Source organism: Anomaloglossus baeobatrachus, chromosome 1, assembly GCF_048569485.1.
Source record: "Anomaloglossus baeobatrachus isolate aAnoBae1 chromosome 1, aAnoBae1.hap1, whole genome shotgun sequence".
Lineage (NCBI taxonomy): Eukaryota > Metazoa > Chordata > Amphibia > Anura > Aromobatidae > Anomaloglossus > Anomaloglossus baeobatrachus.
Genome location: NC_134353.1, coordinates 799,914,078 through 799,986,166, shown reverse-complemented (window position 1 = coordinate 799,986,166; position 72,089 = coordinate 799,914,078). Strand labels below are relative to the sequence as shown.

At 47.0% G+C, this 72,089-nt stretch overlaps 1 protein-coding gene across 1 annotated transcript; it reads right to left on the bottom strand.

Moving 5' to 3' along the window:
- Positions 1-27,290: 27,290 nt before the first annotated feature.
- Positions 27,291-63,122, bottom strand: NREP (neuronal regeneration related protein). The gene is made up of 4 exons (XM_075325014.1): positions 62,819-63,122; positions 61,724-61,786; positions 47,833-47,910; positions 27,291-29,227 (listed from the first exon to the last, which is right to left on the bottom strand). Exons 2-4 carry the CDS (start codon positions 61,766-61,768, stop codon positions 29,105-29,107), a joined length of 246 nt encoding a protein of 81 aa, XP_075181129.1. The 5' UTR covers positions 61,769-61,786; positions 62,819-63,122; the 3' UTR covers positions 27,291-29,104.
- Positions 63,123-72,089: the final 8,967 nt, after the last annotated feature.

Below are 72,089 nucleotides of genomic sequence, written 5' to 3'. Positions count from 1 at the left end.
GCTGTCTGCCAGGCGCTCAACTGAGCGCTCTCAAAAGCCGGCTACCGGGCGCTCAGCTGGGCGCTCTCAAAAGCCGGCTGCCAGGTACTCAGCTGAGGGCTCTCAAAAGCCGGCTGCCGGGTGCTCAGCTGAGCGCTCTCAAAAGCCGGCTGGCAGGCACTCAGCTGAGCGCTTTCAAAAGCCGGCTGCCGGGTGATCAGCTGAGCGCTCTCAAAAGCCAGCTGCCGGGTGATCAGCTGAGCGCTTTCAAAAGCCGGCTGCCGGGCGCTCAGCTGAGCGCTCTCAAAAGCCGGCTGCCAGGCGCTCAGCTCAGCGCTCTCAAAACCCGGCTGCCGGGCGCTCAGCGGAGCGCTTTCAAAAGCCGGCTGCCGGGCGCTCAGCTGAGCGCTCTCAAAAGCCGGCTGCTGGACGCTCAGCTGAGCACTCTCAAAAGCTGAAAGCTGAACGGTCGGCCACCAAGAGACAAAATAAAGTTTCTGTGATTAAAAAAAAAAGGAAAAAAAAGATGAGCATACGCAGTGAAAAATAAAGGATTCCGCCGCTCAATAAACGTTACATAATGCGTTCCTTCCACCTGGCGGAAGCAACACAGCATCGGCCAGCGGAAGCAACGTAGGTAGTTTTGGCATAATCCGTCATCCAAAAGGGTGAATTGCGCCAGAAGGTAATTAACGCAAGTGTGAAAGTACCCTTATCCGTTGCATCAGTTTTTACACCGGATTGTGCCTGATGCCAAAAAACTGATAGCCTAATCATAATTTCTGTACACACACACTCACACACACACACACACACACTATGAACTATATGAGAACAAGCAAAAGATAGACGCTTTCTTCCCCTGGTTGTGCAGAGCTGGAAGCTTCTGCTGTCTTTGTTGTGATTTCTCTCAGTGCTTCCACACAGTGAAGACGGCAGGGAGAAGTCTTGGAGTGGGAGAGCTGAGTAGGTGTGTTAGATACAGTCCTACAGCCGCAAAGAATTATGGGAGTTGTAGGAACTGAACCCAGGAAGTCAGGAGATATTAACTCCATCAGAGCTGGAGCCAGAAATGAGGATGTGCTACTAGAGCACGATAAAAGGTAATATTGCTGAACTAACATAATAGATGTGTGGAAAGGCACATATTAGCAAGATCAGTTTTGGTAACTGGACAACTTCTTTAATATCAAAGAGACAGAGGGCAACTCAAAATTTTCATTGTCCGATTTGAATTCAGGAGGTCAAAAATCATTAAGAAATGGTTCAAATTATACTGTAACTGAACCTGACAAATTTTGAAAATATGTTGAACAGTGTAGTAGATAGACATAGATAGATAGATAGATAGATAGATAGATAGATAGATAGATATCCAGCAGATATATAATTGCACAACCCACACTATATTTGATACATTTGCATTGCATGTGGAGATTTTTGTACAGGTTTCTGTTATTGAAAATACAATAAATGAAAAAACTATGTTAGGTCCCCCATTTTTGGTAACCAGCAAAGGTAAAGCAGACAGCGGTAAGCTGATATTATCAGGCTGGGAAGTTCCATGGTTATTAGGCCCTTCTCAGCCTACAAATACCAGCAGGTGCCCCAGAAGTGGTGCATCACATTAGATGCGCCAATTCTGGAACATCATCTTGGCTCATCCCAATTGCCCTAGTGCTTTGGCAATCAGTGTAATGGTTTTTGGGGTTGATGTCAGCTGTGTATTGTCCAAAAACACAGCTGGAATCAAGAACTAATGCAAATTACTAGCCCAGTTCTAAAAAAAAAAGACACGTACACAAAAATATACTTTATTGAAATATTCACTCCCAGACATTTCCCTCGTTCTTCAATTTATTAATTAAAAAATTCCCCAGCAGGTCCAACGTAATCTTTGGAATCCAACATAGTCCACCAAATCCAACATAGTCCAAATATGAAAACTGGAAAAAAAGAGACACTTTTCCAATGTATTAAAGGGACTCTGACAACAAGGTTTTGCTATGTAATCTGATGACAGCATGCTGTAAGAGTTTTAACAGATATTTCAGCCCTGCATCTCTTATCACAAAGTATGTTTTTGTTTATCTCCAATGTTAGTTTAAGTTTCCTAGCTTTAACATTAGTCAGAACCCGCAGCGCGTGAGCTCAGGTCTGATTCCACCCCCTCTGTGACTAGCAGCATCTATGGAAATGTACACTGAAAGCCTGGTGTAGACACGGGCAGCTGTATGAGCTACTTGCAAAATCTAAAATATTTGATTGTGTCTGAACGGCTACACCCAGTAATCCATGTAATCCAATGTCCAAAACCTATAGAGCCTTGCTCTGATGCTCCATAGACATTTGCAACAGCCACTGTGGGGTCACACTGTGTTCTTTAACTTGCATCACTACTAATCAGAGTCACCAAGTGCTGCAGTGGCTTTTTGCAAAAGTCTATGGATCATCAGAACGAGACTCCATAGGCTTTGGACATTGGATTCCATGGACTACATTGGACCTGCTGTGGATTTTTTTGCTTAAAGGGAATCTGTCAGAAGGTTTTAGCTACCTCATCTGAGAACAGCATGATGTAGGCACATAGATCCTGAATCTAACAATGTATCACTTAGATTACTGGGTGCAGTCGTTTAGATTTTGCTAGTAGCCTATACAGCTGCCCCCTAATCAGAATCACCAGCTCATGCAGAGTGCAGCATGACCTTGCAGTGGCTTTTTGTAAAAGTCTATGGAGAATCAGAACGAGCCTCCATAGTGTCTTGCTCTAATCTCATCATGTGTCTTAGCATCTTCAGACTCTGTTCACACCTGGTGCTGTTGAGTTACTCTGTCAGAGCCGGGCGACGACCGGTTTTGTGTTCACTGGTGATCGGTCTAGCAGGAGTTAACTCCTGCTGGTTTCTAAATTGCTGCTGGGATCACAGGTTGCTGAAGTCCTAACATAGCCGCATCCGCCCTTTAAAACATGGTGGAACCTGGTCCCTTATACAGATTATAGCTCTGGCTTTGCTCCAGTGATACCGGTCTTTGTGCGTAGTGATCCAGTTGTTGGTGAACTATTGTATGTTATTTAATGTGTGGTGGAAATATCCTTGTTGATTGTTTATTTACCCCTGTACTTTATTTTCCCCTGATCACGTATTGTCTTTTCCCCATGTATGAGTTTGAGTCTTGGTTTTCTCTTGTCTGTTGGTATTTGTGAGATTCATTATTCCTGTCCCAGTCCTCCCCAGGGGTTGGGGAGAGGAGGTGTTAGACAAGAGCAATTCAGGAGTCAGGGCCACACTGGCGGTCCAGACCCCACTGCCATCTGGACAGTTTAGGGTTCATAGTCTGAGGGCCAGTCTAGGTGACCCTACTCCTAATTACCATATCATACCCCGTGATACATAGGCTTTGGACATCAGATTCCATTTACTACATTGGCCTTGATGTGGAAGTTATTATTTAATAAGTTGGTGAACAAGGGAAAGTGACTTCTTTTTTTTCAAGTTTCCATTTGTGGATTGCGTCAGATTCAGTGGATTACATCAGATTCACTTAGGTGTGGGGGACCTGCATGGTATTTTTTTTAAGTGATGAACAAAGAAAAGTGTTAGGCAGTGTTTATTTCAATTAAGTAAATTTTTTTGGTGTGTGTATATTTTTTTTATATCCAGGTTAGTATAAGTGTGTCTGATGGACACCTCTCCATTACTTACACCAGGGCTTGATGCAACTTGTGGATTTGGACACTTCACAGCTGACATCAACTCAAAAAAAGTCTATTCCAATTGCCAAAGCACCAGGGCAATTGGGAAGAGCCAAGGCGAAGTACCAGAATTGGGGCATCTCATGTGATGTGCTACTTCTGGGTCGCCTGCGAGCTAGTATTTTTAGGCTGGGAAGGGCCCAATAGTCATGGACCTTCCCAGCCTGATAATATCAGCTCACAGCTGTCTGCTTTACCTTTGTTGGTTACCAAAAATAAGGGGGGGAAACTCCACATCATTTTTTTCCCATTTATTTATTTATTAGGCTCCCCATCATAGAAAGCAGTACAATAAGCTCCACATGCAATGCAATTTTATAAAATGTCGGGTGGTTGTAAAATAGTATATCTGCTTGATATATGTCTATATCTGTAGACTCTATAAGCTTCAAATTGCATTCAATGCCATGTAAAAATCACTAGATGCAAAAAATGCATCAATAGTGAATCGAAAATGTAAGTTTTGTCTGCTGTATTTTTTCTGCCAAGAGATCCAGAAATGGGTCAGAAGTTTCTCCATCCAAATACTCAACGCATGCACATATCCTTAGGGTGATTAAGGAATTAGGCAATCAAACTTGAATGTTTACATTGTGAAATTGTAAGAATGGTGCATAGCGTATGAGACCTAACTAAATCACTGGTTAATCTGACTCCCTTCTAGAGCAGAAACCGTTCGTTGATGAATCTACTGATGTATCTGACAATCCTAACTAATCTATTTGCAACCTTTAAATCGCAGCCTAACACACTCATGTTTCATACACAGTACTTTTCATTGAATGTTGCAAATGTATGCATACCTATAAACTGTTCCCCTCGCAATGAAAAACTAGACACATATAGTTAGGAAGGAATGGGGAGAGAAGTCAGCTACAGTATATTGAGTGGCTTTTTTACAGAGAAACAGATAAATAGTTATACTCTCGTCTTCGAGAGTTTTCAATAGATCAGCCACACTACAGAACACTTCTTGGTTTACCCAAATGAAGAGGGGGTCAAGTTACAAGTTTTGTTGCTGTTTTTTATATTATTCTCCGGAATGTTGCGATAAGTAGTGAAAGTGGCAATGTCAAATACCGCTGCTTGTGTACTCTCCGCACAACACCATCACCCCAGATGTATATGCCAGTACAAGAGTCTACAAGCAGCATTAAATGAAGTTGCTGAAGTGTCACTTGCACTATTTGCCACAGTATAACAGAAATAAGGTCTTACAAAAGGGCATCCTAATTCCAACACATAGGAATGTGCACATCACAGTACGGTAATGGTTTATCACTGCAGTTATGTACTGTAATCTCATAGTGGTTGTCACAAACCACCGGGGGGGGTCACTCAGAAATCCCCCGCGCTGGCTACCAGTACGTCACAATCGGGGGGTAACAAGTGGGGGTCACCCCTCCTTTATACCTCCCGACCGACAGACAGAGCACGTGATGCGCTCTCTAGCGCCCCTCTTATAGTCAGGCCAATTATGGAATTGCCCGACCATAAGCAAGGAGGCCGCTATACTACTTATGCCGATTATTGAAGGGTCCCCGGTGAGAGTAAGGTATATATTCCCCCGACCTCCGCGGGCGGAATATATAAAATCTCCCCGAATCTCACTGGCCTCCCCACAATAATCCTTGGCACAATTCGCTGCCACCAACCGATTTACGGTAACTATTAGCCGAACACACAGACGTGGGATTCAAGATCGAGATAACAGAACAGCCCAAGATTAATTATATAATTTAATCAGCCTAAAGCACACTAGAAACTACAATATATACAATAGGGAATCTACAGAATATACATATGTCAGAGTACAGTTACAATCAAAGCATGGGTTACAAACAGGCATACACAGTTCCAGCAGTTACCTTGTTGCGTCTGGCCACAGGGGGGCGCTGTACCCAGGTTTCTAGGATCCTTCCCACAGATGTTTCCTACACGTGCCCCCAGCGAAAAGAACACTGGAAAATGGCCGAAGTAGGGTTATCAACCTGGACAAATCCAGGTCCCCTCCTACCTTCGTGACCTCAGAGGGAGCACTGCTCCACCCCTGGCTTGAGTTATGGACAATCCACAACATGGAATATGGGCCATAACTTTGCCTGGGAGCGTCGTAGGCGGACGCCAATGCTCTCATTGTGACAGTTATGAATTTAGCTACAGAACGAGGGGACTCATGACCTGTCTGCCAGTTCCCCATTGGCTGATATCACGCCTGGGGCATTTCCCAATGTCCTGCTCCCATAAAAAGGGTGTGCCAGCATCGTCCGCATGCGGAGACACCATTTTTATGGTTGCCATATTTATCGGAAATATGGCTTGCGAGATATGAACCATTTTTTACTGGAGTCGTTCTGTCTGGCTATTTCCATAGCCTTGCTAACTAGCTAGCAGCCCCCACTACAGGGTCACGGCAGGGAGTCATCCTGTGTCCATTGTCCCCAAGCCACCTAATTTCCATATCACAGGACATGGCCATGGAGGTGTAAGTGGAACACTGAGAACAAGAAGGGAGGGGGCACTGCCAGGGAGTGATGAGGGATTATGACTGGAGTCATAATTCATCTTCATATCCCGGGATTTGCCTCACACCTCCCCCCTTTTGAGGGCGCTAGGGGGCAGCACACTCCGGTGTTCCCCCGTGCGCCCGTCCGCGACCTCTCCTTGTCGGGACAGCCCGTCTGCGTTACCGTGGTCACGGCCCCTTTTGTGGCGAATGGTGAAGTTGTATTGCTGGAGCGCAAGGCTCCATCGCAACAATCGCCCATTCGTCCCAGAGACGGTGTGCAACCAGCTGAGGGGATTGTGGTCCGTCTCCACGATGAAGTGGCGCCCGTATAGATAGGGTTGCAGACGCTGCAGGGCCCACACTATGGCCAGGCACTCCTTCTCCATCGTGGAATAGGCAACTTCCCTTGGTAACAGCTTCCTGCTCAGGTACAAGACTGGGTGCTCTTGGCTCGCAGAGTCCACCTGGCTGAGCACCGCACCGAGGCCGAAGTCACTGGCGTCGGTCTGTACTACAAACGGCCGCGTGAAGTCGGCTGCCTGTAGCACGGGCGGGCTGGACAGGGCGTCCTTTAGGGCCCGGAAGGCTGTCTCGCAGTCCATTGTCCAATCGACTGCAGAGGGCAGCTTCTTCTTGGTGAGGTCCGTCAAGGGCTTTGCCAGGCTACTATAGCATGGAACAAACCTCCTATAGTACCCAGCGGTCCCCAAGAAGGACATCACCTGCTTCTTGGTCCTGGGGGTGGGCCAGGATGCGATGGCTTCCACTTTCTCAGGCTCGGGCTTCAGTGTTCTCCCACCTACCCGGTGACCGAGGTACTGGACCTCGCTCATGGCCAGCTGACACTTTCCCGGCTTGATGGTCAAACCTGCCCGGTGGATCCGCCTGAGCACCTGTGCTAGATGCTCTAGGTGGTCCTCCCAGGTGGGACTGAAGACGGCAATGTCATCCAGGTACGCGGCCGCGTACCCTTCAAGTCCCTTGAGCAGGGTGTTGACCATCCGCTGGAAAGTGGCAGGGGCATTCCTCATCCCGAATGGCATCACCGTGGACTCGTACAGTCCAAATGGGGTAATAAAGGCAGAGCGTTCCCTGGCCTTGCGAGTCAGGGGGATCTGCCAATATCCCCGGCTCAGATCCATGATGGTCAGGTACTGAGCCCCGGCCAACTGATCGAGCAGGTCATCGATGCGTGGCATTGGGTACGCATCGGCGACCGTGACCGCATTGAGCCCCCTGTAGTCCACGCAGAACCGAGTGGTTCGGTCCTTCTTAGGGACGAGGACTACAGGCGAGGCCCAAGCGCTGTTGGATGCCTGGATCACCCCCAGCTTCAGCATCTCGTCAATCTCCTGGCGCATGTGTTGCTGCACCTCCAGGGAGACCCGATATGCTGAACGCCGGATCGGGGGATGATCCCCAGTGTCCACGTGATGGACAGCCAAGTCAGTCCTTCCGGGCTGGTTGGTAAACAACCCCCGGAAGGGGAGGAGGGTGGCCCACAGCTGGGACCGTTGGTCTTCCAAGAGCTGGTGGCCAACCTCCACATCCTCAATGGATCCGCCTGCCCTAACCTGGGCTAGCATATCCAAGAGGGTTTCCGCTTCTCCCTCCTCGGGCAGGTTGCACACGGGGAGCGCACATGCCTCCCGCTCATGATGTGCCTTCATCATGTTCACATGGAAGGGCTTCCGCCTTCCACGGGCAGGGTCCAGGGTGACCAGGTACGTTACAGGGTTGAGCTGCTGGTACACGAGGTATGGGCCTTCCCAGGCTGCCTGAAGCTTGTCCTGTGGTACGGGGACCAGTACCCACACCTTTTGACCCACTTGGTAGGTCCTCTCACAAGCGTTCTGGTCGTACCAACGCTTCTGATCGGCCTGGGCTTGAGCCATATTGTCGTGTACCAGTTGCGTCAAGGCCTGCATTTTGTCCCGGAAGCGCATGACATACTCGATAACCGACACTCCAGGGGTGGCCAAATCCCCTTCCCAAGCCTCTTTCACCAGAGCCAGGGGGCCCCGCACACGTCGCCCGTACAGGAGCTCAAACGGTGAGAATCCTGTTGAGGCCTGTGGAACCTCCCGGTAAGCAAATAACAGGTGTGGGAGATACCGCTCCCAGTCACGCCCATGGGAGTCGACCAACATCTTAAGCATCTGCTTTAAGGTGCCATTGAACCGCTCGCACAGGCCATTAGTCTGTGGATGGTACGGGCTGGCCACCAGATGTCGCACCTGGACTTGCTTACAGAGGGCCTCCATCAGCTGGGACATGAATTGGGTCCCCCGGTCAGTGAGCATTTCCTGGGGAAAACCCACTCGGGAGAAAATCTCCAGCAATGCGGTGGCCACCTTGTCAGCCCGAATGGACGACAAGGCCACTGCTTCTGGGTACCGGGTGGCATAGTCCACTACCGTCAGTATGAAGCGTTTCCCGGAGCTGCTGGGGATGGCCAGCGGGCCGACCAGATCCACAGCCACCCTCCTGAAAGGCTCATCGATGATTGGCAGAGATACCAGTGGGGCTTTGGGGCGTGGCCCCGCCTTCCCCACTCTCTGACAGGTTTCACACGAACGGCAGTAGGCAGCCACATCGGCCCCCATTTTTGGCCAGTAGAAATGCTGGTTTAACCTGGCCTTGGTCTTAGCGATCCCTAGGTGTCCGGCCATCGGAATCTCATGTGCGATCCGCAACAACTCCGTCCGGAACGGATAGGGTACCACCAACTGTCGGTCCCTGGGCCACGCCTCCGGTGAACCCTGCTGGACCGTGGCCCGGTACAGCCGTCCTTGGTCCCAGACCACTCGCTCCGGGTCCGAGTCCGAGGGAGGCTGTGCCGCCTGCTCCTTAAGAGCTTTCAGGCTGTCGTCAGCTTCTAACGCTGCCTGAAACCCCTGACTAGATGTGGCCAGAATCGACGAGACTGTCACATCTTCGGTCAGTACCCCGGGACCTGTGTCCTGGCCTCCACCTGACTCGGCTGCCACTTGGTCAGAAGGGGAAGAGCTATCGGACCTCCGGGAGGCCCCTTGGCTTCCAGCACTCCCACTGCGGGTGACAGCGGCCACAGCCGCTGCGACCGTGGGTCGTGCCTGCTCCTCCTCCGTTCCTGACCAAGTCGCCGGTTCAGGCAGACCGACCTGGCTTCCTGACACCCCGGTTGTGGGGGAACCATGCACCGAGATCTTACCTGGGAGCACTTCCGCTCCTGGACCGGCCCCAATCTCACCTGCCTGTTCCCCTCCTGCAGCAACAGAACCCCGCTGTGAAATCTCTGGGGACCCCACATTTGCTGTGGTAGCCCCCACCCCACACACTGGTCCTCCCCCTGCAGCACCCTGCTCTCTGCTTATCCCTGCAGAGGGCAGCAGATCCCAGCTCACAGGCTGATTACTTGTAGAGGCATTGTCACACCTTTCTCTGACCCCCTCCCCTGTCACAGCTGCAGCTGTGTGTGTGTCTATGGTGTCTGTGCAAGCAGAAATATCAGAGTTCACTCCCTCCTCCCTTACATCATTCATAGATAACACATTAACATTGTTAGGAGTCATGTCAGTACGGGCTGAAGGTTCAGCCCTTGGGGGGGGCCCAAACTGGGAGGTTATCTGCCCCAAATCTGTCCCAAGTAGCACGTTTGCAGGGATCCGATCAGTTACCCCCACCTCCCTCACCCCCCGCCCTGCGCCCCAGTCCACATAAATGTCAGCAACAGGCAGCGCCGGGTCAGTGCCTCCAATCCCGGAGACAGCGAGGGTTTTTCCAGGGATCAAGTCTTGGGGGGACACCATCTCAGGCCGCACCAGAGTCACCTCCGAGGCGCTGTCTCGCAGTCCTATGGTCACAGACCGGCCGACGGTGACAGGTTGGAAGCTGTCCAGGGACCTACCACCACCCCCACCCACACAATACACCTTGGGCGGCCCTTGGGACGGGGACGGAGCCGGGGCCTTCGGACGCTGAGGGCACATGGCCTTGAAGTGTCCAGGTAGGTTGCACTGGTGGCACCGTCTTGGTTCCGCCACGGGCCTGGAGAGGGGAGTTGAGGGGGACACCCCCTGCAGTCTAGGGGCAGGTGGGGCAGTCGCCGAATTCATCTTACCCCCTCTCCAGGTGCTGCTGGTGGCCGCTCCCCTGGCCTCAGGGGCCCGGTTGTTGGTGTAGTCATCGGCAAGGGCAGCTGTAGCCGTGGACCCCTTTGGCTTCTGGTCTCGGATGAACTGGCGGAGATCCTCAGGGCAGTTCCACAAGAGTTGCTCCGTGATGAACAAGTCCAGGATCTCCGGTCCGGTGGAAAGCTGGAGGCCTTGGGTCCAGTGGTCGGCAGCTCGGGCAAGTGCCCGCCGGTGGTCAGCCCAGGAGTCCTTTGGTCCCTTCTGTAGGCTCCGGAACTTCTTGCGGTAGGACTCTGGAGTGAGGTTGTACTGTTGGATCAGGGCCCGCTTGATGGTGTCGTAGCCCTGATCTGCCTCAGCAGGCAAGTCCCCAAGGATATCCAGGGCCTTACCCCTTAAACGGGGGGTCAGGTATTTGGCCCACTGGTCCTTGTCCAGATGGTGCTGCAAGCAAGTCCGTTCAAAAGCAGTCAAGAAAGAGTCCCAGTCTCCATCCTTCTCCAGCACTGGGAAGTCCTCAACACGGACCTTTGGAAGTTTGGTGTCTCGAAGGTCACATGTGGCTGATGAGGGCCGGAGCTGAGCTAGCTGCAGCTGGTAGTCACGGTTTGCCTGTCGCTCTCGCTCTTCACGCGCTGCCTGCCGCTCTCGCTCCGCAGCCTCACGCTCTGCGTGCCGCTCCGCAGCCTCAGCGTCACGCGCTGTCTGCCGCTCTGCCCTGCGCTCTGCCAGGAGTTCCTTGTAGCCCTTCTGGTCTCCAGCCTGGAGAAGGGCCATAGCCATTTGAAGAAGGCTATCCGAGCCTCCCAGGCTCGGTGGAATGGCACGTGGTGATCTGCGGCACGCTGCAGAGCTAGGCGATTCACTGTCCCTTTCAGAGCGGAGGGCTGGCATCTGGCTCGTTGAGGAACCTTGGGTGAGCTCCTCCTCATCTTGTCCAGCAGTGCCAGGTTGCGCAATGTCCTCGGCAGAACGGTTTTCTGGCGTCGAGCTCCTGGAGGACTCGTGGGCAACCTCCTCATTGCTGTCCACAGCACCGTCCTCCCTCTCTTCGGCTCCTGCCTTAGCATTGGCCAGTTGCATAGCTCTGCTCCTGGTGCCATCAGCCATTCTTGCAGACTTTTGGTCACTGACACAGAACTGACACCTGATGCCTCCACACACCTTACAGTATCTGCACTCTGACACTCTAGTGTTGAGCTAGTCTGAAGACCCCAGCAGCCACAGCTGCTGCAGGCAGTCTTTAGTGTCTGGGAGTATGGGTCTCACACTCACACACACTATTATCTCGATCCCACCGCTATGCCACCAATATGTCACGAACCACCGGGGGGTCACTCAGAAATCCCCCGCGCTGGCTACCAGTACGTCACAATCGGGGGGTAACAAGTGGGGGTCACCCCTCCTTTATACCTCCCGACCGACAGACAGAGCACGTGACGCGCTCTCTAGCGCCCCTCTTATAGTCAGGCCAATTATGGAATTGCCCGACCATAAGCAAGGAGGCCGCTATACTACTTATGCCGATTATTGAAGGGTCCCCGGTGAGAGTAAGGTATATATTCCCCCGACCTCCGCGGGCGGAATATATAAAATCTCCCCGAATCTCACTGGCCTCCCCACAATAATCCTTGGCACAATTCGCTGCCACCAACCGATTTACGGTAACTATTAGCCGAACACACAGACGTGGGATTCAAGATCGAGATAACAGAACAGCCCAAGATTAATTATATAATTTAATCAGCCTAAAGCACACTAGAAACTACAATATATACAATAGGGAATCTACAGAATATACATATGTCAGAGTACAGTTACAATCAAAGCATGGGTTACAAACAGGCATACACAGTTCCAGCAGTTACCTTGTTGCGTCTGGCCACAGGGGGGCGCTGTACCCAGGTTTCTAGGATCCTTCCCACAGATGTTTCCTACACGTGCCCCCAGCGAAAAGAACACTGGAAAATGGCCGAAGTAGGGTTATCAACCTGGACAAATCCAGGTCCCCTCCTACCTTCGTGACCTCAGAGGGAGCACTGCTCCACCCCTGGCTTGAGTTATGGACAATCCACAACATGGAATATGGGCCATAACTTTGCCTGGGAGCGTCGTAGGCGGACGCCAATGCTCTCATTGTGACAGTTATGAATTTAGCTACAGAACGAGGGGACTCATGACCTGTCTGCCAGTTCCCCATTGGCTGATATCACGCCTGGGGCATTTCCCAATGTCCTGCTCCCATAAAAAGGGTGTGCCAGCATCGTCCGCATGCGGAGACACCATTTTTATGGTTGCCATATTTATCGGAAATATGGCTTGCGAGATATGAACCATTTTTTACTGGAGTCGTTCTGTCTGGCTATTTCCATAGCCTTGCTAACTAGCTAGCAGCCCCCACTACAGGGTCACGGCAGGGAGTCATCCTGTGTCCATTGTCCCCAAGCCACCTAATTTCCATATCACAGGACATGGCCATGGAGGTGTAAGTGGAACACTGAGAACAAGAAGGGAGGGGGCACTGCCAGGGAGTGATGAGGGATTATGACTGGAGTCATAATTCATCTTCATATCCCGGGATTTGCCTCACAGTGGTAGTATGCTTGGAAAACCAATTTTTAATTGAATTAAACACATGATATATCCCTTCACAAATTATTGCTGTGGGAGTCAGTAAGAGGATAGATAACCAGGTATAACCTAAATTTGTGTGGTCTATATGAACTGTGCACACCATGACATTTGCGTTTTACAAGAGGTTTATTGAAGAAAATGTCTGCCTGAATTAACTTTTTTTAATTCAATGTAACTTTCAGTCTTCCATGCCATTTGTATAGCCGGGACTAGGTTGGACTTTAGTTTTAGCATATAATATTTGTTTTTTTCACTTTTACATTTGCAGTTTAAAACTATATTTTGGATTTCTTCGATATTGGTGATTTTGTCAAGATTTGTGCACATAGACATTTACAAAGGCTGGATTCAGTTAAGTGTATTTTACAGTCCATATACAGATTGCAATGCCTGGACTGAATGTGTATCTCATAACCTGAACTTATATACAGTCATATGAAAAAGTTTGGGCACCCCTATTAATGTTAACCTTTTTTCTTTATAACAATTTGGGTTTTTGCAACAGCTATTTCAGTTTCATATATCTAATAACTGATGGACTGAGTAATATTTCTGGATTGAAATGAGGTTTATTGTACTAACAGAAAATGTGCAATCCGCATTTAAAGAAAATTTGACCGGTGCAAAACTATGGGCACCCTTATCAATTTTTTGATTTGAACACTCCTAACTACTTTTTACTGATTTACTAAAGCACTAAATTGGTTTTGTAACCTCATTGAGCTTTGAACTTCATAGGCAGGTGTATCCAATCATGAGATAAGGTATTTAAAGTGGCCACTTGCAAGTTGTTCTCCTATTTGAATCTCCTATGAAGTGTGGCATCATGGGCTCCTCTAAACAACTCTCAAATGATCTGAAACAAAGATTATTCAACATAGTTGTTCAGGGGAAGGATACAAAAAGTTGTCTCAGAGATTTAAACTGTCAGTTTCCACTGTGAGGAACATAGTAAGGAAATGGAAGCACACAGGTACAGTTCTTGTTAAGCCCAGAAGTGGCAGGCCAAGAAAAATATCAGAAAGGCAGAGAAGAAGAATGGTGAGAACAGTCAAGGACAATCCACAGACCACCTCCAAAGACCTGCAGCATCATCTTGCTGCAGATGGTGTCAATGTGCATCGGTCAACAATACAGCGCACGTTGCACAAGAAGAAGCTGTATGGGAGAGTGATGCGAAAGAAGCCGTTTCTGCAAGCATGCCACAAACAGAGTCGCCTGAGGTATGCAGAAGCACATTTGGAGAAGCCAGTTACATTTTGGAAGAAGGTCATGTGGACTGATGAAACAAAGATTGAATTGTTTGGTCATACATAAAGGCGTTATGCATGGAGGCAAAAAAACACGGCACTCCAAGAAATGCACTTGCTACCCACAGTAAAATTTGGTGGAGGTTCCATCATGCTTTGGGGCTGTGTGGCCAATGCCGGCACCGGGAATCTTGTTAAAGTTGAGGGTCACATGGATTCAACTCAGTATCAGCATATTCTTGACAATAATATGCAAGAATCAGTGACGAAGTTGAAGTTACGCAGGGGATGGATATTTCAGCAAGACAATGATCCAAAACACCGCTCCAAATCTACTCAGGCATTCATGCAGAGGAACAATTACCAGACCTGACTATCATTGAACATCTGTGGGATGATTTGAAGCGTGCTGTTCATGCTCGGCGACCATCAAACTTAACTGAACTAGAATTGTTTTGTAAACAGGAATGGTCAAATATACCTTCATCCAGGATCCAGGAACTCATTAAAAGCTACAGGAAGCGACTAGAGGCTGTTATTTTTGCAAAAGGAGGATCTACAAAATATTAATGTCACTTTTATGTTGAGGTGCCCATACTTTTGCAGCGGTCAAATTTTGTTTAAATGCGGATTGCACATTTTCTGTTAGTACAATAAACCTCATTTCAATCCAGAAATATTACTCAGTCCATCAGTTATTAGATATATGAAACTGAAATAGCTGTTGCAAAAACCCAAATTGTTATGAAGAAAAAAGGTTAACATTAATAGGGGTGCCCAAACTTTTTCATATAACTGTACCTATCTACTGTATGTTTATTTATTTACTCACTTATATAGCACCAATAATTCCACAGCACTTTCCAGAGTTTAGCATCACTGTCCCTATCAGGGCTCACAATCTAAATTCCCTCTCATTATGTCTTTGCAGTGTGGGAAGAAACCGAAGAACCCAAAGGAAACCCAAGCATACATGAGAGAACATACAAACTCTTTGCAGATGTCGTCCTTGGTGGAATTAGATACCACGAGGACCCCAGCATTGCAGTGCTAACTACTGAGCCACCATGCTGCCCTTTTCTTTATGTGTAACATTAAAAGTGAAACAGGTGACCACACTTGTAATATATTACACTAGGTGGTTCATCCACCAAACTCTTTGAAATCGAGAAAAACAACACTAGATACACTTTTAATGTCGTTTAAACCTCTAATTTTGGAATATAAAGTGAAGGCATGAGTTCAACAATCCATAACATCAACATATCTTGTCAAAGTGGTTTAATAGACATCTCAAATGCGTCAGTCCATGGATTCAAGTCTATTATTCATCCACATGCAAGTCTTGATAAAGTAAAATGTTCATTTATACAATTTAGTACTACCAGGATGACCATCAATCTCAAGGGTAAAAGTAAAATGTCAGTCCTTTCAGCTTAGGATTTAAAATTAACCCTTCCCCCAACTTTCCTGACCAGGTCAATTTTTTCAATTCTGACCAGTGTCACTTTATGCGGTAATAACTCTGGAACACCAGTGATTCTGATAATGGGTTTTTTTGCGACATACGGTATTGTACTTCATGTCAGTGGTAAATTTATAATGATATTTTTGTGTTTATTTGTAAAAATATTGGAAACTAGCTGCAGTACGCGGCTTTGCCCAGGATAGTAACTAAGTGTCTCTCTCTCTCACTCTGCCACTCTGTCTGTCTGTCTCCATCTCTGTGTGTGTGTCTGTGTGTCTCTGTGTTTCTCTGTCTGCCTCACACTCTCTTTCTCTGTGTCTGTGTGTGTCAGTGTTTCTGTCTCCATGTGTCTCTGTCTCCGTGTGTCTCTGTCTTTGTATCTCTGTCTCTGTGTGTCCCTGCCTCTGTGTGTCTCTGTCTTTGTATCTCTGTCTCTGTGTGTCCCTGGCTCTGTGTGTCTCTGTCTTTGTATCTCTGTCTCTGTGTGTCTCTATCTCTGTGTGTCTCTGTGTGTTTCTGTCTCTATGTGTCTCTGTCTCTGTCTCTCTTTGTCTTTGTATCTCTGTCTCTGTGTGTTTCTGTTTGTGTGTGTTTCTGTCTCTGTGTGTCTGTCTATGTGTGTCTCTGTCTCTGTCTCTATGTGTCTCTATCTCCGTGTGTCTCTGTCTCTGTGTGTCTCTGTCTCTGTGTGTCTCTGTCTTTGTATCTCTGTCTCTGTGTGTCTTTGTATCTCTGTCTCTGAGTGTCTCTGTCTCTGTGTGTCTCTGTGTGTTTCTGTCGCTGTGTGTTTCTGTCTCTGTGTCTGTCTCTGTGTGTCTCTATCTCTGTCTCCATGTGTCTCTGTCTCCATGTGTCTCTGTCTCCGTGTGTCTCTGTCTTCGTGTGTCTCTGTGTGTCTCTATCTCCGTGTGTCTCAGTCTCCGTGTGTCTCTGTCTCTGTGTGTCTCTGTCTTTGTGTTTCTGTCTCCATGTGTTTCTGTCTCTGTGTGTTTCTGTCTCTGTGTGCCTCTGTCTCTGTGTGTCTCTGTGTGTTTCTGTCTCTGTGTGCCTCTGTCTCTGTGTGTCTCTGTCTCCGTGTGTCTCTGTCTGTCTCTCTCTCTTTCCATCTCTCCACTGATATTATATTACACAACACATCAGCTTCTTGTAGTAAGAATGTCCTCCATTGTCTATAGCAACCAATCACAGCTCCTATTAATGACCTGTAGCTCCCAGCTCCATTGACTTTTTGGTAAATAACTGTAAAGCGCAGGGTTAAAATTTCCTGTCAAAACATAGACTATTAGTAGTATAAACCTGGCTCACTATAAAACTGGGTGCTCTGGAGAAATATATCCACTAAAACAAAAAAGTAGCTCCGGCACACCTTAAAAGAATGAAGCAAAAAGTCTTGGGTGGTGCTAAAACGTGATTTTATTGAAACAAAAAGAAAAATCTGTCCCAATGTTTCGGTCCTGATAGGTCCTATCAGGACCGAAACGTTGGGACAGACTTTTCTTTTTGTTTCAATAAAACCACGTTTTAGCACCACCCAAGACTTTTTGCTTGATTCTTTTAAGGTGTGCCGGAGCTACTTTTTTGTTTTAAAACATAGTCTATGACGTTCCCTGAGTCACAAGGGGTGTCTGTGCAAAATTTTGTGATTATAAATGCGATGGTGCGGATTCTTTTAGTGTACATAAACACACACACACACACACACACACACACTCAGCTTTATATATTAGATTTGGCAAAATTTTGAAAATTTAGCAATTTGCTAAATTTTAATTTTTATGCCTTTAAACCAGAGAGCTTATATCACATAAAATATTTAATAAATAACATTTCCCACATGTCTACTTTACATCAGCACCATTTTTGAAACATCATTTTTTGTTAGGAAGTTAGAAGGAATAACAGTTTATCAGCAATTTCTAATTTTTGTAATCAAATTAACAAACCGAATTTTATTAGGGACCACATCACATTTGAAGTTACTTTGAGGGGCCGAGGTGACAGAAAATACCCAAAAGTGACACCATTCTGAAAACTATACCACTTAAACTGCTCAAAACCACATCAAATATTATCCCTTTAGGCGCTTCATTGGAACTAAAGCAATATGAAAGGAAAATTAAAAGTTTACTTCTTAACACAAAAATGTTACTTTAGCCCCAAATTTAACATTTTCACAAGGGTAACAGGAGAAAATGCACCATACAATTTGTTGTGCAATTTCTCTGAGTACATCAATACCCCATATCTGGTGGAAACTACTGTTTGGGTGCATGGCAGGGCTCAGTAGGGAAGGAGCACAATTTGACTTTTGAAACACAAAATTAGCTGCAATCACTAGCAGACACCATATCACATATGGAGAGCTCCTAATGTGCCTAAACAGTGGAAATCCCCATAAGTAACCCCATTTTGGAAACTAGACCCCTTATGTATGGAACTTATGTAGATTTTTGTGAGCACCTAGAACCCACAAGTGCTTCACAGAATTTTATAACGTTGAGCCGTGAAAGTGAAAAAAATATATTTTTATCAGAAAAAAAATCTTTAACACCATTTTTTTTGTTTTTACAAGAGTAAAAATAGAAAAATGGACCATGAAATTTGTTGTAAATTTTTCCTGAGTACAGGGATATTTCATACGTGTTGTAAAACTATTGTTTGGGTGCAGAGCAGGGCTCTGTCATGGGTGTGTTACAGTTGACACAGTCCTGTGGTATCCGGCTGTAGAAGGTCGCTGCCTTTGGCTACACAAACTGCTCCCTGACATTTTATTCTTCCTTCTATGGTGTACGTAGAAAACCTACGGTATGTATCTTCTCTGTTTGGGGTTAATCCTTTTTCCTTTTCAGACCCTGCGAATATCTTCACCTCTCAGCTGTTAATCACGGTGTTGGTGTTTGCTGGTGATAGAGTTACATTTCTATATGGTCTTGAGTGCAAGCAGTTGACGTGTAATCATCTGGAGAAACATTGTTGTATGTTGCTGTACCTCTTTCTGAGCCATCTTGGAAATAAGTTGTTTGTTTACATTCCCCTGTTTATGTTCCCTGTGTGTTCTTTAGTACTTAGTGGGGTTGACTAAGCACTCATCCCATTCATTCCTTACCTAGGGCCCAGTTCAGAGTCAGCCAGAGCCAGGTATCCTGCTTGGTGCATAGGTTTGGAAAATATCTAGGGTGGTCAGGGGAGCCAGGGGCCAGAGGAAGGTTTGATAAGGGGTTACCAACTCCCCCTTGTCTAAACACAGGGTTTCCATCTTTCCTTTCCTCACTTTTCACCATTTGCTTGGTATTTCCCCATACCTAGCATGACAGGCTCTGAAAGGAAGAAGCGCTAATTGACTATTGGAGTGCACAAGTGTGTGAAATAGAGAGCGGATGCCATTTCATGTTTCCAGAGCACCTGATGTGCCTAAACAGTGGAAATCTTCCAAACTGTGCTCATTTTAGAAACTAAAACCCTCAGGGAATTTATCTAGCTGTGTGGTGAGAACTTTGATCCCATAGATGATTCACAGAATTTTATCACATTCAGTTGTGAATATTATAAAAATACATATTTACCTATAAATGTTGCTTTAACCCCAAATGTTTCCTTTTCACAAGGCTAACAGGAGAAAATAGACCATACAATTTGTAGTGCAATTTATCCTGTGTACAACAATACCCAATGTGTAATGAAAAACTACTGTTTGGGCACATGGCAAGGTTTGGGAGAGAAAGAGCGCTATTTGAATTTTGGACCATCATTTTGGCTGGAATAGCTTATCACATTTGAAGATCCCCTAACATGCCAAAACAGCATAATGTGTTAGACAATTTCTGTTGAACATGGCTATACTCCACATGTGACGTTACAGTACCGCAGGGCTCGAAAGGGAAGGAGCACCACTTGAATTTTGGAGCAAAGATTTTCCTATAATAGGTTGCAAACTCCATTTGCAGAGCCCTTAGTGCCAGAACAGCAGACACTCCTTGAAGTGTCCACATTTTGGAAATGCTGGCAGGAAACTAGCCAGGTCTTTCACCGGGAAGGAACAACCATGGGAAGGGAAGTCTCCAGTCAAGGAAACCGCCTATACCAAAACATGGTATCCATCCACAGACAGCTGTTTCGGGGTTTTTGCCTTTCATCAGTGTGGAGTAGAAAACTGGCTAGTGGGAGCAATGCCTAATAGAAGACTGCATAGGTAAGGATGGTTGACCTCGGGGAGATCAACATCCAACACCGCAGAGACATCATCATGTGTTTCTCAATGCAGTGACAGTAGAACAAGGCCCCCTGGGAAAATATGCAAAACAAGAATGGACAGTCTCCAGTCAAGGCGGTTTCCTTGACTGGAGACTGCCCTACCCATGGTTGTTCCTTCCCGGTGAAAGACCTGGCTAGATTCCTGCCAGCGTTGAGAAACATGTGATGGTGTCTCCGCAGCATTGTTGTTTTGCATATTTTCCCAGGGGGCCTTGTTCTAGTGTCACGGCGTTGAGAAACACGTGATGGCGGTGTTGGATGTTGATCTGCCCGAGGTCAACCATCCTTACCTATGTACACATTTTGGAAATTACATCCCTCTGGAAATTCATCTACGGGTATAAAGATAATTTTGTCTCTGGAAAACACTGATGGAGTCAAACGCAGTCAATGATGCAGAAATAAAAACTGCAAATAATTCCTTATTATTCCCAGTACAATGTAGTGCCTGTAAATTTTGCCCAGCTCGTGTTTCTGGAAACACATATGTGACACCCTGGCCTATCAGGTCGTCAGAGTATTGTGCAATCTGCCCTTCAGCACAGTATCCATCCTCCTTGGTTACGGGTACTGGTCCTTTGGTGTTGCCAACAGATGAGCCAATCAAAACCCTAGGAACACTTTGCACTGTACCCAACAGACACACCATTGGGGGGCCTGAAGGGAATAGGGCCGCCCACATGGGGGGTTGGTAGGGGAGAGTGGAAAAGTGAGAGAAGTGAAGTGGCAGTGGAAGGAGAAGGAAGTGACTCTCGGGAGGAGAGGTCACAGGTGGAGCAGGGCTCCTGAGTACTAGGTAACTTACCACACACCGTGGGTGGCGTCACAAACTTCAAATCCCCCTTGTATATAGACCCCCTTCATCGAGTGGCCGCGCGACCACCGGGTCCGGAGACCCCTCGAGCCACCGCGGATCCAGATACGAGAAGCAGCCCGGCTGCTGACACAGGGGCGGCACACATACCCCGTAAATTTAGCAGGCTCTCCTCAATACAACAATGGCAAGCATGTGGATGTTAACTGTGGTTTAGACACATTATCAAGCTCAGAAGGGAGGGTGGCATTTGGATTTTGAAGCGCAGATTTTGATAGATTTATTTTTTGGGGGAGCCATAGCAGTTTTCCCGAGGCCTTCTACTACCGTTAACGTGAAAGCCTCGTATATTTCGGCTAACAGATGATGGACTTGAGTGGGGACTTGTTTTTTTGTGGGTTGAGCCGAATGCAATTTGGTAGCAATTTGTGGTACAAAACATTTTGAATCAGTTAACATTTATCCTGTGCTCTAAGCTGGGCATTTACATTAGGATTTCCATTTTCATCTCCGAAATACGTGATTCAGGTGAAACCAAAGATGGATCCATTCACTAATGAGGCAGCAGAATTAGGGCTCATGCGCACGGGATGACAATGAAGTCGGGTGAAGTTCATCAGAGTTCATTCTCATCTCCCAGCTCTGTCTGTGTCTGCTGTCAGCGGGCATGTAGCAGAGCTGAATTGCCGGGGGACCGCACTGACAAAAATGCATCCAAAACGCATGTAAAATGCATGCAAAATGCATACAAAATACTTGCGGTTTGGATGCATTCTTTTTGTCAACACGCAGCGTCAAGTCTGCCAGAGGGTGCATTTATTTCTGCTCTGGTCAGGATGCAACATGCGCACATAGCCTTTGGGCTCGTGCGCACGTTGCGTAATTGCATGCATTTACGCTGCGTATAGCACTGCAGTGTAAATGCATGCCCCTGTGTCCCCTGCACAATCTATGAAGATTGTGCATGAGACGCGCATGATGCTTTTTTGAACGCAGCGATTTGGGTGCTAAAATTTTGACCCAAATCCGTGCGTTCATAAAATGAGCATGTCAATTATTCCGTGTGCTATGGATGCTGCTCCCACTCTGTCTATGGTGGGGGCAGCAGCCACAGCGCATGAAATTGGCTTTTTTTGTACAAAAAAACTGCATCCATTATGCAGTGTTTCTGCAGCAATTTGACGCGCAAATGTGCTGTCAAATCGCTGCAGAATATTCAGCAGGTATGTGCACATGAGCCCTTACTCCGGATTCCAATTTGCCATTGTTCAGCGATGTCCTTCTTTTCAAGGTTACACAAAACTGTTGTTGGCCGTACTTTTCTAAACGCCTAAAAAGACGTAAAAAGATGGACACTGCCGTCACAGGCCAGATGGGAATTCTGTCTGAATCCCATTTTTCAGAGATTAAGGCTATGTTCACACACTGCATCTTTTCTTACCACAAAGATGCAGCGTTTTTGGCCCCAAAAAAACGCACCCGCGGCAAAAAAACTAATGCGTTTTTACCATATTTTGCTCAACGTTTTTTTAAGTCAAATCTATTGATTGGAAGGGCTCAAAAACGCAAAAAGGATTACCATGCAGCATCTTGACTGCATCTTCAAAAACACAGCCAAGATGCAGCTAAGAAAAGATGCACCATGTAGACAGCAAAATAGAAATCTCAGAGACTTCAATGCATGCATTTAGATGCATCTTTGTGACCTCAAAAATGCACCAAAAACGGAGAAAAAGATGCAGTGTGTGAACATAGCCTTACAGGTAATCCACACTATAAGAGCTCCGTGTAGAGCACAGTACTGCGATCTTTGGCAGGCAGAATAAACAAATCAACAGCAGTTGAAGTATTTGCTTTATTTATATAATTTTTTACGCCATTAACCTTGCAATACAAGTGAGGAGGCTTTATTCCTCAGGTCAGTACAATTACAGAGATAATAGATTTATATCTAGATATATATATATTTTTTTTTTTAGGTTTGGCTACTATCACACTAAAAAAAAAAGCTTTTTTACAAAATTGTTTTTTGCATCACCGAATTTTGAAAGCTATAGTTTTTTTTTATTTTCAGCTGACATTCATATGAGGGTTTGTTTTTTGTGGGATAAATTGGAGTTTACGGTGGAACCTCGGTTTACGAGTAACTTGGTGTGCGAGTACTTCGCTATACGAGCTAAGCTTGCCCTCAATTTGTAACTCAGTTTATGAGCAATGCTTGCTGTACGAGCAAATACTCACCGCACACACTTCCGATTCCGTACTTTCAACGCGCTCTGACCTGCTCTTGCAGTCCGCACAAACACACACAAATACAAACACACACACACACACACATATATTATGCTCACCTAACCTCCGTTCCCTTGGCGGCCTCTAACCTGGTTCTTGTAGTCCGCAGATATGTGTATCCGCTAACCATTGCTACCGATGCAGGAGCTTCCGCTGTCAGCGCTTCCCAAAGGCAGTGCGCTGACCAATCAGAGGCAAGTGGCTCCTGCGTATGACGTCTGATGCTGAAGTGCTGACAGCGGAAGTTCCTGCATCGTTCGTGATGCTTACCGAATACACATACCTGCGGACTACAAGAACCAGGTAAGAGGCTGCCTAGGGAATGGAGGGTTGGTGAACATAATATGCGTGTGCTTGTGTGTGTTTGTGCGTGTGTGGAATGGCACAATAGGGGACCAGGATGGGACATTGCTACACGTTGTGGAACAAATTGTCTGAGTTTCAATTATTTCCTATAGGAAATTTTGCTTTGCTAGACGAGTAGATTGGTTTACGAGCACTCACAGAATGGATTGGTCTCGTAAACCAAGGTTCCACTGTATATTGTTATCATTTTGAGGCACATAATATTTTTTGATCGCATTCTATTTCACTTTTTGTAAGGCAGAATCAAGAACAAAGAGCAATTCAAGAATTGTTTGTTGTTTGGTTTTTCTTGCTTTGTTTTTACACATTTCACTATGTCATAAAAGTAATAACAGCTTTATTCTTTTGATCAATACGGATACAGCGATACCATATTTATATTGCACTTAGACCAATGTTAATGAGGCAGAGTAGATCTGCAAGTTTTTCCTCAGCTGAAATAGGACTGATTAAAAATCGCAGCATGTCATCTCGTCAATGCAAGTCAATAGGTGCGTGAAAAAATCAGACACCACACACGTCCACGTGACGTCTGTTTTTAACCGATACATTAAAGGGAACCTGTCACCAAATTTGGCAACTATAAGCTGCGGCCACCACCAGTGGACTCTTATATACAGCATTCTAGAATACTGTATATAAGAGTTCAGGCCACTGTGTAGAATGTAAAAATTCACTTTATAATACCTAAGGGGAGGTGCGGTGCAAATTGCTCGGATGGGTGTCTCCATTCTCCGGCACCAGCGCCTCTTCCTTCGGCCATCTTTGTCCTCCTTCTTCTGAAGCCTGAGTGCATGACGCGTCCTCCGTAATCCATACTAGCCGGCATTAAGGTCCCGCACAGGCGCACTACAATACTTTGATTTTCCCTGCAATGACCTACGGTCTTGTACCAACCCTCCCCCTGAAGATAACAGTTGTTTTTTAATATATCTGTGTGGTATATGTTACACTGTAAAAATGTGGGTTTAAATGTTTTGATTGAACAGGGATTAGAGGGAGTTAAGTATAGTAATTAATATAAGGTGCACAGTGTTATATAGGAATGTATAGTGTAATGTATAACATGTAGTAGAGTTGATAATGTAATGTATGTGTATTAGGCCAAGTAAATGTAATGGGTAATGCATTGTAATCTTAGTAAGGTATTATAGTGTTTATATATTTAATGAAGGAGTGATAATGCAGACTATTATAAAGTGTGTGTACAGAAAGGGAAAGGGAAAGGTCACATGAGCAGTGGTGTGGGATACCGGGCTGGAGATGTTGTCTAGGTAAGTTAGTCGACAGTTGGTCAGTTGAAGTGAGCAGTTCAGTTGAGGGTTGATGACAGGAGATAGAGGAGTCCTGCAAGGAAGGCTTATACAGTGAGGAGAATAAGTATTTGATACACTGACGAATTTGCACGTTTTCCCACAAAAAATGGAGAGGTCTGTAATTATTATTGTAGGTACACTGTGACAGACAGAAGAAAAAAAAAACAAGAACATCTCATTGTATGATTTTTCAATAATTAATTTGCATTTTATTGCATAAAATAAGTATTAAATACAATAGAAAAACAGAACTTTATATTTGGTAAAGAAACCTTTGTTTGCAATTGCAGAGGTCAGACATTTCCTATAGTTCTTGACTAAGTTTGCACACACTGCAGCAGGGATTTTGGCCCTTTCCTCCACACAGATATTCTCCATACCTTTCAGGTTTCGGAGCTGTCGCTGGGTAATGTTGAGTTTCAGCTCCCTCCAAAGATTTTCTATTGGGTTTAGGTCTGGAGACAAGCTAGGTCCCTGGTGTCCTTAGGCACCTCTTTGGTCTTGGTCATGGTGGAGAGGTTGGATTGTGATTGAGTGTGTTGACAGGTGTCTTTTATACAGGTAAGGCTGGTTTCACATCAGCGTTTTCCTGCCGCAAAGCCAGATCCGGCATAAGTATAGTACAGTTCAATACAGTTCACTGGCAAGCTCCGGGCACATGCAGATATGTGACAGCATGTGACCGGGGCTTGCCGCACTGTCTGTGAACTGTATTGAACTGTACTGTACTTGTGCGGCATCTGGCAGTGCGGCAGAATACCGCTGATGTGAAACCAGCGTAATGCGTTCAAAAAGGTGCAATTAATACAGGTAATGAGTGCAGAGTATGAGGGCTTCTTAAAGAAAAAATAACAGGTCTGAGTCAGAATTCTTGATGGTTGGTAGGTGAAATAATCAAATACTTATTTCATGCAATAAAATTCAAATTAATTATATAACAATTATAAATGTGATTTTCAGGATTTTTTTTATTTTTTTTAAAATCTGTCTATTACACTTTAAGTTTACCTATGATATAAATTACAGACCTCTATATTCTTTCTAGGTGGGAAAACTTTCAAAATCGGCAGTGTATCAAATACTTATTTTCCCCACTGTAGGTCTGGGACGAGCGTTGGATAACAAAAAGGGAGCTTTTGTCTTCAAAAGGTAGCACCTATCTGTGGACACTGTAATAGGGGTATCGGCTCCAAGAGCAACCCTTAGGACAAAAATAAGCATGTGGTGAGGTATAAAAGCATAGTAACACACATGGATCCGTGTGGCTCTATATCCAGAGAGATGCAGGTAATCCAACTGTCTTCCCACTCATCTGTGGTTTCTGTCGTTGAATATAGGATGCTATATGTAACTCAGGGAAGGAATCAGAGTATTGCAGAGAATGTAATGGAGAACGTATGCCATGTTACCCCCTTCTCACCAGTCTAGCAGTATATAAAAGAGATAGGGTTTTTAAAAGTCTGCTCAGATTCCTTATTAAACTGCACAGACAGAACGGTATAACATTAAAGGGGGCTTTACACGCTACGATATCGTTAATGTTTTATCGTCGGGGTCCCGCCGTTAGTGACGCACATCTGGCGTCATTAACGATATCGCAGCGTGTGACACTTTTGTGCGACCTAAAACGATCGCAAAAGCAGCCAAAATCGTTTGCCGTGGAGAGGTCGTCCTAAAACCAAAAATCGTTTAACGCTCATTAGCGATGTTGTTCCTCGTTCCTGCGGCAACACACATCGCTGTGTGTGACACCGCAGGAGCGAGGAACATCTCCTTACCTGCGTCCACCGGCTATGCGGAAGGAAGAAGGTGGGCGGGATGTTTACGTACCGCTCATCTTTGCCTCTCCGCTTCTATTGGACGCCTGCCGTGTGACGTCGCTGTGACGCCGCACGACCTGCCCCCTTAGAAAGGAGGCGGATCGCCGGCCAGAACGACGTCGCAGAGCAGGTAAGTCTGTGTCACGGGGGGTGCGCGATTTTGTGCGCGACGGGCAGCGATATGCCCGTGTCGCACAAAAGATGGGGGCGAGTACGTACGCTAACGATATCGGCAATAAAGCCCGCTTAAGTGTAAAGGACTAGAAGATTGAGATCTCTGTGGCCCGAAATTGTGGCCCGAAAAAAGGTGAAGAAGTATCGTCTCGAATCAGATCCCAGCTGCAGAGGAGAGGGGAGGAGCACTTTCTCCCTCTCCTCCGTGGCCTGTCTTTGCGTACATCGCACTGTGGTTTGATAACATGTGAGTGCAGTGCGATCTTTCACACAAACCCATAGACTTGTACGGGTGCGTATGAGCCGAGACTCGCTGCCAAACAGAGCATGCTGCGATTCATTTCTCATGCTGATATGGCTGGAGAAATCAATCGCAGATGGACACTGCCCCATAGATTTGAACTGGTGTGAGTACAATTCAATTGTTTATTGGATTGCACTCGCCCCTGCAAAATGCAAGTGGAACCAAGGCCTAATGTGTTAAATCTTCACTTGTACCTTGTCTATTCTAGGAGACTTCCAGGACAAATGAGAAGACATCTTGAAACTGTTAGAGCTTGCATGTTTATTGAACAAATTCTACTAAAATAGTTAAAATACACTAGGTACTTGAAGTGAATTATTAGAGATCACATTATTACAAAAGCTTGCCTTTTATCAATACACAACTGCAACCATACATATATGCCACAAGTGCTTAATATCGATTTAATTGCTCTATTATATACAGCATAGCTGATATCTTCTACTCGTACAATAGTACACCCACAATAGAGGCGAAAAAAGAAATTACAAGAATAAAAAAAATCATAGGCTAAGCATGCATCATCTAGTAACAGTCAAAAGCTAAATCAGTTCAGAGCATAGTCCGTACTGCGGAAGAAGAGCTAAAGACTGTGTTATACTTAAGAAAAAAAAAAAACAAACAAAAATGTTAAGGTGGGCTTCCAGATTGTGTCTAACACAACAGCATTTCAAGAGTAGGTTACTTTATTTGTCATCGAGAGCAAGAACAAAAGTGTAAATTAAAAAAAAATCTGTAATTGTCTTTTAATTTTGCAACATAAAAAGGAAAAGTATGCAAAATTATTAGCTGCCTCATTCCTAAAATGAATACCTGCCACAGACCCCAGGACATTTACAAAAACATGCCCTTTCCTCATACATACTCCTTCTTAAACAGAAAAAAAGAAGATTCCTACAAGGTTAGTGAATTATTATTGCTATATGTTTGAAATGTAGGGTCGGGGGAATTGGAATCTCGGGATTAGATAAATTACAGTTTTGTGATTGCTCCCACTAGATTAGCTGTATGATGGTGCATCTACCCTGAATTGAAAAAAAAAAAGGAAAAAAATAGATATTTTTTTTTTTACTTGTCTGACTTGCCCTGTTAGCAATTATTTGCCCTAGAAAGCCACACTGAAGACAAGAAAGAGCCAGTCCCGCCTATAGAACAACAATCAGGAAAAAATACCAACACCTTCTTAGAACATGAAAAAAAAAAAAACTCCCATCAGTTTTACCTTGCCAAGGAGCATGTTTAAAAGTCCAAAATAGCACCATTCATCAGTGTCTTAAATCCTGTGGCAGCTTCTCTGTCACTTACCACAAGGAAACAATGTGTTTCAAACAACTATTTCTATACATTAAAAAGTGTACATGGATAAAATATAGAGATATACAGACAATGAAGGAAAAGAAAGGAAGCGAGTATGCTACATCTAGGTGAAAGTAATAAATGATATAAGGGGGACTCTCAGCCTCAGAGAGGGTAGTTAAGTGTCAATCTGTATCCTTCACTTACACACAGAGGTTTCGACCATTAACCTACTCTTCATGAAAATATGGCCTATCAAATCACTAGAGACTAACATCTTCGAGGTGCAAAGTACCTGACAACGTGCATGACATTAAGTGTTGTCATTAATTCTTAAGAAATTCATAGGTTACTTTCCCAGGAATGTTACCTCAGCTAACAAAATGGCCGCCTCCACTGTGTGTAAACAACGGTACAAAAAAGTTACAAACCGGTACTGAAATTGAAGGCTTTTAGATACTGGCTTATTGTGAACGGAGGTGCTTGAGAAGAGGAAGACGTTGTTGTGGTAGAAACAGGCCACAAGGCCCACCTGTATTGTGTGTAAACATGGATTCACAGTGTGAAGAGATTCACCTGACCGAGACTGTAAAAACCGAGTTATGGAACAACTCTATCTGTAGTATTTCTCTAAAGCAAGGCTCAGAGTCCCATATATTCTTACACTTGATGATATACACAGGAACAGTTCCCAATATATGACATCATGAGTGTGTCGACAACCATAAACCAAATGCACTACACATGGAAGAGATACAGTTAAAAAAGGAAGAGGTAATTAATTTCAGTGAAATGATGTCCGCAACCATTTTCTGGAGTCGGGAGTCTGTCTGTCCCATTGTTCTCCTTGTGGTTGACCTCTCTGGGTAGATGGAGAATCTCCTGATAAAGAGACAAAAGAATGATTGTTACTTTTATGTGACATATATAACCCAAACGCTCATTGTAACAGAACAATTCTCTAGCAATGATATAGGCAGGAACGTGTCTTATACAGATCAATGATGTATTAGAACATGGCACAGATGACAAAGGTAATTGAACACTTTGAAATAAAGGAATGCTCGAGTGTCCTGTGTGTGACATGACACCCAATACTGCTCCTAGTCTATTTCCAGACATACAAAGTAGAAAGATGATTTCTTAACCAAATATTGTGCCAGTATTTTTACTTTATTCAGCTCTGCCATAAAGGGATCCTGTAATATGACTCATATTCCTATCATGAATCAGAGAAAGCACTTCCAACCATGATTAAAGCGGTTGTCTGGAACTTTTACATTGATGACCGACGGTATACTTAGGATAGGTAAATCAATGTCTGATCTGTGGGGGTGCGATACCAGGCATCCTCGCAGATAAGCTGTTCTCGGGGCCACCCCCGCCGGCAAGAACTACTCAGTGCTAGTGGCTTCTGGAACAGTTGATCAGCGAGGGTGCCAGGTGTCGCACCCCCAGGTCATCAATGTTAAAGTTCCAGTTAACCCATTTAAGGGCTGCTCTATGTCCGAAAAGCGTCAGTTTTGCCTTGCTGCAATATTTTTTTTATATACCATATTTTTCGCTTTATAAGATGCACTTTTGTTCCCTCAAATTTTGGGGGAAAGTAGGGGGTGCGTCTTATAATCCAAATATACGGGTCCAGGGGAGGTGGGGGCAACTGGAGCGGTGCTGGGGGAGGCTGCAGGAGGCAGCGTTAGATCTCCTGCTCCCACTCATATAATATGCACTGCCGCTGTCAATCACCGTGGTGCTGAAACCGCACCGCGGCGATGGGCCTGTGGGAGACGCGCATAATATATCTGCCTGCGCCCCCCCTTTGATCGCACATGCCCCCCCGTGTTAGATATGGCTTCCATGCTGCTGCCCATCCTAAAATAAAAAAGCTTTACTTACCTCCTCCAGCGTTTCGCCCCGATCTCACTGCTGCCGCTATGATCAGACACGCAGAGATCATGTCACTCTGCTGTGCCGATCACATGACCAGCACCGAGAACCAGGAAGTGCAGGAGCTCAGCAGCACGGAGGGAGACACGAGGGATTACAGCGCTGGAGAAGGTAAAGTGTTTATTTTACTATGGACAGCAGCATGGGGGCCATATCAAACACAGGGGCACGTGTGCCAGCAATAGAAGACCTGTGCCAGCTGTAGGGGATGTGTGCCAGCTATAGACCTGTGCCAGCAATATGGGGGATGTGTGCCAGCTATAGGAGACCTGTGCCAGCTATAAGAGACCTGTGCCAGCTATCGGAGACCTGTGCCAGCAATATGGGGACGTGTGCCAGCAATATGGGGACGTGTGCCAGCTATAGGAGACCTGTGTCAGCTATAGGAGACCTGTGCCAGCAATATGGGGATGTGTGCCAGCTATAGGAGACCTGTGCCAGCTATAGGAGACCTGTGCCAGTTATAGGAGACTTGTGCCAGCTATAGGAGACTTGTGCCAGCATAGGGGGACATGTGGCATCACAGGGTGACGTGTGCCAGCACAAGGGGGCTCTATTCAATATAAGGGGGCCATATCCAGATTAAGGGGGCTAATTTTAGGATGGGGGCTATAAGAGACATATACCCTATATGATTTGTTAGACGGACATTGGCATTATAAGACGGACCCCATTTAACATTAAAAAAAAAATTCTCTTTTCCTTCACCAAATTTGGGAGTGCGTCTTATAAAGCGAAATATATGGTACTTGGAACTTTTTAAGCTGTATTAATAAATTGAAGTTTTATATCCAATCGGCTGAATACCTTTGTTTGCTTTGTCTGCATCTCAAGCAAAGTGGGTGCTTTTTACTTCCTGTCACAGTCAATCTACGGCGGGTGTGGAACTTTGTGCACTTCCGATCATGTATTTCACTGAAACGCTGCAGCATTTCAGAGTACACCATAAGTTATCATACAGGAGTCAGGTAGATAAATACTGCCCATGGTTTAAACAGTATGAATACGCTGATACGTTCCCTTCAAATGCTTGATTTCTTGAATGAATAGCTGGACACTAGTTTTTTCAGAATTCATGAAAGTATAGTTATATCCTTCTAGTACTAATACCATCTGTCATTCACACACCCACCTATCAGGGTCTTGACAGATAATAAATAAAATCATTTTTAGTGGTATCATGCTTTGTCTCTATTTTTTCATTAAGTACACTCATTCATAACATCCATAGACTTTATTAAATATGTATAAAAGTCTTTTTATTAAAGGGTTTTTTTTTTTCCTCGCCATTCCCGTCAGTCCTACCATAAAAGTGAATAATGCATGTGCACCACTGATTACACAGGGGACTTTGGGACCCAAAAGCTGGAGATTACAGGGGGTTCCATAGTTCAGACCCCCAGCAATCATACAATTACTATCTACCCTGTGGATACATGACTGTATGAATGTATTTAGTTGTGAATCCCATGTCTCGAAAACTAGTGATCCAAAAACTGTTCTTTGTTGATCATCAGAATGAATCACCCAGTTCTGATAAATTTCAGCCTTCAATTTGTTCCTGACAGGCTTTTGAACTACAGTTAGGTCCAGAAATATTTGGACAGTGACACAATTTTCGCGAGTTGGGCTCTGCATGCCACCACATTGGATTTGAAATTAAACCTCTACAACAGAATTCAAGTGCAGATTGTAACGTTTAATTTGAAGGTTTGAACAAAAATATCTGATAGAAATTGTAGGAATTGTACACATTTCTTTACAAACACTCCACATTTTAGGAGGTCAAAAGTAATTGGACAAATAAACCAAACCCAAACAAAATATTTTTATTTTCAATATTTTGTTGCGAATCCTTTGGAGGCAATCACTGCCTTAAGTCTGGAACCCATGGACATCACCAAACGCTGGGTTTCCTCCTTCTTAATGCTTTGCCAGGCCTTTACAGCCGCATCCTTCAGGTCTTGCTTGTTTGTGGGTCTTTCCGTCTTAAGTCTGGATTTGAGCAAGTGAAATGCATGCTCAATTGGGTTAAGATCTGGTAATTGACTTGGCCATTGCAGAATGTTCCACTTTTTAGCGCTCATGAACTCCTGGGTAGCTTTGGCTGTATGCTTGGGGTCATTGTCCATCTGTACTATGAAGCGCCGTCCGATCAACTTTGCGGCATTTGGCTGAATCTGGGCTGAAAGTATATCCCGGTACACTTCAGAATTCATCCAGCTACTCTTGTCTGCTGTTATGTCATCAATAAACACAAGTGACCCAGTGCCATTGAAAGCCATGCATGCCCATACCATCACGTTGCCTCCACCATGTTTTACAGAGGATGTGGTGTGCCTTGGATCATGTGCCGTTCCCTTTCTTCTCCAAACTTTTTTCTTCCCATCATTCTGGTACAGGTTGATCTTGGTCTCATCTGTCCATAGAATACTTTTCCAGAACTGAGCTGGCTTCATGAGGTGTTTTTCAGCAAATTTAACTCTGGCCTGTCTATTTTTGGAATTGATGAATGGTTTGCATCTAGATGTGAACCCTTTGTATTTACTTTCATGGAGTCTTCTCTTTACTGTTGACTTAGAGACAGATACACCTACTTCACTGAGAGTGTTCTGGACTTCAGTTGATGTTGTGAACGGGTTCTTCTTCACCAAAGAAAGTATGCGGCGATCATCTACCACTGTTGTCATCCGTGGACGCCCAGGCCTTTTTGAGTTCCCAAGCTCACCAGTCAATTCCTTTTTTCTCAGAATGTACCCGACTGTTGATTTTGCTACTCCAAGCATGTCTGCTATCTCTCTGATGGATTTTTTCTTTTTTTTCAGCCTCAGGATGTTCTGCTTCACCTCAATTGAGAGTTCCTTAGACCGCATGTTGTCTGGTCACAGCAACAGATTCCAAATGCAAAACCACACACCTGTAATTAACCCCAGACCTTTTAACTACTTCATTGATTACAGGTTAACGAGGGAGACGCCTTCAGAGTTAATTGCAGCCCTTAGAGTCCCTTGTCCAATTACTTTTGGTCCCTTGAAAAAGAGGAGGCTATGCATTACAGAGCTATGATTCCTAAACCCTTTCTCCGATTTGGATGTGAAAACTCTCATATTGCAGCTGGGAGTGTGCACTTTCAGCCCATATTATATATATAATTGTATTTCTGAACATGTTTTTGTAAACAGCTAAAATAACAAAACTTGTGTCACTGTCCAAATATTTCTGGCCCTGACTGTATAAAATTGGAAGGACCAATGGCAATGGTGTATGGGTTCTTTTAGATGAGTGCAATATATGGATGATTGCTGTCCAAGTTAAAATTCGGATAGCACACTGATCAATGTTATTCAACTGGTTCATTAAGATGACAGCCCTATTGAATAACAATGTCCGTGTGAAAGCTGAATAACAGTATCCGTGTGAAAAAAAGCTGAAGCATGCTTCATTCTCTTCTGTAATTCAGATGAGACATGACTATATAAGTCCATATGTACCCGAAAAAAAAAATTGCATTTGATTAGCTGTATTGCATCCGTTACGTATAGCTATATTGCCATTATGAACATAGGAGACTGTATTTGATCATACACATTTTAAATTGTTGATGTTGATAAATGTCACATGGATGTCAAAAATGGACACATGGACAGTACATAAATAGAATACAGATGAAAACTGTCCAGCTGTTCTGGACGATTTTTCATGCGCTCATCTGAACACAGTCTAAATTAGTTGTTTGAATCAACTAACATCACGAGTGAAACACTAAACAACTAAACAGCTATCAGATGAACAGGCCCGGTAGCACCATAAAGAGAGGAAAAAGACATTATCAGGGTGGAGCATGTTGAAACTCAATATGACCCATCATCACTTCAGAGCCGTCTTCCATCACAGTAGATTGTGAGCCAATTCCAATCTAAAAATCAGGACCAGCTCTACTCCTAAGGCCTCTTTCACACGTCTGTGCCTCCGGTACGTGTTTGGTCAGTTTTCTCACGTACCGGAGACAGGGTACACGTAGACCCATTAAAATCAATGGGTCTGCGTTCACGTGCGTATTCTGCCATGGACCGTGTGTACGTGTGTGGAGCATACATGTGCCAGTGTGCTCCACACGTAGAAATGTCCATTTTTCTCCGGGATCACGGGTGTCAAACGGAACGCAAACGGGTCACACGTAACACACACGGACCACACAGATGTGTTCCGTGTGACATGCACCGGAGAAAACACATGTGTCTGCAAAAAAAAAAACTTTACTCACCTTCTCCAGCCCTGCTGTCTCTGCCGCTGCTGTCACTTGCTTCCAACCGCCGCTCATTATGCTCATTCCTTATTCACTTCACTGCGGCCGGAAGCAGCATCAATGGGGAGTCGGCAGGATCGGAGACCGAAGATCAGCACCACGGACAGAGAAGCCAGGGACAGGTGAGTAGAAAGTTCCCGTTCTCCGTGTGTTTTCACGGATAACACGCGGAGAAACACACGTGTGCCATACACACGGCACACCGAGGGCAATACGCACCGTTGACACGTCCGTGAAAAACGTGCGTGATTTTCACGGACGTGTGAAAGAGGCCTAAAATAGCATCCGGAGCCCAGATCCCTGTTGTGGCAAGTAAATAATCTTTTCACAGTTCATGTTTATACTGATTAGAATTTGTCATCCAAATTAGACATAAGGAGCACACTAATATGTATTTCTCATTAAAAAATGATTAAATCAACAGAGCTGTCTTTCTTGTAAAAAAAAAATGAGACTTTTATAGCATAGGGTGTTTTTCTTCCAGCTCGGCTGTGCTGCAGGATGTGGGTGGCAGCAACAAAACCTCAACTGCATACAGACTGCAGTCTGGGAAAAGTTCCCAAAGTATTGTGCGGGGCAGTTCCTCTCAGCTGTAAAAATATTTAGGGAGATGAAAGGTAATCGTTTGCTCATATGTGATGGACCATTTCCAAACTAGAAGTTGTAATGTTTTCCTATAATAAAGTGGTTTGCTTCTAAACACTAGAACAATAAAAAATCAATGACTAATCAACATGATAGTAATATATATGTGTCCTCTGTTAACTACGAGACGACTCGTGTTTACACATGAAACTTTTTTTTTCCTCTTTTGAAACTCAAGAGGAAACGTGATGTTTCAGCGATTTCCACCAGCTCACTTAAAAACAGGATGTAAACACTCTAAGTACACAAGCGTTGTCCAGCTACTAAGATGGTCAATCTATTAAAGAAGCTGGACTGATTCTTTGGTTCAGCATGGGGGGTGACTCAGAATGTCTGTTTCTAATTTGGCCTGGACTTTTTCCATGCCATAAATCAGAATGAAATAAGGACTATATTAGACTAGTCTTAAATGGAATCTGTCAACAAGTTTTTGCTACCTCATTTAACAGCAACAAAATGTAGGCAATGAGATTCTGAATCCAACAGTGTATCACTTAGATTACTGGTTGAGGCCATTCTCACATAATTAAAGAATTGAGTTTTAAGCATGAGTAAGCTGAGTACAGGAAACTTCCCCTGCCCACACCAGGGTCTCAATAGAGATTGTACATGGATTGTGAATTGTTAATCACAGCAGGGGGTGCGTGGGACTGCCCTGCATGTGCATTTTTCTAATCCTGCAATGTCAATCTCACAGGGTAATAAAGCTATTAGTTTAAGTAAACAATTGAACACACACAGATAAGAGAGGCATAGTTGCCATTTGCTTTTAAACCCCTACATCATGCTGTCCTCAGCTTACATAGCAAAAACCTGCTGACAGATTCCATTTAATCCATTTAATCTAAATGCACAATATAGAATATAGTGGTCCTATACTGAAAAGAGCATTTCAATCTAACTTCTAACGTATTTGGGAAATTACGTAACTTATTTCAATGATGTCTCAAATCTGAAAAATACATCAGAGCACACTTTTCAAGAACCATTGAAGGAAGTGTACCTACGACATGAGCAAAGATAAAGTTTTACTCAACAGTGACGGACTAGCTTGTAAAATCTGTGTACAGTAATCTAAAAAATATTTAGGTGATTTATATTAGTCTGACATGCCAGATAATCTGGTCTAATGATTTTTAAAAATTAAGGAAGGGACAAGAAGAAAAGTTCTAAACTAGTTCCTACGCGATTCAGTGAATTTTTAGAAGCCTTCTGACCCAATCCTTTAACCCTTTCACGACCGGCCGATTTTTCGCTTTCCGTTTTTTTTTTTCGCCATTCTTTTTCTGAGAGACGTAACTTTTTTATTTTTCAGTCAATATGGTCATGTGAGGGCTCATTTTTTGCGGAACGAGCTGTACTTTTAAATGAAACCATCAGTTTTACCATATTGTGTACTAGAAAATGGCAAAAAAATTCCAAATGCTGAAAAATTGCAAAAAAAGTGCGATAGCACTATGGTTTTTGAGATATTTTATTCACTGTGTTCACTATATGGTAAAACTGATGTGTGGGTGTGATGCCTCAGGTCAGTGCGAGTTCGTAGACACCAAACATGTATAGGTTTACTTTTATATAAGGGGTTAAAAAAAAATCGGAAGTTTGTCCGAAAAAAGTGGCGCACGTTTTACGCCATATTCCGTGACCCGTAGCGTTCTCATTTTTCGGGATCTTAGGCTCAATGACGGCTTATTTTTTGCGTCTCGAGCTGACGTTTTTAACGGTACCATTTTTGCGCAGATGCTACGTTTTGATCGCCTCTTATTGCATTTTGCGCAAAAGTTGTGGCGACAAAAAAACGTCGTTTTGGCGTTTGGAATTTTTTTGCCGCTACGCCGTTTACTGATCAGATTAATTGATTTTATATTTTGATAGATCGGGCGTTTCTGAACGCGGCGATACCAAATGTGTGTATATTTTTTATTTTTTTAACCCTTTAATTTTCAATGGGGCGAATGGGGGGTGATTTGAACTTTTAGGTTTTTTTGTTTTTTTTTCATTTTTTAACCCCTTCACGACCATGGACGGAAAGATCCGTCCTTGTGCCCTGGGCCTTAACGACCAAGGACGGATCTTTCCGTCATGGCGGAATCGCGGCACCGGAGCCTCCGGTGACTGCAATATGTTAGCAAAAACCGCAGATTCGGGGAGGAGGGGACCTGTTCCTGACCTTAGGAGGGGTGGTGCCTCCTCCCCGGACCTACGGAGGCTGTGATTGGCTGACGAACGCCGCTCAACCAATCACAGCCACTGTAATGTTCCAGCCATTTAAAATGACTGAAACATTGAAATCCAGCCCTGGCCAGTGCAGCTGTAGCACTGGCCATTGGCTGGAGCTGGGTGACCTCACTGGATCACCCTCCCCCAGCTCCAATGCTCTGATTGGAGAGATCGGCCTTGTGACCGATTTTCTCCAATCACAGTGGAGCTGTTGCCGGTGACCGCCCCCATCAGCTTCACTACTTGTCCCTGCAGCACGCTGAGCACAGTGAGTGTACACAGTGCAATGGCAGGGCGACAAGCTCTGGTCCCATGCTGTTATGAGACCGGAGCATGGGACCCGGAAGTTGCCGCGCTGCCATTGCACTGTACGAAAAGCGTCCCGATCCGCCGCCGCTGCCCTCCGCGATCTGCCACCTGTCTCCCCGATCTCCTGCCCGCACCCTCACCCCCACACCTCCCGATCCGCTGCCGCCCTCCATCTGCCGCAGTGCCACCGCTCCCCCCAATCTGCTGCCCGGCCCCTCACCTCCGTGCAGCAGATCGGAGGGAGCGGTGGCACTATGACAGATGGAGGAGGACAGGGATCGTGCACCCTGTCCTCCTCAATCTGTCATAGTACCACCGCTCCCTCCGATCTGCTGCCCGGCCCCTCCCCCTCGTGATCGGTGCCCGTCCCCTCCCCTCCGTGATGTGCTGCTCGCCCCCTCCCCTCCGTGATGTGCTGCTCGCTCGCCCCCTCCCTTCCGTGATGTGCTGCTCGCTCGCCCCCTCCCATCCGTGATGTGCTGCTCGCTCGCCCCCTCCCCTCCGTGATGTGCTGCTCGCTCGCCCCCTCCGTGATGTGCTGCTCGCTCGCCCCCTCCCCTCCGTGATGTGCTGCTCGCTCGCCCCCTCCCCTCCGTGATGTGCTGCTCGCCCCCTCCCCTCCGTGATGTGCTGCTCGCCCCCTCCCCTCCGTGATGTGCTGCTCGCCCCCTCCCCTCCGTGATGTGCTGCTCGCTCGCCCCCTCCGTGATGTGCTGCTCGCCCCCTCCCCTCCGTGATGTGCTGCTCGCCCCCTCCCCTCCGTGATGTGCTGCTCGCTCGCCCCCTCCGTGATGTGCTGCTCGCCCCCTCCGTGATGTGCTGCTCGCTCGCCCCCTCCCCTCCGTGATGTGCTGCTCGCTCGCCCCCTCCCCTCCGTGATGTGCTGCTCGCTCGCCCCCTCCCCTCCGTGATGTGCTGCTCGCCCCCTCCCCTCCGTGATGTGCTGCTCGCTCGCCCCCTCCCCTCCGTGATGTGCTGCTCGCTCGCCCCCTCCCCTCCGTGATGTGCTGCTCGCTCGCCCCCTCCCCTCCGTGATGTGCTGCTCGCTCGCCCCCTCCCCTCCGTGATGTGCTGCTCGCTCGCCCCCTCCCCTCCGTGATGTGCTGCTCGCCCCCTCCCCTACGTGATGTGCTGCACGCTCTCCCCACCTCTCACCCCCGTGGTCAGCTACCCGCCCCCTCCCCTGTCACCGCCGTGATGTGCGCTCCCTCCCCTGTCACCGCCGTGATGTGCGCCCCCTCCCCTGTCACCGCCGTGATGTGCGCTCCCTCCCCTGTCACCGCCGTGATGTGCGCTCCCTCCCCTGTCACCGCCGTGATGTGCGCTCCCTCCCCTGTCACCGCCGTGATGTGCGCTCCCTCCCCTGTCACCGCCGTGATGTGCGCTCCCTCCCCTGTCACCGCCGTGATGTGCGCTCCCTCCCCTGTCACCGCCGTGATGTGCGCTCCCTCCCCTGTCACCGCCGTGATGTGCGCTCCCTCCCCTGTCACCGCCGTGATGTGCGCTCCCTCCCCTGTCACCGCCGTGATGTGCGCTCCCTCCCCTGTCACCGCCGTGATGTGCGCTCCCTCCCCTGTCACCGCCGTGATGTGCGCTCCCTCCCCTGTCACCGCCGTGATGTGCGCTCCCTCCCCTGTCACCGCCGTGATGTGCGCTCCCTCCCCTGTCACCGCCGTGATGTGCGTTCCCTCCCCTGTCACCGCCGTGATGTGCGCTCCCTCCCCTGTCACCGCCGTGATGTGCGCTCCCTCCCCTGTCACCGCCGTGATGTGCGCTCCCTCCCCTGTCACCGCCGTGATGTGCGCTCCCTCCCCTGTCACCGCCGTGATGTGCGCTCCCTCCCCTGTCACCGCCGTGATGTGCGCTCCCTCCCCTGTCACCGCCGTGATGTGCGCTCCCTCCCCTGTCACCGCCGTGATGTGCGCTCCCTCCGCTGTCCACTCTCCCTCCACCTCTCACCCCCGTGATCTGCTGTCCACTCTCCCTCCACCTCTCACCCCCGTGATCTGCGCTCCACTCTCCCTCCACCTCTCACCCCCGTGATCTGCGCTCCACTCTCCCTCCACCTCTCACCCCCGTGATCTGCGCTCCCTCCCCTGTCTCCTCCGTGATCTGCTGCCTCCTTCATCTCCTGTGATCCAGCTGCCTAGATCCATCCTGTAGGGTAACTATCCCCAATCTCACCTCCCACTCCCCTTCCCACCCATCCCCCCCCACCCGCTCCCTCCCCCCATCCTCTGCCGCTCCTGCATCCACTGCCGCTCCTGCATCCACTGCTCCCTCTCCCATCCGCCCCCACCCTATCCCAGCCGCCGTCTCACAATCACAAATGCTCCCTTTATATGCCGCTGCCGCCCCCCCCCATCTTCCGCTGTTTTTTTTTTCTATGCCATGGGGGTCTAGTTTCCAAAATGGGGTCACATGTTGGGGAGCTCCACTGTTTCGGCACCTCAGGGGGTCTCCAAACGCAACATGGAATACGCTAATTATCCCAGACAATTTTGCGTTTGAAACGTCAAATGACGCTCCTTGCCTTCCGAGCCCTGCTGTGCGCCCAAACATTTGAGTTCCACCACATATGAGGTGTCTGTGTACTCAGGAGAAATTGCACAATACATTTTATGGTGCCATTTTTCCTGATACCCTTGTGAAAAAAAAGCTACCTGGTTGAAGTAACAATTTTGTGGTAAAAAATGTTTTTTTTATTTTCACAGCTCAACTCTATTAACTTTTGTGAAGCCCCCAGAGGCTCAAAGTGCTCAATAAACATCTAGATAAATTCCATGAGGGGTCTAGTTTCCAAAATGGGGTCACATGTGGGGGAGCTCCACTGTTTCGGCACCTCAGCGGCTCTCCAAACGCAACATGGTGCGGCTAACGATTCCAGCTAATTTTCTGTTAAAAAAAGTCAAATGGCGCTCCTTCCCTTCCGAGTCCTGCCGTGCGCCCAAACAGTGGTTTTTCGCCACATATGAGGTATCTGCGTGTTCAGTAGAAATTGCCCAACAAATTTTGGGGGTTCATTTAATCCTGCTACCCTTGTGAATATGCAATATTTGAGGCTAAATTAACATTTTTGTTGCAATAAGTAAAATGTTCATTTTTTCCTTCCACATTGTTTTAGTTACTGTGAAGCACCTGAAGGGTTAATAACCTTCTTGAATGTGGTTTTGAGTAGCCTGAGGGGTGCCGTTTTTGGAATGGTGTCACTTTTGGGTGTTCTGTGTCATGTAGACCTTTCAAAATTGCTTCAAATGTGATGTGGTCCCTAAAAAAAGTGGCTTTGTAAATTTTGTTGTAAAAATGAGAAATTGCTCATAAACTTTGAACCCCTATAACTTCCTTAATTTTTTTTTTTTTTTTTTCCCAAAATTGTTCAGATGTAAAATAGACATGTGGGAAATGCTATTTATTAATTATTTTGTGTCATATGTCTCGTTGGTTTTAGAGCATAAAAATTCAAAGTTTGAAAATTACAAAATTTTCGAAATTTTCGCGAAATTTCCGTTTTTTTCACAAAGAAACGCAAAAAATATCGGCCTAAATTTACCACTAACATGAAGCCCAATATGTCACGAAAAAACAATCTCAGAATCACCGGGATCCGCTGAAGCGTTCCAGAGTTATAACCTCATAAAGTGACACTGGTCAAAATTGCAAAAAATGGCCTGGTCTTTAGGGTCAAAATAGGCTTGGGGCTGAAGGGGTTAAAACTTATTTTTTTACTTTTTTTTTTATTTTACTAGTCCCCCTAGGGGGCTATTGCGATCAGCATTCCGATCGCTCTGCAGTATCTGCTGATCACAGCTGGAAGGCTGTAAACAGCAGATACGCTGTCTTTCTCTTTTGCTGTGCCCCGGGCACAGCGAAAGTGAAACCAATTCATGTGTAGTACAGGAGTCATCACATGACCCTGTACTACCATGACAACTATCGGGAGTCACGTGATCGCGTCACGTGACTTCCGGTTTCGGCGGTAAGTAAAACTTTACCGCGATTGCGCTTATAATGGCGCTGTCATGTATTGACAGCGCCATATAAGGGGTTAATCGGCACGAGCAGATAACGATTCTGCTCGTGCCTAGCAGGCACACATCTCAGCTGTGAAAATCAGCTGAGATGTGTGCCGATCGCGGCATGCTGCCGCCGGAGGACCGCGGGCAGTAAGATTATGTCATTTAGGACGTAATTTTACGGCCCGCGGTCGTTAAGGGGTTAATCATGTAATTTAAAGAACTCTATTCAGTGTATATGTTTGTAATGAAATTAGATATTTTCATAATTAGCACGATTAATTTGTACTCTTGGGTGTTCACAAATTTTGCATTTAAAATATTCATAACATTTTTAGGTGATTAATATTATATAGCAGCAAAACTTTCAATATAATTTATAAAGACTGAGTCAGCTGTACTTAGGGATAATAGCAAACCGCATTTCTTAAGCTGCCCACACATACAGAGACTTATTTGAAGTTATGGCGGATTTAAGTTATGATCAGGGCTTTTTATGATATGATGGTAAAGTCAGTCACTAAACAGACCTTGAGTACCTGCTCTTTGCTGCTACTAAGTGGGAAGAAGACATTTTTGTAAAGAATTGTAAAAAGATAAAATTACTGAGGTGGAGAAACTAAGCTGAAAGGGTTTTTGGTCAGGTTGAGGTCCCACGACTATATATCTGAAATATATGGTATATCCTTGCAATATGCCTGTCAATAAGACAAAAGGAGGAGGGCTGTAAGGCAAGTGATGTTTTTAAAATATTCCATTTTTTATATAAGTGGATCTGGTCATTTTGTACCTATAAATTTAAGCCACCGGATTGTGCGCGGACCACCCACCTCCTTTTGTCTTATCGTCTTCTGCTCGGAGCCCATTGAAGGACTCCGATTCAGTGGGCCGACCAGCCGTCGCCGGGTACCGGGGGTTTCTCAGATTGCATGCACTATCCATTTTACCCCAAGGAGAGTGCATTACCATTCAAGCACTCCTTGTGATCACAAAATACTGCACTCAGAAAAGTGCCGCCTGTCTCTATTCCTTTCTTGGAATCTTTTCCCACTCTGCATATGCCTGAATATATAATTGGAATACCACTTTAAGCCTAATAAATAAAGGTAAAATGTAACTGTTTGGATCCTTGTCAAGATTTAAAGGTACAGAGATATAACAGTAGCAGATTGCTGCCATTGAGCACATATCGATTGACATCAGATATGGCGATAATCCTGTGCACACGCTGCAGATTTGATGAAGAAAATTTCTACATGAAATCTGCACCTTCTGGCAGATAAATGCAACTAAAAAAGCATGAGTTTTTGGTGCATTTTTTGGCACATTTCTGTGCCATGCGTTTTTTTTAATGAAGCCAATGGGTGGAAGGGCTACAAATTGCAGGAAAAAACGTTCCACCAATTTACATGCTGCAGATTATTTTCTGCACCAAATCTGCAAGCAAAAAATAAGCAACGTACGCACAGTACTTCAGTATTCTCATTGACTTTGCTGGCATAAAGATAGGCATGCAGATTTCGGCCACAAACTGCACCAAAAAATGCATAAAAAAGCACTGTGCGCTGCGCACACAACCTTAGGGCTCATGCGCACATTGCGCAATAGCATGCATTTATGCTGCGTATTGCACTGCAGCGTAAATGCATGTGTCCTGCGACCCCTGCATAATCTATGTAGATTGTGCATGATACATGCGCATGTTGCTTTTTGAATGCAGTGATTTGGGTGCTAAAATTTTGACCCAAATCCGTGCGTTCTTAAAAGCAGCATGTCAATTATTTCTGGGTTCTGGATGCAGCTCCCGCTCTGTCTATGGTGGGGGCTGCATCCCGAGAGCAGGAAATCGGCTTCTTTTAACAAAAATACTGCATTCATTGTGCAGTGTTTCTGCAGCGATTTAAAGTGCACATGTGCTGTCAAATCGATGCAGAATATTCAGTAGTTACGTGTGCATGAGTCCTTAGGCTTCTTTCACACGTCAGTATTTTACATCAGTATTTCATCCGTATTTAGATGCCAAAACCAGGAGTGGAACTTACAGAGATGAACTATAATTGAAAGACTGACACCTGTTCTGTGTTTTGTAGCCACTCCTGGTTTTGGCATCCGAATACTAATGAAATACTGATGAAACACTGATGCAAAATACTGACATGTGAAAGAGGCCTTAGGGTACTTTCACACATCCGGATTTTTGCTCTGCGGCACAATACGGCGTTCTGCAGAAAAACCGCAACCGGCTTTTGTAACGCCGGTTGCGGTTTTTTTTTGCATAGACTTACATTAGTGCCGTATTGTGCTGCAGGGGCTTGCGTTCGGTCCGGTTTTTGCCGCATGCGGCAGATTTAGCCGATGCCGCGGCCGGATCGAACGTTCCCTGCAACGTTTTTTGCTCCGGCAAAAAACACCGCATCGCGCCGCATCCGGCCGCTGCGGCGCATTTTTCAATGCATACCTATGGAAACCGGATGCGGCGCGATGCAGAAAAAACCGCATCCGCTCGCCGCATGCGGTTTTTTCCACTGCGCATGCTCAGTAGCATGCCGCAACCGGAAAAAAAACGGATGGGCCGCATGTAAAAACGTATGCAAAGGATGCGGTGTTTTCGCCGCATCCGTTGCATAGTTTTCACAGCCGGATTGAGCCACAGTGCTCAAACCGGATGTGTGAAAGTAGCCTAACTCAGGCTAGGTTTTCATGTTCAGGTTTTTTTTTGGTGATTTTGAAGACCAAGTCAAGTGTGGATTAAAAATAAAGAGAATTCTCAGTCTTGTTCTTAGGCCTCTTTCACACGTTCGTGAAAATCACGCACGTTTTTCACGGAAGTGTCAAAGGTGCGTATTTCCCTGCATGAGCTGTGTGTATGGCACACATGTGTTCTCCGTGTGTTATCCGTGATAACACACAGAGAACAGGAACTTTCTGCTCATCTGTCCCTGGCGTCGCTGTCCATGGTGCTGATCTTTGGTCTCCGGTCCTGCTGGCTCCCCACTGCTGCAGCTTCCGGTCGCAGTGAAGTGAATATGCAATGAGCATAATGAATGGCGGTCGGAAGCAAGTGACAGTAGCGGCAGAGACAGGAGGGCAGGAGAAGGTGAGTAAAGATTTTTTTTTCTCAGACACGTGTGTTTTCTCCGGCGCGTGTCACACGGAACACCTCCGTGTGGTCAGTTTGCGTTCCGTGTGACACCCGTGATGCCGGAGAAAAACGGACATGTTGACGTGTGGAGCACACAGACACACGTAAGCTCCACACGTACACACAGTCTATGGCAGAACACGCACGTGTGCGCAGACCCATGGATTTTAATGGGTCTACGTGTGCCCGTGTCTCCAGTACGTGAGGAAAAGGACCAAACACGTACGGGAGACAAAGACGTGTGAAAGAGGCCTTACAGGTTTGTTCCGTTCATGATCCTGCCTTTGCCTTCAATACTGTATAAACATGAAATGTGAACATCCAGCCATAATGTGAACACATTAAGTCCAGATTAATCACATTTACAAACAGTCTTAAGTGAGCAGAAAATAGACCCAGGAGCTCACACGGGGTTTTTTTTTTACATTTAGTAATTTGCTTTCAATGTAATAAACTGACAGTCTGGTTAGTAAATTCGCCCAGACCACTAAAAGGAAAGAAATAGAGAAACATTCTGTTTGGTTTAGTCACATTCTGAAGTATCTGCCAGATAATCTTCCAGAATAACTGAAGGCCAAGATGAGTCATCCTACAACCAGACTCTTGAGAACAAAAGTTACTCAGATCTGTCACTAAATCCCTCAACAAATTCATTTACTTCTAATCCCGTATATAGAGATATTTGTTGCTGCTTTTGTTGTATAAGCTTCAATGTCTAATGTTACTTCAGTTATTCTAGATTCTTTTTACACCTCTGTCATCCTAAAAACCCAATGTAATGGGATAAAAATCTGAGCTCCTGGTATTCTCACCTCCCAAAAAATGCAAACGGGTACAGCTGAAATACATATTTAAAGGGAACCAGTCAGGTGCAATATTTGCCCCAGAACCACGAGCAGTTCTGGGTGCATATTGCTAATCCCTGCCTAACCGTCCCTGTATACACTAGCAGAGATAAAGAGATCTTTAGAAAAAGTATCGTCGGTCTGAAGCTGGCTTAAGTGACACATCACTGGAATCAGGATCTCTGCCCCTGTGTTAGGCCCCCTTCACACGTCCGTGAAAATGACGCACGTTTTTCACGGACGTGTCAGAGGTGCGTTTTGCCCTCCGTGACTCGTGTGTTATCCATGATAACACACGGAGAATGGGAACTTTATGCTCACCTGTCCCTGGCGTCACTTTCCGTGGTGCTGATCTGCGGTCTCCGGTCCTGCCGACTCCCCACTGCTGCTGCTTCCGGCCACAGTGAAGTGAATATTCAATGAGCAGAATGAGCGACAGTCGGCAGCAAGTGACAGCAGCGGCAGAGACAGCAGGAGAAGGTGAGTAAACTTTTGTTGTTTTTTTCCTCACAGACACGTCTTCTCTTCGGTGCGTGTCACATGGAACACATCTGTGTGGTCCGTGTGTGTTACATGTGACACGTTTGCGTTCCGTGTGACACCCGTGATGCCGGAGAGAAAACGGACTTGTCGGCGTGAGAAACACACGGACACACGTAAGTACGGAACGGACACATGTAAGTACGGAACGGACACACGTTCCATGCGAAAATACTTACGTGTGTCCAAAACCATAGGAAAACCTAGGTGTACGTGTGTACGTGTCTCCGTTACATGAGAAAACTCCCAAACACATACCGGAGGCACGTACGTGTGAAGGGGGCCTTAGGGAGCTCTCAGATTAGGTCGCAAAAACCTGATGACTGGTTCCCTTTAATGTGTACCATGAAATATCTACATTTTCCCTTCTGTGGTGCTGCAGAGACATCAAACTAACTAAACACAGGGTAAGATTTAGCTTCCTGTACATTTTAATTGTTATTGCCATGAACCCCTTCGGTTTTCTAATTTTTCCTCCCTTTCTTCCAAGAGCAATAACTTTTTTATTTCTCCGGCAATATAGACACACGAGGGCTTGTTTTTTGCAAGACGAGTTGTACTTTTGAATCACACCATTCGTTCTCCCACATATTGTGCTGAAAGTGGGAAAAAATATTCCAAGTGCAGAGAAATTGCAAAAAAAGTGCAATTTCACAATTGTTTTTAGGGTTTTAATTTACCATGTTCAGTATATGGTGAAAAAAAAAATTGAAATTTCTTTAAAACAAAAAAAAAAACAACTAGTGCTTTTGTCGACATTTTCTGAGACCCGTCGCCCTATCATTTTTTGGGATCTGGGGATCAGTGATGGCTGATTTTTTGAGTTCTGAGCTGGCTATTTTAATTATACCATTTTTGGGTAGATGCAATATTTTGATTGCCTGTGTTGCGCTAAATTGAAATGTTGTGGTGACCAACAAAACCCATAATTCTGGTGTTTTTATTTTTTTTCTCGTTACGCCCTTTACCGATCAGACTACTTTATTTTATATTTTTATAGATCAGGCATTTCTGAAAGCAGCAATACCAAATGTGTGTATATTTTTTATTTAGTTTTTATTGTTTTATCTTCAATGGAGCAAAAGGGGGTGAGTTTTCATATTTTTAAAACTTTTTTTACACTTATTCTTGTATTTACTAGTCCTCCTAGGGGAACTTGAAGCTCATACTCTTTGATCACATCTGCTGTTCAGAGCGATGCTTCAGCACCACTCTGTAATGCAGAAATGCTGATGTCCTGTGAACGCTGGCGCTCAGCTGATATTTACTGGAACTGTTATAACAGTCACAGGTTTCATCAGCTGACTCCCCCGGCTGTCATGACAACCAACCGGCACCGCGTGAAAACGTTATGGGGCCGCTGACGACGAATGACGCTGCGTGAGTCCGCATTAAACGGACAGACATGACCTTGTATTGACAAGTCCGTCCAAGGTCGTAAAGGGATTAAAGAACTACATGTACATGGACTGTACCCTATCTCTCTCCTACAATAAACAGCAAACATACACTGAAGTTACCTCTTGAAATCTTCCATCTATCAGTGTGGTTTCACATGGGTCTCCAGTGCCATAGATCGCTATATGTGGATGGTACACCTGCAATGAGAAAGATTTAGGAATCAGTGCATTATAAGAATATAAATAATGTAAAAATGTAAAGCAGACCTGTCACCAGGTCAAAATGGCCTTCTAGGTATGTTTTTTTCTTTTAATGCACCATAGAGTTCCTAAGATGTGGGGCTTTTTATTTAGTACACTTAATATGCTAATTGTTGCTCACAAGTTATTAATGCACATCAGGCTAAAAACACCTCCAAGAGAGTCCTGTGAGCTTTCTCACCTTGGTAAAGAGCATAAAAATGTACATATTGAATACACTAAATAAAAGAGACCACATCTCTAGAACCATAAGGCGGATTTAAAAAAAAAAAAAAAAAAAAAAAGTTTTTGGTAAGTTTTTTGGTGCGTTTTGTTTAAATCCACAACATGTTAATTTCCTTTCTGGGTACACTGAGTTTTATGTATGGATTCTTTTCATAAAATTGAATTAGGTGCGGAAATTTGCAGGTAAAAAGTTAATTTAATTTACACATCATTTTATCAAAAAAGTTGTCAGAGGCAAATACCGTGAAGTATCAAAAACAACGCAACTTAATTTAAAGGGAATCGGTCACCCTTCTGTGTAACTATTATCATGGGCATACAGGTGGCATAAAGGTGAAATTAGCCATACCTGTATGCCTCCTGGATGAGGGGTCATTTAGCAAAAATCCTCTTTTATATTTTCTATCTGTCTCGGGCTATGGGGCAAGTGCTGCCTGGAAGATAAGCCGGCCTCCGGTATTCATTATACAGGATTGTTCCACCCCTTCTCTTCAGAATTCCTGTGATGTCAGATGGAAATCCCACGCATGCGCATTCTGCCATCTCTCCCCTGCACTGCGACGCAGTAGTGATTCCCCGACACCTGCGCGCTTCAAAATTGAAGACTGTGCCCACAGAATGCCTGAACTGTAGACTGATTTCCGGCAAGGCACCTGACGTCACAGGGACGCCAGGGAAGAGAATGGGAGGAGGAATCCTGCATAATGAAGACTGGAGGCCGGCTTATCCTCTGGCCCATAGCCTGGAAGATAGAAGATAAAAAAGAGGATTCTTACCAAACGACCCCTCATCCTGGAGGCATACAGGTATGGCTAATTTCACTTATATGCCACCTGTATAGCCATATTGATAACTAAATAAACGCAAAAAGGTGACTGATTCCCTTTAAAACATGACATACCAAAAAGAGGAAAAAAAAAAAACGCAGCACCAAAAATGTGATAAGACTGCAAATGATAAAACATACACAAAAAAGCAATGAAAAGAGCAAAGGTAACCTAATACTCATTGTGGGAATGTTGCCTAAGACCCGCAACACACATCCGTGTAATTTGTACGTGTGCGGTACGTATTTGCACGTAGCGGAGACACGTACACACGGAGACCCATGTTATTCAATGGAAGATGGCACACGTACGTAAAATCACACGGAACGTGTGTCCGTGTCGTAAGTACGTGTGTGCGCTTTTCAACACGGACGACATGTCCGTTTCTGGCCGGCAGTACGCAGGCACGGACCTGCTTTTATCTATGGGTCCATGCCTGCACGGACTGCACACGGAGTATGTCCGTGTTCAGCACGTTTCGTCCGTGTCCGTTTTTCATCACGAAATCTGAAACACTTGTTTCCAATCTATCAGGACAATTGAAAGCAAACAACAACACCAGGATCTCATGATGAATGATTAAAATCGTCAATTGGGTAAGAATGCGGGCCTTTAAAAACGGACAGCACACGTACGTATTTTATGTCAATACGGACATTCCACACGCACACACGGCTCGCATATGCCATCACACGGATGCCATACGTGCCGGAGAAACGCCCCTAAAAAATGGAACACAGACCCGAAAAACGGACCGTGTCATAAGGACTTTTTTTTGCGGAAGTGTGTTTTAGGCCTAAGAGCGCAAACTGTTTACAGGGTTGTCCCAAAGGTATATGCTGTGAATATGCTATGGCTACGCTGTAAATACTTACACATTGCATCTCAAGAAATGATGTATTATTATTTACCAATTAATTACTACAGTATATGACTTCTTCTTCACATAGCCATAATCTCAGCATTAACATTCATATAGGAGTTGGAAAGTACAGTCTTACAATGGAAATCTGAAGATTTTGATATGAATGAAAGAATTCAACAAGAAAGCATAAAACATCTGCAGTCTTTAAGTAATAGAGATTGGTGGACATAAAAAGTTAGCTACTGTTGATATGAAATGATGAGACGCTTCATCTCTAGATTCCGCAATTTTCTATTATACTTTGTAAGGCGCTAAATATTCAATACTGATATTTAGTGGTGTGGATTGAATTTATAGTGATGTGTTTGTATCTAGTCCATTAATTCTGCTGTGTGGATGACTTGTGAAATATATGGCATGCTGTGGAGCAAGATAGTATTTGTTACAAAGGGGATCGTGATGATGAAACAAGGTTACAAGAAAAAAAACATGTAACCTTTATCCACATTTTTATTATTACACAGGAAACATTCATCAAATAATAAACCTTGAATTTTCCTGGTAGGAAAAAATAAATAAGAACTCAGCACAACCCCCTTAGGTGACAATTTCGGTCTCTACTGAGTCACATAAAAAGAAAGCCAATTTCATTACCAGCTATTAATTATAATTGTTGTACCGACCTCATTACCATCTCACAGTTCACTGGTGTTGTTAAGTCTGGGTCCCGCATTGTTACAGAATACTATACAGATGTGACAAAGCTGGCTCCGCTAGTTGAATGGGGGAGTGCACAGTTCACACCAGTGGCGCGGACATGAAAATGGGCTAAACCAAGGGTGGACATATCATTGATGCAGCCGCACAGGAATCCAAGTGGTCAGGTTGCCACTTACACCTCCAAAGCTGCGAGGCGCTTCTGTCTTAGTAGAACTGTTGGACTACAAAGGGCCATTTCTGTCTGTGTACACACTGGTCTTAAGGTCCAGTCACACTAAGCAACTTACCAGCGATCCCAACAACGATAGGGATCGCTGGTAAGTTGCTAGGAGGTTGCTGGTGAGATGTCACACTGCGACACTCCAGCGATCCCACCAGCAACCTGACCTGGCAGGGATCGCTGGAGCGTCGCTACACAAGTGACCAGCCCCCAGCGCAGCGTGGAAGATGCTGCGCTTGGTAACTAAGGTAAATATCGGGTAACCAACCCGATATTTACCTTGGTTACCACCGCACGGAGCTACACGTGCAGAGAGCAGGGAGCAGCGCACACTGAGCGCTGGCTCCTTGCTCTCCTAGTTACAGCACACATCGGGTTAATTACCCGATGTGTGCTGCAGCTAAATGTGCACAGAGCAGGGAGCAGCGCACACTGAGCGCTGGCTCCTTGCTCTCCTAGTTACAGCACACATCGGGTTAATTACCCGATGTGTGCTGCAGCTAAATGTGCACAGAGCAGGGAGCAGCGCACAATGCTTAGCGCTGGCTCCTTGCTCTCCTAGTTACAGCACACATCGGGTTAATTAACCCGATGTGTGCTGCAGCTACATGTGCACAGAGCAGGAGCCGGCACTGACAGTGAGAGTGGATGAGGCTGGTATCGAAGGTAAATATCGGGTAACCAAGGACAGGGCTTCTTGGTTACCCGATGTTTACATTGGTTACCAGCCTCCGCAGAAGCCGGCTCCTGCTGCCTGCACATTTAGTTGTTGCTGTCTCGCTGTCACACACAGCGATCTGTGCTTCACAGCGGGACAGCAACAACTAAAAAATGGCCCAGGACATTCAGCAACAACCAACGACCTCACAGCAGGGGCCAGGTTGTTGCTGGATGTCACACACAGCAACATCGCTAGCAACGTCACAAAAGTTGTTCGTTAGCAGCGATGTTGCTAGCGATGTTGCTTAGTGTGACGGGGCCTTTAATTTTCAGGAGCGCACCACCCTCCCTCCCGGAAGCTAGGAGGCACAGAAGCAGTGCGTTCCTGAAGAAGGCTAGACAATCTTATTAACTGTAATATATATTCTGAATGAGAGCCGAGATACGGAGAAGGATTACACTGCGTTCTCGAATATGGAGACATGTGGATGAACTCTGCGGATTTACCTGAACTGGTGTTGAAAACAGTCACTAGAACAAGAACGACTTTATCTACATTTAAATACTTTGATAAAAGTCTCAAGGGATTTTGTGTTTTCAAGATTAAAACAAGAGGATTAAAACTTATTCTTTTCCAAGACTTAAAAATCCCTTCACAGAGTTCAAAATGTGGCTAAGGCTTGATTCATTCAGAGACAGTAGCAGAGCTGAATTTCCTATGTAGCCGTTTCTTTTGCACACCGTGACAATCTCCTACAGTTAAATGAGTAGTCTAGTCTTAGGCTATGTGCACACAGTGCGTCTTTTTTACGCTGCGTTTTTGTTCGTTTTTGGCCGCTAAAAACGCACAAAAACGCACCTGCGTCGAAAAAACGCGGCAAAAAACGCACGCGTTTTGCCGCGATTTGGTGCGTTTTTTGCTGCGTTTTGCTGCGTTTTTGCTCACTGCGTCTTTATGCGTTTTTTATCAGTGAACAAAAAAAAAGGCCTGATGTCATTTCCTTCTTCAATGTGTTCTTCATTCTCCACTAGTGTATGCAGAAGAGCAGACAGCTGCAGATCTACAAGGCTCAGCATCCTCCATCCAATAGTGTATGCAGGAGAGCAGACAGCAGCTGTCGAACTACAAGGCTCAGAATCCTCCTTCCAGGACTGTATGCAGGATTTCTTTGCCCCCCCAAACAAAAAAAATGACGTGGGCTTCGCCATATTTTTGTATGCTAGCCGGGTACAGCAGGCAGGTACGGGCTGCCCCCAACCCCCAGCTGCCTATTTGTACCCGGCTGGGAACCAAAAATATAGGGAAGCCCTTTTTTTTTAAATTATTTCATGAATTTCATGAAATAATTTTAAAAAAAAATGACGTGAGCTTCGCACAATTTTTGAGTCCAGCCGGGTACAACTAGGCAGCTGGGGATTGGAATCCACAGTGCAGGGTGCCCATGCTTTCTGGGCACCCCCGCTGTGAATTGCAGTCCCGCAGCCACCCCAGAAAATGGCGCTTTCATAGAAGCGCCATCTTCTGGCGCTGTATCCAACTCTTCCAGCTGCCCTGAAGCCGGGTGGCTAGCTGGGTAATAATAATGGAGTTAGGGCTAGCTGTATATTATCAGCTAGCCCTAAGCCCGAAATTCATGGTGTCATGCCAATATTAGACATGGCCACCATGAATTTCTAATAAAGATAAAAAAAAAACACAACACAAAGAAAAATATTTTTATTAGAAATAAAACACAACACAATTAGTGACTCCATCTTTATTGAAATAAACCCCCCTCCGCAGTAATCCTGGGTCAGGGTCCCGCGCCGTCCAATCTTGATCCAATATCATCTGATCGGTTTGCTGGAAGGCAAAGCGATCAGATGATGTGTCAGGATCAAGTGCCTGAATCACATCACACATCAGCTGATTGTATAAAAGCCGATTATACAATCAGCTGATGCATCGGTGCAAAAAAAAAAAATACTCACTTATGTGCTGATTACCGGCAGCTCCGGGAGCGATGGGGCGGGAGTCTGATCCTGTCCGATCGCTGCAGCAGCTGCCGGTAATCAGGGATGAAGTCTCCTGACGCATCCGCTGATACCGGCTGGGCGCCCGCGTCACCGCGATACTTACGATCACCTGATGCGTCAGGTGACTGCATCAGGTGATCCATCGCCAGGTCCTGCATCCACCGGAGCTTTCCCGGCCGTCTGCACACAGCCGGAGCGGCGGTACCGGGAGGAGATGGGAGCGGGCATGGCACTGGGAGTCTGCAGACAGGTGAGTATTGACTTTTTTTTTTTCTACTGTTAACTTTTGTTTTCTCAGCCGCTTCCACCTCCTGCCTGTACATGGCGCTGCACGGCAGCAGACATGCACAGGACAGGAGATGGACGCAGCGGTGACGGTACCGGGAGGATTCACGCTTCTGTCTTTACTGACAGAAGGAATCCTCTTCCTGTACACGTCACTTTACTGCCCACCTCCTGCGTTTATAGCTGCGTTTTTGGTCTTAGAAACGCACCAAAACGCAGCTATTTGCGTTTCTCATTGCGTCTTTCAACATCCCATTGAACTCAATGGATGAAAAGCGCAGTGAAAAACGCGGGAATAATTGACATGCTGCGTTTTTGTGGTCACCACAAAAACGCAGCTGAAAAAAAACGCTGTGTGGGGACAGCAAAAATGAAAACTCATAGACTTTGCTGGGGAAGCAAAGTCATGCAGTTTTGAGGCCAAAAACGCACCCGAAAAACGCGCAAAAACGCCGAGAAAAACGCACTGTGTGCACATAGCCTTAAGGGGCTGATATGCTTTCGACAATTGTGTTCAGCCAGACCTTCATGCAAATACTGTATATAAGGACTCACTGGTGGTGGCCGTAGGTTATTGTCACCAAATATGACTGCTGTAGCTGTCTCAAACCATGCGATTTGAAAAATTAGAAAAAAAACTTGATGTAATTAAAAACTAAAACACTTTCTTACGCCTAGTGAAGGACCTGAGGGATTCAAATAGCACTAAGCATATTACAATTCCCTCGGGCCCTCCAGTAGACATATCACATTATAGTACCAGTTTTGCCTTGAAGCAATGTAAGGAACTGTAAAATGAAACAAGTAAGAAGATACATGAGAAGTATTTTTAAAATGGCATCTGAGCAGTACTAAATATTGTAGACTGCAAATAAAAAAAATACCATATATTGGTTATTATAGATAAAACGTTAAAAATGTATGTCATTGTGGTTTAGGTTTACACGTGACAGTGCAGACATGATGCAAGATGCAAAAGTAGCATTTTTTTTCTGTAGCACATTTTCTGTACTTTAAAGCACCGCTCCGATATTTTTATTTCACCACCAGAGTGGCATCACTAATGCATGTTCCCTGCCCCTATTAATATACTTACCAGTCTTCTGCTCCTCCTGGAACTGCTTCGGCCCTGTTCCGCCATCTTGTGACTGCAGCTCCTGACTGACCAGAAGCTAACGGTAACAAGCTGTCAATGTATGTCTACGAGAGCCTCCTTCTGGCTTTCATAGACTTACATTGAGAAGTGAATTCCGATGCACCCATCAAACATTGGAGTGAACTGACTAGTCACAAGTGGCAAAGAAAGTCTGAGCAGCGCCAAGAATAAAACAAGACAGAGACTGGTAAGAATTTTATTACAAGCAGAAAACAAACATTAGTGACACCAAATTTTTTATGTTGAACTGGTCACAGAGTGGAAAAAACTTTTTTTTTTGTATTTCACCTATACATTGAGGAAAGTTAACCAAAGTATTTTGCATCTAATGACTGTCCAAATGGGTGTTATCAGACAGTTTTCAGAGGGGGTGTAAACTACTCCCTGTATGATGCTGACGAATGAGTAGCAAAAAGCAATAATCAAAGGAAAGATGAACTGTCCTCAAACTAGCTTACAGGTTTCAGTGTGTGAGATGTAACGACAGCTCTAAACTCCTGGTCTACCCTCCTGCATGAGTCAGAGTAGGTGGAGGGGCAGCACAACTGAGTTTATAAGCGTCACATTACAAGTAATCACACTTATGTCTGCTTTGTTGAAGCAACTTGTAATCACTCTGTACTGAGATCAGGGCTATCATTATATCTCACACAGAAGTCACCTGCCTGACAGCTGTGTTTGATGTAATGACAACCTCCTTAGATCTCACTGCAGTGCGATTACAATTTGAGCACTACAGACATAAGTATGATTGATACTCACAGTCTGAGCTCTCATCTCTGGACAGGCAGTGTGAGGGAAGGGTCAGTAAAGGAGAGCTGAGGGTCCTAGGAGAGATGATAGAAGGGATTCGCAATGTGACACAAACTCACCTGTGCTGCCCAATCCTCCCCTCCTTACCTCATGAAAAAGATAGACCTATGCTTTCTAATCATGCAGAAGGTTAGACCAAAAGATCACGGCTGTGATCATTACATTCCACACACTGAAAAACCTGCTCTGTTATAGCGGGAAAGGGGGGGATGTCTTCTTCCTTTTGAGTTTTGTTGCCTTCTTATGGTTGGTCTGCATCATACAGGGGAAGAAGCACATGCCTCCAGTGAAAACTCTGATAACTTTTTTTTCAAGTCAAATTGGGTGTTAACACATTAGGTGCCAAATATTATGCTTACCAATATCTTCACAATGGAGTGGTGAAATACAAAAAAAAAAACCAAATCATTCCACTCTTCTTCAGCCAGTATTACCTGGTGTCTATTTCAACATTAAGGCGGGCTTTACACGCTGCGACATCGCTAGCATTGCACCCGCCCCCATCGCACGGCCGATATGTGGTGATCGCTGCCGTAGCGAACATTATCGCTACGGCAGCGTCACACGCACATAGCTGCTCTGCGAAGTCGCTGTGACCGGCGAACCGCCTCCTTTCTAAGGGGGCTGTTTGTTCAGCGTCACAGCGACGTCACAGCAGCGTCACTGAACCGCCGCCCAATAGAAAAGCAGGGGAGGAGATGAGCGGGACGTAACACCCCGCCCACCTCCTCCCTTCCTCATTGCCGGTGGAGGCAGGTAGGAGATGTTCCTCGTTCCTGCGATGTCACACATAGCGATGTGTGCTGCCGCAGGAACGACAAACAACATCGTACCTGCAGTAGCACCGATAATAACCAAATTATACTTATTGTCTTAGTGCATCTAAAATGACAAAACAAGCATCTATTTTGCAAACAAGTGTTTATTACATTTTTTATTGTTTAGTGTTTACAGCTCCTTTGAAAACCTATCCATCTTTATGGAGACAGATTACAAATAAACCACGTACATTCTGATCCTGCAGTCATAGTTTCACCTGTCTAATCCCAAACTATTTACTAACATATATTTGGTAGGTCAGCAAAATGTAGGATATACAGCATATAGCAAGTCTGCTGAATCAGATGGCACAGGGATTGTTTGTAGTCTGTTACCATGGAGACACAGAAATACACTGGAGTTGTAAACAAAAAATGATAAAGATTTTTCATTTAGGATGCACTGAATAATATAAAAATTGTTGCAAAGCGGGGCAAAGACTAGTTTTTGGGTAATTTCACACAAATGCCCTTTTTCAGATGTTCTAAAAAAGTGAAACATCCAATTTAATATTTAGTTCAAAAGCAACATATACCTTGATAAGATAAGTAACAAAATGTGAATGTAATTGTGTGCTGTAAAAACCAAAGAGCACAAAATGGACAAGTCATCACTCATAGACCTGAGAATTATCAGTGTACGGCAGTTGGGTTGGTTATAAAATGTACAGTCAGTTTTACTGTAATTTGGCCAACTTCCAAGTTCAGAACAAAGACTGCCAAGAAGAGAAGAAGATGAACTGCAGCTGGAAAATGAAATGTTATATTCTGGTATTCTGTTATCAGAGGTAACCTCATATTGTGCTTGAACTGGAGGAATCCAGTAATAACCCTGAGATGTTTCAGGGAATTTCATTTTTTCCACCATTGCCCTGCTGATACTGCCAGCAATGTAAAGGTAGCCTTACAGCAGCCTCGGGTCTACCACTGAAGTGATCAGAGAGGCTCCCTATGATGGCAGCCGCATATACTTTAGTTGTAAGTCGATGGTTCCAAAGCTGTAATTTTTTATCTTTTAACTCACTTGCATTCTCCTACTCTACGGTAACAGAGCCCCGGGCCCCATGCAGATGCATGAATTCTAGGAGTTCCCTGCATCATATGCTCCTACTAAGGCCGGGGCCACACGGGGCACTAGTGCGATGCTCACATGACACTCGGCTCACGCTGGCAGAACAGCAGGAGCCAAGTGTCATTCTAGTGTCCCTGCGACTGAAGTCCGACTGTGTGAGCGGACCTCAGCTGCGGGGGGCGGGCCAGCGCTGCAGAGGGGCGGGCCAGTGCTGAGGAGGGGCGGGCCAGCGCTGCGGAGGGGATGGAGGAATTTATCTCCCTCTCTCCTCCGTAGCCGGCTATTGCAATTCTCACTCTGCATGCGCGGTACACCGGTGTACCGCGAGAGCAGTGTGATTTTTCTGTCACCCCATTCACTTGAATGGGTGCAAGAGAAAAGAGTCTCGCATTGCACCCGCAGCATGCTGAGATTGTTTTCTCGGTCCGATTAGGGCTGGGAAAATAATCGCTCATGGGTGCTGACACACAGGCTAGAATTGGTCCGAGTGGAATGAAATGTTTTATCGCGCACCACTCCCACCAATTTTCATGCCGTGTGGCTTAGGCCTAAGGAGTCCTCTCTTTGCATCAGGTGCACAATGGGGGAATGCAAATGAGTAAGATGATAAAAAGGAAAGATTCAGAATATGTTAAACTATTTACTGATTACTGTAGTTCAGGTGGGTTTTCTTAAAGGTTTATTTTTGCAATCGATTTAATTTCCACAAAACAAAGTAAATGCAAACTTATTGTTAAAGAGGTTGTCCACTACTTTTAGGCTATGTGTCCACATTGCTTTTTACCTGCTTTTTTGCTGCTTTTTCAACTGCAGCGTTTAATGCCAAAATGGATGTGTTCTGCTTTTCAAGCAAAGTCTATGGGAATTTGGGTTTCTTATGCCCACTATGCAGTTCAAACTGCTGCGTTTTTCTGGCAGAAACTAAGGCAAAAACTCTGCTTTGCAGTTCAAAACGCAAATGGCAAAAACAATTGACATGTCAATTGTTTTTGCCATTTGGGTTTTGCACTGCAAAGCTGAGTTTTTGTCCAAAGTTCTGCCAGAAAAAGGCGCAGTCTGAACTGCATAGTGGGCACAAGAAACCCAAATTCCCATAGACTTTGCTTGAAAAGCAGAACACATCCATTTTGGCATTAAACGCTGCAGTTGAAAAAGCAGCAAAAAAGCAGGGAAAAAGCAGGGAAAAAGCAACGTGGACACATAGCCTTACATTGATGGCCTAACCTTAGGACATACAGATATGGAATTTAGATTGTGAGCCCCAATGGGGACAGTGTTCCTGATGTATGTTAAGCGCTGTGAAATATGTTAGCGTGATATAAAAATAAATATTTATTTTTATTTTTTATTGTTAGCTGGTTTCTCTCAAAGCTCAACTCTCCTGCACCCCTCCACAATGAAGCTTGTAATACCTTAGTATAGCTGTTGATGCTGCCTGTTGCTGAGATATCAGTGATGTGAAACAACAAATGCTGCTCTGCTGATGAATACTGCAGAGGATTATCTTCTGTCATATGTATCAACAGAACAGTATTTAGTTTCACATCACTGATCTCTCAGCAGTAATCAACAAATACAGTTCAACTCCTCTCAGCCCCTTTATACAAGTCCCATTTTTTAGTATATCACTCCTTTCAGATCTATCCTGCAGTATATCAAACCTCTCAGCCCGTATATACAGCCCATCCTGTAGTATATCTCTCCACTCTGCCCCTCTATACATAGCCATATCTTGCAGTATCACTCCTTTCAGACCTATCCATCAGTATATTATTCCTCTCAGCAACTTATATACAGCCTCATACTGTAGTATAGCTCTCCTTTGAGCCCCTCTATACACAGCCCCATCCTGCATTACATCGGTTCTCTTATTTACCTCCACACATGCACACCACTGCTTCCTGGTATGAAATCTCTCCACTGTAATGAAGGGGACTCTGCCCCCTTCTGTGACATCATCCCTCACAGCCCCATCCTGCAGTATATCTCTCCACTCAGCCCCTCTATACAGAGCCACATCTTGCACTATCACAAATTTCAGAGCCATCCTGCAGTATATTACTCCTCTCAGCCCCTTATATACAACACCATACTGTAGTATAGCTCTCCTTTGAGCCTCTCTATACACAGCCCCATCCTGCATTACATTGCTCCTCTTAGTAGTGATGTGTCGGTCGCGAACGATCCGACACAAAGATCCGGCTCCCTGCTGTGACTAACAGGAGCCGTATCCCCAGTGAGAGCCACTAAATTCTCTAAACGGCTCTTTTCGCCGCTGAAACCCCACCCATCTGCAGCTAAACCCCGCCTACTCAACAATTTAATTGGTCCCTTGCAAGTGGGCGGTGTTTCATCCGCGTTACTATAATCTTAACATATGTGTTCACCTGGGGTGAACACATATTTAATAGGGGGCCAAGAACGATGCGAATGAGCTGGCTCTTTTTGGTGAGCGGAGCCATGGGAACCGGATCACCAAAACGAGCCGGACTGCCCATCACTACCTCTAAGGCTGCTTTCACACATCCGGTTTTTGCAGTGCGGCTCAATCCGGCTCAAAAACCTATGCAACGGATGCGGCGAAGAAAATGGATCTGTTGCATAAATTTTACCATGCGGCCCGGACGGATGCGGCTTGATACTGAGCATGTGCAGTGCAAAAAACCGTATCCGGCGTTTTTTGCCGCAGGACGCCGCATCCGGCGTCAATAGGCTTGCATTGTAAAACGTGCCGCATCGCGCCGGATCCAGCGGTTTTTTCGCCGCACAAAAAAAGTGCCAGGCAATGTTCCATCCGGACGCCGCATGGGCTAAATATGCCGCATCCGGCAAAAAACGGACGCAACGCAAGGCCATGCGGCACAATACGGCGCTAATGCAAGTCTATGGGGAAAAAACGCAACCGGCGGCAAACAAAACCGGTTGCGTTTTTTCTGCAAAGCGCCGTATTGTGCCGCTCAGCAAAAAACGGATGTGTGAAAGCAGCCTTAGTTACCTCTACACATGCACACTGCTGCTTCCTGGTATGAAGTCTGCACTGTAAAGAATGTGTCTCTGCCCCTTCCTGTGACATCATCCCGCACATGGAGTAAGCTCAGTTCTAGACAGATCCCAAAGCAGAGCCATTCTGTCAGGAAGCCGGATGAAAGAGATTGCACTGTGCATGATCATCCAGGTGCTCTAGTACTACAGCATGATGGTTTCAATAGCAATTGGAAGGTAAATAGGGGCAGAAGAGGCATCCATTGAGGGTAAGATTTAAATCGAAGGTATCTTGACACAAATGAATAAATATATGTGTACATTATTATGGCTACTTTGTGATTTTGGAAATAGCCGTCTTTAAATTGAATATCCTACCTTTTCTAAGCAGCAGAAAAATGATCAATGAATTTGCATTGAAAGGAGTGAAACCTATTGGGAAAATCCACAACAGAAATTGACAAGCAATGGATGAGATTTATCCACATGGCTGGTATTGTATTCTGCTGCAGATTTTATGTGTACAAATCCACTGTATCCTTTCCATCAGGTGTGGATGTACCCTAAATGTAGAGGTCAATGTCCCCAATATTTGAGTCATTTTATTACAAGTTGAATATATGAATGTATCTAATGCGTAGAAGGCATTGTTACCGGGTGTACATTTCCAACCGTATTGATGCTTTGCCAATAGCGTCTAGTATTAAATTACCTTGGGGATTCCAGTAATTGACTTCTGTATGTAAACACTTGCGTAGCACATCTAATGACACATACCTCTTTCATTCTGCACTGTTGACCTAATTCTGAAAGAATGACAAGCTATGTTGTGATATTCTTCCCTATTCATCTTTGTGCTCATAAAATAAACATTGCATCAAGCTGGGTGAAGCCTGCGAGCAGCTATTGTCCCTGAAGGAACCGGCACCTGAAGGAGGCGGCGCTTAGCCACATTCTGTATGGGAAGGCTGGACCAATGAGAGATTTTACAACAGCTAATAAAGTGTTAAACATGCAGAGAATCCAATGTTTATTCAACAGAACACAATAATGTAATAAATACAAATAGATGTATGGCTCGGTCATCTTACCACGCTAACAACCTGGCAGCAGTGTGGAGGCTGCATTATGGCCATTGCCACAAGGAGAACAATCTGCAGAAATAAAATGAACACATGTAAATTGTGGGGATTATTCCGTCATCGACCTGCAAGAAAAATACATGGATGACAGCATAGATGTCAATGCCTAGCCTTCATATGATCAGTGGAGGCAGATCATTCTCTATTTCATCTCTCGCCCCCCTCCATTGGCGGCATGTCCTTGCAGGGCTGCTCTATTAATAGCCGCGTTCACAACTTTGAAGTGCATCCAGTGATTCACAGGCTGAATCAGCCGAAAATCACTATTCTGTCCCCCACTATGCCCATCCTACTGATCACCCCCAGACATTACCTATGCGCTGTCAGAGGCAGAACAATGAGCCAAGCCTCCTTCAGGTTATTTTAGGAAATGTCAGTCTACATAACTTATATGTGCCAAGACGCGGATCTGAACCGTCAAGGAATATCGCCAACATTCAGCCTGTCCCTATAGGGATTTCTGATGGCGAACACCTATTGTGTAAGGATTAGTGCAAGCAAAACCCGTCAGTTAGCAAACTTTCATTATACTGAAGCCATGGAGCACAAGGAACAAAGCCTGCTCTATTGTCTGGGGGGGGGGGGGGGGCAAAGTTGGGCTCCATTTAAACCCCTAATACATATGTGCATACATAGCCATCTATCTAGTTATCTAGTGCATGCATATTTTTATATATATATATATATATATATATATATATATATATATATATATATATATATATATATATATATACAGACACACACACACACATTAATCATGCAGAATTAGTCTCTGACCCTGTATGGTGCAGGCAGGCATCCTTCTCCTATATGATGTAGCTGTATAGGTGCATACATATAGATACATGCCGGCAGCCGGCAGCAGATTGCAGGACATGCAGCAGTCTGGGGACAGAATACATAAAGTGCTGTGCTCTGAGCCGGGTGACGTCATCCTGCTATTCTGCAACTAGTAGCAGCCGGTAAAGCCATTTTCCCCGCTGCCGCCGGCTGGAGCTGCCATGCAGAGCAGGCACCGGCATGGGCCGGCTGGATACTCACAGGCAGACGGCTCCGCTCAGTCCTCACTTGTCCATAGTTAGCAGAGAGGTGGCCGCTCCGGGGGCATACTGCTGCCGCTGTACGGAGAAGTGCTGGGACTTCTAGGAAGAAGCACAGAGGAGAGGACCCGGAGGAGCCCGCCTCCCCTCAGTGCCGGTGATTGTCCCTGGCCGGCTTCCCAGCGCCTCAGCTTGTGCTGCTGCTGCAGAGCCAGACTGCTTAGTCTGCAATAATCTGCACCTCAGAGACCCCAGTGTCTGTCAGCCAATGGTGCGCAGTGGCGCCGCCTGCAGGCCGGCCCTTCCCGGGGCGCAGCCCCTCCTCCAGTGTGCAGCAGCCCCCTCCGCTCTGCGAGCTCAGTCCTCGCATGATCCCCTTCTGCAGACAGGGAGCGCCCTCCAGTCTGTACATACAGTGATTGGCGCCCGGGAGCGTCAGTAATCGGTACAGGAGGCTGCCGCACGCTCACACAGAAGACGTTGGTCAGGAGCCAGTCATGAACCCTTGCCAGGCTGCTGCACAGACGTGGCTGACTGCCAGGCGAGGGAGGGGGCATACTGTAATCAGAAACCTGCAGCAGAGGTCGTCTGAGGCAACCAGGACGGGGACGTGCCGCTGCCGCCTGCCCTTTTTTGTGCATGTCTGTAGTGAAGGACATGGTGCACGGAGACGTCTCCTGTCAGCAGCAGATCTGACTCCGGCATACAGTGTAATACAGTATATAGACATGGAGAACGGTGCAAGAGAGATGGGAGAGGAGAGGTAACGACCAGATCCCAGAGAGCAGGGAGGGAAGGACGAGACAGTCACCAGATCCCAGAGAGCAGGGAGAGGAGGACGATACAGTCACCAGATCACAGAGAGCAGGGAGGGAAGGACGAGACGGTCACCAGATCCCAGAGAGCAGGGAGAGAAGGACGACACAGTCACCAGATCCCAGAGAGCAGGGAGAGAAGGATGAGACAGTCACCAGATCCCAGAGAGCAGGGAGAGAAGGATGAGACAGTCACCAGATCCCAGAGAGCAGGGAGAGAAGGATGAGACAGTCACCAGATCACAGAGAGCAGGGAGGGAAGGACGAGACAGTCACCAGATCCCAGAGAGCAGGGAGAGAAGGACGAGACAGTCACCAGATCCCAGAGAGCAGGGAGGGAAGGACGAGACAGTCACCAGATCACAGAGAGCAGGGAGAGAAGGACGAGACAGTCACCAGATCCCAGAGAGCAGGGAGGGAAGGACGAGACAGTCACCAGATCACAGAGAGCAGGGAGAGAAGGACGAGACAGTCAACAGATCTCAGAGAGCAGGGAGAGAAGGACGAGACAGTCTCACCAGATCCCAGAGAGCAGGGAGAGAAGGATGAGACAGTCACCAGATCACAGAGAGCAGGGAGGGAAGGACGAGACAGTCACCAGATCCCACAGAGCAGGGAGAGGAGGACGAGACAGTCACCAGATCCCAGAGAGCAGGGAGGGAAGGACGAGACAGTCACCAGATCACAGAGAGCAGGGAGAGAAGGACGAGACAGTCACCAGATCCCAGAGAGCAGGGAGGGAAGGACGAGACAGTCACCAGATCACAGAGAGCAGGGAGAGAAGGACGAGACAGTCAACAGATCTCAGAGAGCAGGGAGAGAAGGACGAGACAGTCTCACCAGATCCCAGAGAGCAGGGAGAGAAGGATGAGACAGTCACCAGATCACAGAGAGCAGGGAGGGAAGGACGAGACAGTCACCAGATCCCACAGAGCAGGGAGAGGAGGACGACACAGTCACCAGAGAGCAGGGAGAGAAGGACTAGACAGTCACCAGATCACAGAGAGCAGGGAGGGAAGGACGAGACAGTCACCAGATCCCACAGAGCAGGGAGAGAAGGATGAGACAGTCACCACATCCTAGAGAGCAGGGAGAGAAGGATGAGGCAGTGGCCAGATCACATAGAGCAGGGAGAGAAGGATGAGGCACTGACCAGATCCCAGAGAGCAGGGAGAGAAGGATGAGGCAGTCACCAGATCACATAGAGCAGGGAGAGAAGGATGAGGCAGTCACCAGATCCCAGAGAGCAGGGAGAGAAGGATGAGGTAGTGACCAGATCCCAGAGAACAGGGAGGGAAGGTGGAGACAGTCACCAGATCCCAGAGAGCAGGGAGAGAAGGATGAGGCAGTCACCAGATCTCTGAGAGCAGGGAGAGAAGGACGAGGCGGTCACTAAATCACATAGAGCAGGGAGAAAAGGATGAGGCAGTCACCAGATCCCAGAGAGAAGGATGAGACAGTCACCAGATCCTAGAGAGCAGGGAGAGAAGGATGAGGCAGTGGCCAGATCCCAGAAAGCAGGGAGAGAAGGATGAGGCAGTCACGAGATCACATAGAGCAGGGAGAGAAGGATGAGGCACTGACCAGATCCCAGAGAGCAGGGAGAGAAGGATGAGGCAGTCACCAGATCACATAGAGCAGGGAAAGAAGGATGAGGCAGTCACCAGAGAGCAGGGAGAGAAGGATGAGACAGTCACCAGATCACAGAGAGCAGGGAGAGAAGGACGAGACAGTCACCAGATTACAGAGAGCAGGGAGAGAAGGATGAGGCAGTCACCAGAGAGCAGGGAGAGAAGGATGAGGTAGTGACCAGATCCCAGAGAACAGGGAGGGAAGGACGAGATAGTCACCAGAGAGCAGGGAGAGAAGGATGAGGGAGTAACCAGATCTCTGAGAGCAGGGAGAGAAGGACGAGACTGTCACTAGATCACATAGAGCAGGGAGAAAAGGATGAGGCAGTCACCAGATCCCAGAGAGCAGGGAGAGAAGGATGAGACAGTCACCAGATCCTAGAGAGCAGGGAGAGAAGGATGAGGCAGTGGCCAGATCTCAGAAACAGGGAGAGAAGGCTGAGGGAGTCACCAGATCACATAGAGCAGGGAGAGAAGGATGAGGCACTGACCAGAGAGCAGGGAGAGAAGGATGAGGCAGTCACCAGATCACATAGAGCAGGGAGAGAAGGACGAGACAGTCACCAGATCACAGAGAGCAGGGAGAGAAGGATGAGGCAGTCACCAGCTCCCAGAGAGCAGGGAGAGAAGGATGAGACAGTCACCAGATCACAGAGAGCAGGGAGAGAAGGACGAGACAGTCACCAGATCACAGAGAGCAGGGAGAGAAGGATGAGGCAGTCACCAGATCCCAGAGAGCAGGGAGAGAAGGATGAGACAGTCACCAGATCAAATAGAGCAGGGAGAGAAGAGGAGGCAGTCACCAGATCCCAGAGAGCAGGGAGAGAAGGATGAGGCAGTCACCAGATCCCAGAGAGCAGGGAGAGAAGGATGAGGCAGTCACCAGATCCCAGAGAGCAGGGAGAGAAGGATGAGGCAATAACCAGATCCCAGAGAGCAGGGAGAGAAGGACGAGACAGTCACCAGATCACAGAGAGCAGGGAGAAAAGGAAGAGACAGTCACAAGATTACATAGAGCAGGGAGAGAAGGATGAGGAAGTGACCAGGTCCCAGAGAGCAGGGAGAGAAGGACGACGCAGTCACCAGAGAACAGGGAGAGAAGGATGAGGCAGTGGCCAGATCCCAGAATGCAGGGAAAGAAGGACGAGGCAGTCACCAGATTTCAGAGAGCAGGGAGAGAAGGATGAGGTAGTCACCAGATCTCAGAGAGTAGGGAGAGAAGGATGAGGCAGTGACCAGATCCCAGAAAGCCGGGAGAGGACAAGAGAGTCACCAGATCCCAGAGAGCAGGGAGAGAAGGATGAGGCAGTCACCAGATCTCAGAGAGCAGGGAGAGAAGGATGAGGCAGTGACCAGATCCCAGAGAGCCGGGAGAGGACAAGAGAGTCACCAGATCCCAGAGCAGCAAGAGTTTAAGGCGCTCACCAGATCTCAGAGAGCAGGGAAAGGATGAGGCAGAGAGCAGGAAGATAAGAACTAGGCAGTCACCAGAGCGCAGAGAGAAAAGGACCAGGCAGTGACCAGATCCTAGAGAGCAGAGAGAGGATGAGGCAGTGATCAGCGAGCAGGGAGAGAAGAACAAGCAATGACCAGAGAGTGGACGAGGCAGTGACCAAATCCTAGAGAGCAGGGAGAGACGGGTGAGGCAGTCACCAGAGAGCAGAGGGAGGACGAGGAAGTCACCATATAACATGGAGAGAAGGACAAGGCAGTGACCAGAGAGCAGGGAGAGAAGGACGAGGCATTCATCAGATCCTAGAGAGCAAGGTAGACAAGTACGAGGCAATAACCAGAAAGCAGGGAGAGAGAGAAAAGGCGAGTCAGTGACCAGAGATCAGGGAGAGAAGAACGGGGGAGTGACTAGAGATCAGGGAGAGAAGGACGAGACAGTCACCAGAGAGCAGGGAGAGAAGGACGAGACAGTCACCAGAGAGCAGGGAGAGGACAAGGCAGTAATCGGACAACAGGGAGAAAAGGACTAGACAGTCACCAGATCTGTCACGGACGTCTTCCTTTATTAGGAGACTTGTGACAGGTTTGGGTCCTGAGTTTCACTTTGCCTTCGGATAATCTAGAGATTAAATATATTTTCCTTTCTTTTGGTACATCAAGGGTTAATGTAAGTTTTCCTTGTCAGCAGCTTCTAATTACCTCTCCTCATGTGCATCTGGTTTGTGACCACTCCCATCCCATATATTATTATTATTATTATTAATAATAATAATATTTATTATTATAGCGACATTTATTCCATGGCGCTTTACAAGTGAAAGAGGGTATACGTACAACAATCATTAGCAATACAAAACAGACTGGTATAGGAGGAGAGAGGACCCTGCCCGCGAGGGCTCACAGTCTACAGGGAATGGGTGATGGTACAATAGATGAGGACAGAGCTGGTTGCGCAGTGGTGTACTGGACTGAGGGTTATTGTAGGTTGTAGGCTTGTTTAAAGAGATGGGTCTTGAGGTTCCTCTTGAAGCTTTCCATGTTAGGGGAGAGCAGGGCCGTATTTACCATTAGGCACCCGTGGTCCGGTGCCTAGGGCGGCAGATTGTGAGGGGCGGCACCTTCTGGCAGCAAAAAAAAAAAAAATTTTTTTTTTTTTTTTTTTTTTTACATTTTTTTTGTGTGGCTGCTGAGCACAGGGAGCTGATTGACCCCGGAACTGCCGGCGCCTGCACTTCCGGGGTCACAGGCGCGCGCCAATCAGCTCCTTCCTCTGCGCTGCATCCACTGCTGTGTGGACGTCACATGCAGAGCTCACAGCAGGACGCCGCGGATGACGCCGTGATGGAAGCCGGTGTCAGAAGAGGATACTCACGTGAGCCAGGAAGATGGCGGCGGCCACTGGAGCAGGTAAGTGGATTCATAAGGAGCGTGGGAGTGTCTCTAATGCAGACCCGAGATCTGCGCATGCGGGGGGGGAGGCGGCAAAGGCTGATACTGGAGGGAGGCAGAGGCTGAGACTGGGGGGAGGCTGGAGGGAGGCAGAGGCTGAGACTGGGGGGAGGCTGGAGGGAGGCAGAGGCTGAGACTGGGGGGAGGCTGGAGGGAGGCAGAGGCTGAGACTGGAGGAGGCTGAGACTGGAGGGAGGCAGAGGCAGAGGCTGAGACTGGAGAGAGGCAGAGGCTGAGACTGGGGGGAGGCTGGAGGGAGGCAGAGGCTGAGACTGGAGGGAGGCAGAGGCTGAGACTGTGGGGAGGCTGGAGGGAGGCAGAGGCTGAGACTGGGGGAGGCTGGAGGGAGGCAGAGACTGGGGGGAGGCTGGAGGGAGGCAGAGACTGGGGGGAGGCTGGAGGGAGGCAGAGGCTGAGACTGGGGGGAGGCTGGAGAGAGGCAGAGGCTGAGACTGGGGGGAGGCTGGAGGGAGGCAGAGACTGGGGGGAGGCTGGAGGGAGGCAGAGACTGGGGGGAGGCTGGAGGGAGGCAGAGGCAGAGACTGGGGGGAGGCTGGAGGGAGGCAGAGGCTGAGACTGGGGGGAGGCTGGAGGGAGGCAGAGGCTGAGACTGGGGGGAGGCTGGAGGGAGGCAGAGGCAGAGACTGGGGGGAGACTGGAGGGAGGCAGAGGCAGAGACTGGGGGAGGCTGGAGGGAGGCAGAGGCAGAGACTGAAGGAAGGCTGGAGGGAGGCAGAGGCAGAGACTGGGGGGAGGCTGGAGGGAGGCAGAGGCAGAGACTGGGGGGAGGCTGGAGGGAGGCAGAGACTGGGGGGGAGGCTGGAGGGAGGCAGAGGCAGAGACTGGGGGGAGGCTGGAGGGAGGCAGAGGCAGAGACTGGGGGGAGGCTGGAGGGAGGCAGAGACTGGGGGGAGGCTGGAGGGAGGCAGAGGCAGAGACTGGGGGGAGGCTGGAGAGAGGCAGAGGCCGAGACTGGGGGGAGGCTGGAGGGAGACAGAGGCAGAGACTGTGGGGAGGCTGGAGGGAGGCAGAGGCAGAGACTGGGGGGAGGCTGAGGGAGGCAGAGGCAGAGACTGGGGGGAGGCTGGAGGGAGGCAGAGGCAGAGACTGGGGGGAGGCTGGAGGGAGGCAGAGGCAGAGACTTGGGGGAGGCTGGAGGGAAGCAGAGGCAGAGACTGGGGGGAGGCTGGAGGGAGGCAGAGACTGGGGGGAGGCTGGAGGGAGGCAGAGGCAGAGACTGGGGGGAGGCTGAGGGAGGCAGAGGCAGAGACTGGGGGGAGGCTGGAGGGAGGCAGAGGCTGAGACTGGGGGGAGGCTGGAGGGAGGCAGAGGCAGAGACTTGGGGGAGGCTGGAGGGAGGCAGAGGCAGAGATTGGGGGGAGGCTGGAGGGAGGCAGAGGCAGAGGCTGGGGGGAGGCTGGAGGGAGGCAGAGGCAGAGACTGGGGGGAGGCTGGAGGTAGGCAGAGGCAGAGACTGGGGGAAGGCTGGAGGGAGGCAGAGGCAGAGACTGGGGGAAGGCTGGAGGGAGGCAGAGACTGGGGGGAGGCTGGAGGGAGGCAGAGGCAGAGACTGGGGGGAGTCTGGAGGGAGGCAGAAGCTGAGACTTGGGGGAGGCTGGAGGGAGGCAGAGGCTGGGACTGAGGGGAGGCTGGAGGAAGGCTGAGACTGGGGTGAGGCTGGAGGGAGGCTGAGACTGGGGTGAGGCTGGAGGGAGGCTGAGACTGGAGGGAGGCTGGAGGGAGTCTGAGACTGGGGGGAGGCTGGAGGGAGGCTGAGACTGGGGGGAGGCTGGAGGGAGGCAGAAGCTGAGACTGGAGGGAGGCTGAGACTTAGGGGAGGCTGGAGGGAGACTGAGGGGAGGCTGGAGGGAGGCTGAGGCTGAGACTGGAGGGAGGCTGAGACTTGAGGGAGGCTGAGACTGGAGGGAGGCTGGAGGGAGGCGGAGACTGGGGCAGGCTGAGGCTGGGGGGAGGCAAAGGCTGAGACTTGGGGAGAGAGGCTGATGCTGAGGGAAGATAGAGGCTGATGCTGGGGGAGAGAGGCTGATGCTGGGGGAGTGTGAGAGAGGGGCTAATGCTAGAGACAGAGGACAAGGGATGAGGGATAGTGCAATAACAAAATAGAATGGGTGGGGGGAGTGTAAGGACTCAGAACAAGAGGGGGCAGCATTGGGAGCTCATTGTGAAGAAGGGGCAGCATGTGTGGGATCAGTATGGAGTGGAGCAATGTAGGGGAGTCAATATCAAGAGTGGGGTAGTGTGTGTGGGGGGTGGGGTCTCAGCATAAGCGTTAGTGTGGTGGTCTTAGCATGAGTGGGGCAACATGAAGGTCTCATTATGGAAAAGAGGAAGGCAGCATTAGGAGCTCATGGAGAGGGACAGCATGCATGGGACATTGTGAGAAGGGGGCAGCATGCATGGGACACTGAGGAGGGGGCAGCATGCATGGGACACTGTGAGGAGGGGGCAGCATGCATGGGACACTGTGAGGAGGGGGCAGCATGCATGGGACACTGTGAGGAGGGGGCAGCATGCATGGGACACTGTGAGGAGGGGGCAGCATGCATGGGACATTGTGAGGAGGGAGCAGCATGCATGGGACATTGTGAGGAGGGAGCAGCATGCATGGGACATTGTGAGGAGGGAGCAGCATGCATGAGACATTGTGAGGAGGGAGCAGCATGCATGAGACATTGTGAGGAGGGAGCAGCATGCATGGGACATTGTGAGGAGGGAGCAGCATGCATGGGACATTGTGAGGAGGGAGCATCAAGCATGAGACATTGTGAGGAGGGAGCAGCATGCATGGGACATTGTGAAGAGGGAGCAGCATGCATGGGACATTGTGAGGCGGGAGCAGCATGCATGAGACATTGTGAGGAGGGAGCAGCATGCATGAGACATTGTGAGGAGGGAGCAGCATGCATGGGACATTGTGAGGAGGGAGCAGCATGCATGGGACATTGTGAGGAGGGAGCAGCATGCATGAGACACTGTGAGGAGGGAGCAGCATGCATGAGACATTGTGAGGAGGGAGCAGCATGCATGGGACATTGTGAGGAGGGGGCATCAAGCATGAGACATTGTGAGGAGGGAGCAGCATGCATGGGACATTGTGAGGAGGGAGCAGCATGCATGGGACATTGTGAGGCGGGAGCAGCATGCATGAGACATTGTGAGGAGGGAGCAGCATGCATGAGACATTGTGAGGAGGGAGCAGCATGCATGGGACATTGTGAGGAGGGAGCAGCATGCATGGGACATTGTGAGGAGGGAGCATCAAGCATGAGACATTGTGAGGAGGGAGCAGCATGCATGGGACATTGTGAGGAGGGCGCATCATGCATGGGACATTGTAAGGCGGGAGCAGCATGCATGAGACATTGTGAGGAGGGAGCAGCATGCATGAGACATTGTGAGGAGGGAGCAGCATGCATGAGACATTGTGAGGAGGGAGCAGCATGCATGGGACATTGTGAGGAGGGAGCAGCATGCATGGGACATTGTGAGGAGGGAGCATCATGCATGGGACATTGTAAGGCGGGAGCAGCATGCATGAGACATTGTGAGGAGGGAGCAGCATGCATGAGACATTGTGAGGAGGGAGCAGCATGCATGGGACATTGTGAAGAGGGGGCAGCATGCATGGGACATTGTGAGGAGAGAGCAGCATGCATGGGACATTGTGAGGAGGGGGCAGCATGCATGGGACATTGTGACGAGGGAGCAGCATGCATGGGACATTGTGAGGAGGGAGCAGCATGCATGGGACATTGTGACGAGGGAGCAGTTTAGTGCTGTAGTGCACATTTGGTGCTGCTTTTTGTTTTTTCTTCATTGAATTGGTCGGTGGTTGACCTCCACCTTGCTTTGCACCCCAATTTGGGATGTATTCCATCTGTCTAGATTTTGGCGGTTGGTGACT

Coding starts and splice junctions, on each gene's coding strand:
- NREP (XM_075325014.1), bottom strand. CDS start 61,768: ATGGCCATAATGCAGCCTCCACACTGCTGCCAGGTTGTTAGCGTG. Junction 47,911..61,723: donor GCTGCCAGGTTGTTAGCGTG/GTAAGATGACCG, acceptor TTCTCATTGCAG/GTGTACCATCCACATATAGC. Junction 29,228..47,832: donor TAGATGGAAGATTTCAAGAG/GTAACTTCAGTG, acceptor TCTCTTTATCAG/GAGATTCTCCATCTACCCAG.